The sequence below is a fragment of the Artemia sp. Qi Xiang Cuo genome, chromosome 3 (assembly GCF_049724085.1).
Source record: "Artemia sp. Qi Xiang Cuo chromosome 3, ASM4972408v1, whole genome shotgun sequence".
Taxonomy (NCBI): Eukaryota; Metazoa; Arthropoda; class Branchiopoda; order Anostraca; family Artemiidae; genus Artemia; species Artemia sp. Qi Xiang Cuo.
The window spans coordinates 46,183,394-46,245,632 of record NC_142796.1 but is presented as its reverse complement, the minus strand read 5'-3'; the positions used below and the strand labels follow the sequence as shown (position 1 = coordinate 46,245,632).

The following is a 62,239-nucleotide window of genomic DNA, read 5'->3' as shown; positions in this document are numbered from 1 at the left end:
GGAGGGAGCGGGGTGGGGGTTGGAGGGAGGGGGGTGGACGATTGTGGCACTTTGGGCCGGTGGGGAACGGATGTCTGGAACTTTGGGCCGGAATAAAAAATAGGTATGGTTTACCTCACGTACTATGCAGCAAGCCATTTAAATGTAGTGTTTACATACTTTTTTTCGTGTTTTGATATTGCTCTTTACCGACCTCTGGAGATCCAAGTTCAAAAAACATTTAACAATCTGTTGACTATAATAGGGTCTGTATAAATTCTAGTAGAATTAATTTCTTTACCCACTATGATTATAAAAGAATAACTTACTTCTTGCGTGTAGCTTTCGTCAATATTCCTTTTATTTGAATGCATCATTATATTTCAAATGCCAATTCTGAACTGAGAAGATAACGAATTGTCAGAATTTTTATATCCGTATTCAAGGTTAAACAAAAGTCAACCACGCCTAACATTACGCACTTTGAAAAGAAACAACACAAATTTTCACGGTGGTTGAATTCCGGTCATTACACTGTCTGCTTGTATTGGCGGGACTGTCTCGTTGTAAGCATTGTAGATATATGGTGGGACTGTCTCGTTGTAAGCATTGTAGATATATGGGGAGACACCCTCGTTGTAAGCATTGTATACATACTGACGTCACATCCCAAAAACAACTTCACGAAAAAAAATTTGTGTCATTTTATTTTGTCGATAAATATTTGTACTTTATCATCTTGCATATGCTGATGCAGTTTTAGCCGAAAATTATATTTATTTTTATATTATTGTCATTATATATTATTGTATATGTCATTTATAATTGTATTATTGTAATCGAACTATTATATTATGTCATTATATAATTGTATTATTGTAATTGCATTATTATATTATGTCATTATATAATTGTGTTATATATTATTTTTATGTTATTGTCACTTGCAGTAGATCTATGAGTTTTCTTTGAAATGAGTCCTTAAGAAACAGTATGATGTTACAGCGTTCCACTGGACGCAAATAAAAAGGAAAATCAAAAACGAGACACATCACAGCATCGAATGGGAATAAGATATTTCCCTTGTAGCTCAATGGGGGACTGCAAATCTCACTGGGTATTCGACCAGGGAGAATCCAATGGGACGCTTTTCATTTGGATTTTGTGGGTTCTCTAACTATTTTTTTTTACCCCAGCCAGTGGCGCAATTTCATCAAAATCCTGGGGGGGGGGGTGGGAAGCTGGAGCCAATTTTCCCAAATCAAGTGAAAATAACACTGAAAAATATAAAATGAGCCACAGAGTACCATTAAGGTAAAGTGAAAACTGACCCTTTTCTGTGGATGCTTGAATTACGCAGCTTACGTATCGTAGTTTTGACAAAATTTTTGACGAAACTAAATTTCAGCTAGAGGGGGGGGGCAAACCGAGGTCTGGGAGGGGCAGTTATATGCCTAGAGGACGACCCAGAAACACAAATCTATGATTTTTTAAAATGATATTTTGTGTTTACCTTTATATAAGAAAGGGGATAAAAGTGAGTGGGGTAATTATAGAGGTCGGTATTTAATCAATCACCTTGTCACTCTCAAAACCTGTAAAATTTGCCTGAGAAAATATTTGCCTGAGGGTAAAAACGTCATATTTACTACCTATTATAAAAGAACATGTAATGCATTAGTATTTGTGCTACTATTACTTTGGTAACAAGTCAAATTGTATACTTTGCCTGAGGAAATATTTACAACAAGTAGGTTTCGATTTAATGGCGCATAACTGGTTATTATTCCTGCTATAACAAATAGTAACGTTAACAAAACTGGTAAACTTACAGTCTTCAGAAGCAACAATTACTTAAAATTCCTTTCATGGGACATATTTTGATTTGGGACCACATGGTTGCAATACACATTGATTTAAATTTTTTGAAACTGGAAACACCATTCGAATATATTACATATTATATAAGTGTGTAACTCAAACATGTAAAATAAAATATATGTAAAATTATATATATATATATATATATATATATATATATATATATATATATATATATATATATATATATATATATATATATATATATATATATATATATATATATATATATATATATATATATATATATATATATATATATATATATATATATATATATATATATATATATATATATATATATATATATATATATATATATATATATATAATGTAATATGTATAAATATAAACGTGTATACATATGTGAATATATAAACCATATTTAATTTTTATACCTATTTAGTCTTTGTTTTCTTCAACAAATTTCATCCAAGTAGTAATATCAAGCTCAATATCCAGGTTTGCCTTTCTCAACAATTCATAGTTTTGTATGAAACAAAGAATTTTGTTCAGCACATCTTCAGTTTCTAAATCAAACACATCCAAACACATCAAAGTTATCACATCCAAATTATCAAAACACATTTTGAGAACTCGGCATAGATTGAAGTACTTCCAGTCGAAACTCTCGAAATTTTCTTTTGTAAGAGTAGTAACGTCCGTTCTTTCTGGTATAATAGCATCAAATCTTGCTAAGAATGGAGCCAAAAGGGTCAAAATCTGGTTTTCTTTTGTCTTTAATATATGGCTACAATAATCGTTCCTTGATTTTTCTTGCTTGGTGGGATCCAGCAAGGGGGCTAAATGTGGTATCAGCAGCGTTAGGTAATAGAGATCCCAAAATGCAGCAACAGCTTCAGAATATGTATCAGTTTTTATATCTTTCTTTAATAGGTCAATGCACCGAAAATCACAATTAAGGTGATTGCTGTATTTTTTAGACAAGCACTCGTCACAAAAAACCCACTCGTGCGTATGGCAGGCCTTGTGAAGGTGGAAGAATATTACCATAACTTTTATAACATCACCATGTAAAAAGCTATGTAGTCTCTGGGGCTGATATTCATGCATCACACTCGTATGTAATTTTTTATAAATATTTGAAGGTGCAACCGAGGGTATTTTATTGTATAACTTTTCTTTAATGATGTTTATTTGATCGTTGCTATCAAGATAAATCATCGTTACTGCTGAATTGGCGCGCGTAACGGCTTCCAAAATCTGGAAAGCTTGTTTGGCTTGAAAATCATCGAGATTATTTAACAAATTACGTTCTTTAAATTCTTTACGTTCTCTTTCTGCATACCACATTGTTAGAACACAAACAATTACACACTCTATTTCCCGTCCACGCAGTGATTCTGTAAATGAGTGATCTACAATGCTGCTGTACTTCGAATTTAGAAACAGTTCAAGGCGCTGTCGTAAAGGAGGTGGAAATTCATCTATATGTAGCTGTCGAAAAAGTTGCATATATTCTAAAATATCATCAGAAATTTTGATAATGGCAATTTCATCAGCATTAAATTTTCCGGTTGAAATATAGGCTTTAACTGCAGCTGAAACTCTGTCAGTCATTTCAGCATAACTCGAGACTTGGTGGAAATCGCATGGCATTCCTACCACCCGAATCCCCGACATGTATCCATCACTTCTTCCAATTCTTGTAATCATCAGCCGTACTTAAATCATCCTCATCTTCTCTATCTATGGTTCTCAAAATTGCATCTGTAAGATCATGTAAGTTTGTTGAAAATCTAAGTGTATCAGTCAGAGTAGCATACTTACATTTTTCGTAGATTAAGTCATCTTTTATCACTAATAGGTTGAAGGGTCGTAGCAATGTTTGAAGCGATGGGATAACAGTATATGTCGTAAACCAGCAAAAATTTGAATTAATTATTAAGTTACTTAATTGTCTCATATAAATAAAATTAACAGTATCATCAAGGAATAGCATAAAAACTTTGCCTTTTCCTGGAATCATCATTTGATGACCAGGTATATCAAATTCCAATTGGTCACTTCCATCTTCCAAATCCACTTGGTCTGCTCTAGACACAAATTTTACAAGTTTTTTCATCGAATCTTGGATTTCTAACCGTTTACTAATCGATTTCCAAAAGCTGTCCCGACTCTCGTCCAGCATTTCTTCATTTTCATTCATGAAAATAATCAGTTCTGTTGATTTTCCAGGTTTGCTCTCGACTGATTTCCAGAGTTTCAGGAAAACTCTAACCATTTTTGCTAGCAAACAGTAAGTTTTTCCCGTTCCCGGAGCACCCGAAATTTGGAGATAGTTCTGGCTGCAAGCAACAATTTCCATTTGAGCAGGAGTGAGGAAAACCCCATCAATTTCATTCTTATTTTTTGCGTATTCTTGATCTAAATCTCTCCTAGCTCTAGAGCTGTCATGGTGAATAAGGGTCTTTGGTCCAATGAATGATAAACTAGCATAAGTTCCGTAGAACCTAAAAAATAAATAATAAAAAGAATAAAAAACTCTAATTCATGCAAATTTTTTTTATAGAATCTGAAAATTAAGTTCAGGGATGCCAAGAGAGCAATAAAATAGAATTGATAAAGTTTTTGATAAAAGTCTCTGCTTCGTATTTTCCACGTAATACCTATTTTTAGTATTTTTCGTAATAGTATTTTTTTCCAAAACCACACTACCTTTCTGTGAGGAAAAAAAAAGTTCAAATAGGGATAAGTCTATTTTTTAGAGTGTTTTGTGTCGGTTTTCACTGTGTAATAAATGAACTTATTCTCATTTGAACGTTTATTTGTTCGTCACTGCTTCGGTAGCCAGCTCCAGCCTGTACAGATCTGCAGTCGGGACAGAGTTCACAAATTTCTGAACCCAAGAAAATTAAAACTATCTAGAATCAGTGATGCTGGCTGCTAATTTTGTTTCTCGTGAAATTCAATAACGAAAGTATATAACATGTTAGTACATTTGACGGGTACCGATGTGATCGTTACTTGTAAATTAATTGAAAAAAACTTTGCGAAAAAAGAAGTTTTTCAGAGAGAAGTAGAGAGTCATATTAAACTTAAGAACAGCAGAAATAAATTCCTAATACAACTCAAACTCATAACGACCAAATATTGCTATTAAAAAACAAATAAACCCAAAGAAAACATAAATTAAAAAAATAATCATAGCAGACAGTGTCGTTTTATTGAAAACTATGCGTGTCTTGGACAGTTGGCTTTTTTTCAAAATATTGGCAACAAATAAAAACTAAATCACTATAACAATCAAGATGAGTGGAAAGAACTAATGAAAAAACTGAGTACTGGATATATCAATGGTATTAATTGCTGGAAATTCAGTAGCCAAACTCCTGTTTCTGGTGATTTTTGTTCGTTTTAAAATTGACTTGAGTATTCAATTTAATTTTTACTCGTTTAATATTTATTTATTCACTATATTAGTACCTGTTGTCTCTATGTTTACTATAATTATTTATTTAATTTTTGTTCGTTTATTGTTTAATAGTTTCTGATCGTTTCGAGTTTGAATTATAATGGAAATTTATTTCTGCTGGTCTTAAGTTCTGTGTGGCTCTTTACCTTTCTCTCGTTTTTGATTGCCAAAGTTTAATTATTGGTTAAAATAGTGAATATTTCTCTACCTTCTCCCGTCTCCGGTGTAAGAATTGAAATATCTTATTCTAATTTACTATTTCTAAGTTCTTTCTTTTGATTTATTTCAACATCGTCTTTTACTACCCTTGACTGCTCCTGAGACATCGCAAAGGCGATTTTAACAGGGTGTTCATAATATCTTCTGATTTAGTACAACTTTCATTTCCTGAATGTTTCAAGTAAGCTTTTCCTAATGATAAACACTGCATGTAAAAAAGGAACTACATAATTTACTATACTTACCCTGGGAGTTGTGGGGGGGGATGAACAAAATCGCTTTTTGAAAACTTTGATCAGTGATGAGGGAAAGGAGCATCTAAAAAGACCAGGGAGACTGGTTGCTTTTCGATTGCTATTCAACAACCCCCTCAACACTTCCCGAAATTTTCGACTTGATACCCTCAGTCGTTTCTTAGATATGAATGAAACGCCCTTTTGACAACTAGCATACACTCAGTGTCTTTTGTTGTGTTCGCAATCCCTGTCAAAAGCTGTGAGGTAATGTGTCGTCCCCATAGGCATATTTACTTGACCTTTAGACTATTTTGAACAAGATGGTCATTTCAAAATTTTGATAAAATTTATTTAGAAGGAGGGCAACTAAAAAGTGTATGAAAGGGGGCTGGTAGCCCCCCAACCACTTTTTAACATACCACTCAACATGTCGTCCTAGCGAAGTGGTTACCGCTCCAAATCCTGAGGTCAGGGGTTCGAGTCCTGGTGTCGCTAGTTATTTAGTTTGTAACAGTGGTCAACGGTGTGACTGTAAGCTCAGCCAGAGTCGCCACAGTTCTAAATGGGTACCTGGAGAAGTCTGGGGGAAAAACACAGGAAGCATCGGATTATTTGCCCCCCAACCACGAAATGCACTCACGGACGGCATGAAAATGACATGAAAATGACAAACTGAATGAATTTTATATGTTTAGATCAAAGGCAGCGCAATAGCACTGCCTAAGTAAAGAATGATGTTGGCACAATGTATTATTTTTTTGTGACAGGGGGACTTCGTATAGAAGAAGTTGTCGGGCTAAACTTCGGAATGTGCTCATTCGATTGGACATTGAGAGTTCTAGCGCCCTTTTAATAGTCGAAAGTGATTGTAGGGCAGTCAGACCCCCCCCCTCCCACACACACACATCATTTCTCTAAGCACATCCAATCAAAATTATGAGAGCCATTTTGTTCAGCATAGTTGAAAAGTCCAGTAATTATGTCTTTGATGATGACAACCCCCAAAGACCGCAGTGCAAGGGTTGTAAGTTATGCCGCGGGGGCATATAAGGTTTTTATAGGAGGGGTGTTCGTATAAACTTTCGAGGCGGTTAATTTGATTGGAAATTGAAATTTCTAGTTCCCTTTTAAGAGTCAAAATTGATGGAGGGCAAATAGCCCCCCCCCCTTCACTCTGAAGTCCTGTTTTCCCAAAACACATGTGATTGAAATTGTGAGATAGACATTTTGTTAAAAATAGCCCAGAGAACATATGACAATGCCTCCAGGGTTGAAAAAACACCCCAGAGCCCAGGCGCAATTAAACCTCAGATGGGGCTCATTTGATTCGAAAAATCGGAAGTTTTAGTGCCCTTTTTAAGAATTAAAAGTGATTGGAAGGCAACCAGCCTCCCCCTCACCCTCATCATTTTCCGAAACACATCTAATCAAAATTTTGAAACCGCTATTTTGTTCAACATTATTGAAAGGTCCTGTAATTATGCCTTTGAGGATGTCAAATCCCCCACTGCCTTTACTCAGGCATTCAGGTGAGCCTTTCAGAGAATGTTGAGGAGAGTGTTGAATTAAATCAATACACTTTATGTGCATACGGGTTGTCAAAAGCATGTAACTCAGGAAAGACTAAGTATATTAACTTGGAACTTTCAGGAAATAATAAGAGAGATGATCAATTCATAAAAAAGGCAACATTTGCACACTACTGCTTCTACTACTACCACTACTACTACTGCTACCCATGAGCGCCCATAAGCTGAATTCCAGGGGGGGGGGCTTACCTGGTCTAATTGGCACTTTTAATGCTATATAATAGAAATACTAAAACCAAAATATAAAAAAATAAGGCAGCATCATTCAGCCAGGAGGGGGATGGCATCCCTTCCTGCCCCCCCCCCTTGTGGGTGCCCATTCTGCTACCACAACTACTAATACTTCCACTGAAACTACTGCTTTTGTAGCGAGTAGCTCCTACCAAGGCTGAGATATTGAAATAAACTTCTGAGGAAACATTGAGGGGAAAGTTGAACTAAATCCAAACATACTATGTGCGTACAGATTGCTGATACGGATGGATTAGCAACATTTTTGAAAAGTCTTACCGTATCAAGAGGAAACTTCTTAGCCTCATAAATGAGATGTCCAACTGACCAAAAGGCAATATGTACATGCTACTACTACTATTAATACTGCTGCTACTACTGTTACTACTACTACTAATAAACCACTAATACTACTACTACTGCTCCCACTACTACAACTGCTACTATGGTACTAGTACAATTAAGGCTACGAGTATGAAGGTGAAAATTTGACAGAATACCGAGGGGAAAGTTTGAACAAAAAAAACACACTATGTGTAATCAGATTGTCAAAAGGGCGTATCTCAAGAATGGATCGGGGTATTAAGTTAGAACTTCTAGAGAATGCTTGAGGCACTCTGTATGCTGGTTGCCAATAAGACATCTCAGCGATATCTCAAGAAAGACTGAAGATATTAAGTTGAAGCTATCAGGCCTACTACTATTACTACGTCTGATCTTATAATTTAATTAAACCCAAAGAGCTTAAGCGCATCGAGGTTGTCAAAGAGCATAGATAAAAAATTTTGGGAATGGTATTAAGCTTATTTTTCAGGTCAACTAGAAGAGGTGTAAAACTAAATTAAACAATACTATTTATGTCAAGATTTACAAAAGGGTGCATGTTGTTAAAAATTTATGAAAAAGTTTCTCCAACATACAAATAGCAAGCTAAATTATGGATTATTACAGAAAAACAAAAAACCCAAAAAAAATTTTTTTCTTTTTCCATGAAAAAGACTATGTCAATAAAAAAAAGAATAGAAGTTAATTTTAAAAACTTTCTACAAACCTTCCGTTGATTTTGAATTAAAATCATGTTGCCATCAAGCCATGGTAGATCTTCAAGCAAGTCTGAGTGAGAGGCAAAGCTGGCATAAGTCTTTTTCAGGATTGTGTAAAAATATGCCCTTTTCATTTTCTGATAGATATATACTCTATCATACATCCATCCTAGGGCAGAACTAAGGTAGATAGGCATAGAGCTAAGGGATGATCGAGATTTTTGGGCTGACTCATGACTGACAATGTCCACTGGACTTGTATGCAAAATGGGGGACTCGAAAGTTTTTCAAAGAAAAATAAAGAACTCCATTAAACCAAAAATGAGCAGGAATAAAATCCAATAATTTACCAAGCAAAACTATCACAAATGACCATCAATAAATAAATAAAACCAAAAACAAACAGAAATCAACTCAAACTAAAAATAAGCAGAAATTAACATGAATAGGGTTGACAATCCCCATTCCTTCTCCAGATCAGAAAATAATATATACTTTACTGAGAATTTTTTTTTTTTAAATCTTTTAGCTTTTTTAAGTTTAATAAATCAAAAAAATATCAAGACTTTAAGGAATAAATATCAGCATTAAATTGACAATGCAAAATCATTTCTAATGTAGTTTGCAATTCAAAAGATTCTTTTTCTGAGTTAATTGTTATCAAAATTCCTTTTTTTAGAGTTCCAGTTACTTTTCATATCAGTTACATACAGTTCGTCACAACGAAGTGATTAAAAAAATTATAATTGCTACTATATAACTTGAGGTTTACAAGGCTGCATTTTGATCACTTCCTTTTTTACAAGGCCGTATCTCTTCCTTGTCATCAAAACGTTGACTCTTATAATGAAAAAAAAAAAAACTGAGTAAAGTAAAGGCAAAAACCGATAATATGTCATTGAAGCCTATGTCTAAGATGTGTTTTATTTTCTGTTAAGCGGAAGCTGAATGTAAGCGTAAGTAGAAGGCTAATCCTGTCAACCACTGCTACTACTAATACTACTACTATTAGCCCACTACAGTACCATGCCACCTGAGGCGAACATAACTGCGTGCTCTTCTCTCCTACCCCATTCTATGCAAAGCCTCGCTCTTTAGCCCCCTCGCAAGACGCTACCATTTCCTTTAAATCCATTTTTATGATCTCTTCCCCACCCATTTGCTGAGGACCTGCTCTTCAATTGGCCCCAGATTGATGGTAGAAAAGAATAGTATTTGGCAATCTGTTATCATTCATCTGGAAAATCTGTCTTAGCTATTTAAAACTTCCTAAAATTATAGCCTCAGAAAGTACAACAGAACCAAATGTTTGTACAGCTGACACAAGGTCTGTAAAACGGGTACCTTACCGTTTGACTAACCTAACCTATGTCTGGCCCAGCAACAGATACAACTAAACAAGTAAGTAAAAATACAAGTAATGTTCTTCTTTGGCAAACAAAAATTATTATTGATGTACTAGGGAGGGAAGTCAAAAACCCAGAGAGGAATATTGGCCAAAGCACTATTAGTCCTCGTAGAAAAGGGCTGGGGTTTGTACAATAAGCATTTGAGGGATATACTGTACGATAATAAAAGAAAAGTAAGGGAAGTAGACACGGTATTAAAGGATAAATTAAGGAGGTAGGAGATGGAGGCCAGGAATAAAATTGCCGTGGATCCGGAAGTTGCAGTCAAACGGTTTAATAGTAAAGTATTGGATTGACGTGTTAAGAAATGGAGAGGTCAAGAGGAACAAGGGATGTTTGTGACACCCAAGAACTAGGGCAGTTTTCACAGTGGAAAAAAAAGTTTGGAAAATAGGAAGATACATTTGAGAACAAAGACTAGAGTACTGGAATCTGCAGTGATGACAATATTCAAGTATGGTTGTGAAACATGAAACATTGGAGAGTAGATTAGGATTTGTTAGATGTTTTCCAGAGGAATTGTCAACGGGTAGATAATTCCTCTGGAAAACATTTTACTTATTTAATTGTATCTTTTGGCTGGCCAGACTTACCCAGTGAATAGAAGATTAATTATGATTTACTCCGATCTGTTTCAATCTCCTGTGAAGTTGCCAGGGTTGCCACCTGTAGCACTAAAGCGCTATTTTATCATGTGTAGCACTATTAAATACATTTAAATTCGGGATATGCGTGTGCATTTTCCCAATCGGTGCTCTGATAAGCTCAGGATACATTTTTATTCCTTTGAATTAAAAAAAAAAAAAAAAATTGACATAAAAATTTATCTAAGTACACTTAAACGGAGCATGAGCGTTTCGCAGCCCGAGCTTCGACACGCGTAAAAAGTTTCTGGACTGTAACACCGAAAATCCCTGTGTAGCACACATATTAAGGGAATTGTAGCACTTTAGGAACTGACCTTGGTGGCAACCCTGGTCAGTTATCCTGAAGATGTGGATAGAAAGCCAATCTGGCAGAGGAACAGCTTGAAGCTTTTGCTTGGTGGAATCAACGCAGTGTTTTCTGTTTGACAATCATGGTGGTGGACTCAATGTTACAGACGCAGCGGTGTGCATCAATTTCTTGATGCACAGTGCTGAGACGCTTTCAACAATCAAGTCTTAACTGCATAGAATAATCATATCTAACAGCCACTTTGTAAGTGCAAAATCGTGACTTCAAGCAAATCTCTTGTCGGTTCGACTACTGGTGGCGGAGCTGTGTGAAGGTGGCTTGTGATTCATTGATTTTCTTCTCCACATCGAGGTCAAAGACATGTGAGAGTCTACCAACGAACCAGGGTAAGCAAAGCTATCAGCCTTTTCCAATTCTTCTCTTTAGACTACTGCTGGTATAGCAGCAGTACATTTAGTTCCAGGACTTTAGTTTTGGCCGTGTTGATCTTCATATAAATGTAGGTTTGTGGCATAAATAAAGCGATATAATTTCTTTTCATAACATTCTTCTGTTTTCACAAGTTATGCTGGTAATAAACATTTTCTTTATCATAAGTTTTTATATCTTTATGCACAAATCCCGAGATAACAAAAAACTTAAGATGACTAGGAGATTGCTACGAGTTCTTATTTCAAGTTAAAATTACAGAAAGGTCTCGTCTCGCATTTTATTTTTCTTTGTCTAGAATAAAAAAAAAAATAATGGATGCATAGGGTCATGAGAAGACTGTAATACTGCTTTAAATTCCATACATAGTCTTTCAAATCAAATATATTATGTTTCGATAGAGAACCTGTGCTTCAATATTGTATTAGTTTTTTATTTATTTACTAAGTCTGAGCATTTTTTAAAATAGGCTAAAACTCTATTTGAAAATCTGGCTATACTAAAAAGTATCCTAATTGGCTTTTACTTACAAGTATTCTAAATTTAGCTTTGAATTTTAAATTGTATGGCAAGTAGAACAGACTCAACTTTAAACTATATTTTAACCAAATTTTTCAGAAATGTCTTCTGGTTTAACAACAACAAAGTTCATGGAAATGAATTCTATCCATTCTATCTACACCTACTACTATCTATATCTACTATCTAGCTATTCTATATACATTGACAAACATTTGGACTCATAGACACCAGCAGTGGAATGGCACGCGGCGATCGTTGCGCAACCATGAAAGAAAATACGCTAAGAATATTTACCTTATAATCTAGGCTGTTCTGTAGTTACCCTATTGTATCCTCAGATGTCTATAAAACCCAGAGGCGGGTTTTAGGGGAGGGACAGAGGGGGCACTTGCCCCAGGCACAGAAATTTTAGAGGTGCAACATTTCAAAGAAATAATGTAACGGTTATAAGAATTTTGTAATTTTGTTTATTTTTATTAAAGTAGAGAGTACAGCTAATAAATAAAAATAATTAACAAATTATTAATTCATTGATAAAATAAGAATAAATTAAAAAAGAAACAAAAAAGTGATAAAAATTAAAAGGAAAAAATTAATAATAATTTAATAATTTAAATGATTACTTAAAAAATAATTAAAAAAAAAATACATAATTGACTAACTAATAAATTGAAAACAATTTTGTTAATAAATTAAAATTTTTGGGAGACAGGGGGGAAGGCTAATCGGGATTTTGCCCCGGGCGCAAGAGAGGCCAGAACCACCTCTGATAAACCCTCTCCCTATGAAACACTTTACTTATAAAGGACGAATATACAGCGTCTTTTTTCACACAAAAAATTGTAAGTTCATCTTATGCGTGTTGATATCCGTCGATAAAAAGAAGCCAAACAAAATAGAATAAATTAAAAACATACAATACTAACCAGGCTAGCAGAGTTCGAATTGAATAAGATGTTTCAACCTTTGTTGCCATTTCTTTTTCACTGTAACTTATTTCTGTAATCGTTTCCATGTAGTTATCTTTGAAAATTGCATTTTTTAAATTTATGTTATCCTGTTCGGGTCGCTTAGTGTTTGTAAACAAAACAAAATACTTAACAGACAACGACGTTTTATCACCTCCATGTTCGAGCAGGTATTCTTCTAAAATGGTCACAACTCTTAACCTCTGATCTTCATATTCATTTAACAATCTTTTTTCCAATATCTCTAAGTCTTTTGGCGAAGGAGGTTCAGCTAGGCTAAATGCCTTTACTTCCAAAATGATAACTGAAGATTGTGTCACTAAAATAAAGTCCCCCAGCTCTTCGTTTTTGTGAGAGGCTTTCAGGCTGTAGAATACATACATAGGTAGTTTTGAGCTCTTTAGTTCCTGGTAAACCTCATATTCAGCAGCAAACCCACGCTGTTCTTGGTCCCCAATCTTTTTTATAACTGGTGGAAAAACAACTGGACCAGTTAGTTCAAGGTGATTTGCTCCACCAAAAAAATTTGACAATATATTCTCAGCTGCTTGTAAGAATGGCATAGATCCTGAATATCCAGGAATTTTGATTCGTTCACAGCATTTTTGATTGGTACATACTTTAAGTAGATCTTTAAAGAACATTTTCCTAACTTCTATTCCAGTTTTAAATGACGAATTAATGGAAGTTTTTGAAGGAGGTGTGGATTCTTGTGATGGTGGAAAAATAGGTTTAGGAACATCTGACATGACTGATTCACTTTTCCCAATTTAACTGGGTGCAGTTGCCTTAAAATTACCCAAATTTTTTACATGCTTACCGTTAAAACTTTTCTTTGACCGACATCTAGTCCCAAGTACTTGTGGACTACCATCAATTTCCGAGGGAATACCACATGATCTAGACGTTGTTGCAACACTACGATTTTCAATTACGATAAAATTCATACTGGGTAACTTTCAACCCAGAAAGTACAACTTTCAACATTTTTTTTCCAGCTTAGTTCTGGATAAGTCTGACCTTGAACTGGTAATAAAGTCAAAAGAATTGTCAAACTTTACATTATCTTGACCTACAGTTGGGTATCTTCATTTCTTCCTGACTTCTGATCTCGTTGGGGTGTCAGGGAAGCTATTAATACTAAGTAAGTAATAGGATGAACGACTCTTCTTGACTACTAATTTCCGTGTAGCTACAATCGGGTTCGATCTCTAGGTCCTCTATTACAGCTATCAATACTATATTTTTGAAGGTGCTCCTTTTATAAAACTTGCTAGTATTTCTCTTTGTAATATTACGTGTTTCTTTTTCATTAGTTTACGTCCCTTTACTTTTTATTTTTTTTATTTCATTTGTAGTTATTAACAGGGATGTATTTTTCTCGTCACTACTTTTTAGCCAAAATAAACTCTTTTTTACTGCTTGGCTTTATCTCAAACTCATTATAACTGATTCCTTTAGTGTAAAGCATTCGCCATCCGTTTCTCCACTTTTAACTGGATCTAGAAGTGAAAAACCAACTTAAATACGACATTTCAGCCAAAAATAATTATCAGGAAATATACTTTTAACATTGCCAAACTGTCTAAGAAAAGTCTATGTATGAAAAATATCTTTAATAATAATAATAATAATTTAATTTCAACCCTTCATACAAATTAAGTGTAAATGCCCGAAGGAGCTATAAAAACAAAAGAAAAAAAGAACGAAAAAATCACACAATACTACAAGAAAAAATTAAAATGTGATAACTATGGAAGAGAGAAAAACAACGAAATCAAAATCACGATTTTACTGAACAAAACTAGCCAATGGAAATTCGTAGACTGTTCTGCTTTGACTTATGAAACGGGTAGACAGCTCATCCATTTTCTTAGTTATCTCAAAAATATGGTATCTCTGCGAGATATAAGTTTCTGAACCATATGGGAATTCCCAATAAATATTTGCAAAAGCGAAAAAAATTTGAACGAATTTGGTTACATTCGGTGTTACTAAAGTAATTCCATAAAGGGGGTAAAAAAAAGATATGTAGCGCGAACATGGCGTTACAGAGACGACCGAGCGCAATCTTGTCAAATTGACCTTTAGTTCGTTGCTAACATACCGTAAGTTTTCTGCAGTTTTCCTTAAGTGCCGCAATAACTAGATTTTTAGTAGCTTTGATAGAATTCCCATATCGAATTCCGTGATACACAAACGTATCCTTTTGGAAACTGTCTTTCCGCAAACATCAACAACACGATTTGGCAGTGTTTCATCGTTCATAACGACGAATTCAGTCTTAGACGGCTCTATTGTTAGCCCAATATCTCCAAGTGCAGGTGACACGGCATTCATAGCTTTCTGTAAAGATTCTGAACTATCACTTATCCAAAGTAGATCATTTTCGTAAGATAGATGACTAGCATCAATTCCATCTTCTATCAAAAGTTCTTCTACCAATCTTGTCGCAGAACGTACTGCATTGTTAAATATCACAGCCTTGTTTAACGCCTCTACGTATCTCTATATGTCCAGAAAGCTGTCCTGCAGACCAAATTCTTACTTGACATTTTTGATACCATTGCCACATACATGTCTGAAAATATTTCTACTAAATATTTTCAAATGTTTAATTTTTGACTATTTAACAAATATTTAATGTCTGAAAATATTTCTATGAAAAAACTAAGAATCTCTTAACTTGCTGATAACTTGCCGCTGTTGATGGACCCTGAATGATGAACTGCTAGATGTATCCTCGACTACTAAGTATTGTTTTTTTTAATTATAAATTTTTGTTACGGTAAAATTCTACTTACCGTAGAATGACTTTTCTTGAGTAAACCTACTGTGAGCGAATTGATCTGTGTTCACCTTTGGTGCCAAACTAATTGGTATTGAAATAGACTGATATTAGTGGATTATATAGAATATTTTGGATATATATTATTGAATCTTTAGAGCGTTATTTCAACTAAATTTTGCATTAAGGCTCTTATCTTACATAAAGATAAGTTGCTTTTACTTTTGTCCTCTCCTTAATAGAAAATGCCCGCATTTAAAGAGTTTGATATCGCGTTAGCTAACTTCAAAAATTATCCTCATTGGCCAGTAAAGATACTAAAAGTGTCCATGGATAGCTTTCCAAGGTATTTTGCTACGGGACACATGATGAATACAGACTTGTTGAAGCCAACTTGGCAGAATATAATCCAAGCATTAGCCGAACTTCAACAAAACAGACTGCAGGCGTAAAGGCTGCATTTGAGGAATTGAAAAATTCGCCCGATAATTATAAATACCTTTACAAGACATATAATGAATTAACAATTAAGGAATCTAATACAGGAGAATGTGCTTCGTTGATGGATAAAATCACTTCTACGGAACTTGACCTGAAAGAAACTAAGCGAGAATTCCTGCAAAATATAACTTAGAAGGTTAATGAAAGGTTTTCGGATGCTGATTCTTTCTGCCAGTCATCCCACGACATTATTTGTCAAATATATGACGCGATTACTGTTGATTATCAACCAAAATTTTCAAAAATAGAACAATCGCTGAAAACTTTTCGCAACCAAATTATAAATCAGGAAGAGAAAATCATGAAAATTGAGATGAAACTAGATTCATTTGAACAAGAAGTGCTGCTTGATTCGCTAATTTTGCATGGTGTTAAGCACAGTTTATGGAATTATCCAGTAAGTTTATCGCAGATCAATTCTGGTCTTCATTCTCGGTGCGAACAAAAAGCTCCTCCCACTTATTTCTGCATTAGCGGGTTAGTGTGTTTTCGTCAATCAATGAAAAATGGTTACAAAGTGCATTATTCGCAATTGCGAACGCAGAAAAAAAGTTGGTGAGCCAGCCAAGTGGTTTGCAAGTGTCCCATCTCACAGGTATGACTTAATTTATATACAAATTATGACTTAATCTATTATTCACATACAGTGGACTCAACTTTTATAAAAAAAAGGGGGCGGGGGTTGATGAAATTTGTGAAAATAAGGAATTTTTTCTTCTTCTAATAACTGGTGGAATAGGTGTGATGGTTTCATATATATATATATATGCGTGTACAAACAGCTCCTCTCATTTGATCTGCCATCAGAGGTCCAATTACCCTGGAACACGTATATTGACAGAAACTTTCTCAAAATGCCTTTGAAACCAACTTGAGACTTCGAAACCTATTTTTAATTCCTAAAAACATCTAATAATAACATTGCACTACTAATTACCGATTTTCATGTATGTATTGGAATAAATTACTTTAAAATTAGTTTCTTCAAATTAGTGTTCCAACATTGAAGCCAAGTTTCCCGTCCAAGAGAAATCTGACTTGTCTACCCGTGAAAAGATCTAATGCCGCTTATGTTTATATCTACAAAAACGTTCTCTGGAGCACTCGCACCTCAGTTTGGGTTTTTATAATGGGTGAGATAGGGAATGATCATACTGCTAATTCTATAAACTGAAATTAATGTTGCCCAAATTAGGAATATCTCCAAAATCAAAATATTTCCCGCTTCAACCAATGCGACTCTAAATGACAAAGTCACTCCGGTTCTAATTAAATTTGTGAATAGCGAAATAGCGAAGAAAGCCTTCAAAGCAATAGCCATAGTGGCTTTATGTGGAATTTTTGTATCGGAAGCATGGACAAAAAGACGACGTGAGATCCTCTAAGGACAAATTTGGACATAGAAATGTTTGGACTGATCGTGGGCAAATTCTGGCAAGGCCTAACGGTGAAAGTGTCACTAGAAAAATTCATACTCTAGCCGATTGTGCTTAAGAATAAGTTTTTTTTGTGTGTGTGTGTGTTTTTTTTTTTAGATAAGTTTAGTATATTGCCATTCATATATTCAGCGTATTTTATTTATCTTTTGCTTATTTTTTTTCTTCGTGCCTATCCGTCTAATGATTTACTTTCGTTCCAATTAACTTCAATGAAATTTATGAATTTCAATAATTATTCTTTTTTGTTACATGCCTGTTCTCACAAGTCATTGCGTCAGTTTGGGATTTTAATCCTTTGTCATCTTGAAAATGAGTTTACTTGTATTGGTCTCATGGGTACATTAATGCAGTGGAGCTTTAGCGTTATATATATATATATTTTTTTTTTTTTTTGATTTAAGGAACTGAGTAGCAGGATTAATGATTTAAGGAAGTCACTAAATTTGTCTGAAATTATTATTATTAATTTGTTCAATAATATAAAATGTATATGTATCTTACTTATTGGTATGATTATTGTGATCTTATTTATTTATTTATATTTATTTTTGTTGTTATTTATAGCCTCTTGGTTATTTTTTTTATTTATTTTATTTTGTGTGTGTTGCGGCGCAGGTTTGATACACAGTCTCCTTAAGTTTTATGAATTTTTCTAACTCAGGCTCTGGGGATTTTTACTCCCTTGATGGGCATTTACTTCAATTACAACGAAACCCCTTAGATGTTTTGAGTATTATTTATAATTCCATTTGTCAAATTAAAAGAAATTCCCTAAATACTTCCCAATCAATTAATAGTAAGTATGTTTCTGATTTAAAGTGAGCTACTAGACGAGAAGATCATTTTTCGGTCCTTCAACTCAATACTCAAGGTATATGCTTATCTATTGATCAGTTGAGGCAGATAGTTATTGATGGGTGACCCGATGTTATCGGATTATGTTAGACTTTTCTTTTCTAGCAATGAAATGCTTTTAGATATACCCGGTTACAAAATGGAGTGACTAAATCGCAGAAGGATGGCAAAGGGTGGATTAGCAATGTATATTTCTGATATTTTTTGGCATAATGTTCGAAGCGATCTGTTAAGAAATGACGAAGGGGTTTTTGAATCCCAGTTTACTGAAATTAATTTAAGAAATAAGGTTTTGATAATTGGTAATGTTTATAGATCCCCCAGTGGATCCATCCCTTCTTTTCTTCAGGTCCTTGTTGAGGTCTTGGATTTAATAGGCAGACGTCCATGTGAACTTGTAATAATGAGAGACTTTAACTTAAATCTAATTGACATGGCTTCCTCTACTACGATGGATTTTCTCTCAGATATGCTCACTGCTGGGGTTCTACCAACAACTTGTATTCCAACACGTGTAATTGATACGTCAGCCTCTTTAATTGATAACATTTTTTCGTCTCTTAATTGGGTTCGGAATTCTGTTGTAGTGAGAGATATTTCAGAACATTTTCCTGTATTTTCCAGTTTTATCCTTAAAAAAACATTGAATAGGGACACTCCAGCATCTGCTTCAGCTTCTTTTAGGTTTGGTTTGAATGAATTGATCCGCCTTAGATCCCATTTAGCTGAGAAGACATGAAATATTTTTGATGAGGATTATGATTTTTGTTCAAAGTTTGATTCCTTTTATGAGTCAGTGAAGGAGTCTATTTTTGACGTATGTGCTCTGTCCCTCTCTACTTCACGGTCAAAAAGATCTATTCCTCTGATCCCATGGACGACCCCTAGTCTTCTAAAAGAGTTGGAGAAGAAAAAATAATCTCTGGAAAGCTTTTAAGTCAGCAAAGCCATCTTTGAATGCTGCAAGTCTTCAGCAATTCAAACTCTGCAGGAATGTTTTCAATTCTTTATGCCGTAAGGCATAAAGCGATTGTGGGAAACACAAGATTGTGGGAAAGATATTCGAAAAACTTGGCAAATGATCAATTCCGTCCTCAAACATTCTTCTCCAGCTCCTTCTATCCCTCCAAGTCTTGTAGTTGGTGATGTGGTTGTTGAGGATTTTCCATCTGTTCAAGAAGCATTTACATCATATTTTGCCAATATTGGGAAAACCACTGCTTCTTCAGTCAGGTCTTCACAGTCACAACCAGATTACAAATCTTATCTTGTTCCGCCTTGTCTCAAATCAATATCCGGCTTCTGATGTTGAAGTGGCCAGGATTGTAAATAGCTTGAAGGGTTCTTCGTCGTCTGGCCCTGACTGTATTCCAACTATGGTAGTTAAGTTCATTCTTCCTTCAAATATTTCTCCTTTGACAAAGCTTATAAATCTTTCTTTTGAAAATGGAATTTTCCCCAGTTCTCTTAAGCGAGCTAGAGTAATTGTTTTATATAAAGGTGGACCAAGAAGTGACCCAGCCAATTATCGCCCTATATCTTTTCTGTCTGTTTTTAGCAAAATTTTTGAAAAGGCTATGCTTTCCCGTCTACTTGCTTTTCTAGAGGCTAAAAGATTTTTTCATGATTTTCAGTTTGGCTTCCGAGCTAAAGATTCTACGGAGCATGCGTGTGTAGCTCTTTAAAATTTTCTCCACACCGCGCTTGACTCCTGCAGCTATATTTCCTGCAGTTTTGATTCCTGCAGCTATATTCCTGGATGTCCGTAAGGCTTTTGACTCTTTAACTCATGAGATTCTGCTGTATAAGCTATCAAACAATGGTGTAAGAGGACAGGCTCATACTTGGTTTGATTCCTATTTGTCAGAACTATCTCCGTAGATCCCCTTTCCCACTTTTCGTCTGAAGTTGAGTTTGGTGTTCCTCAAGGTTCTGTTCTTGGACCGTTTTTGTTTTTTATTTATGTTAATGACCTTATAGTTACGGTTATGAATCAAAAACCTACAGTCTGCTGTTGCCTATGTCATCCTGAATCTTTCAATACAAAAAAAAATCCATTGTTTTCACAGGATGTGGACACTCATTGCTTTCGCTGATGAAAGCACCATTGGTACTGTAGTCGGAACTGAGTTTGAGATGCTTCCCAAGTTAGTTAACCTTTTTGAGAGAGTCGCTCTTTGGTTTGATGCAAATTGCCTTGCCCTAAATGTTCCTAAGTCAAGTTTTTTAATTTTTCCCGTATTTCTCTGGCGTGCCCTGATTTATCTAAAATCTAGCTTTCAAGGGGCTCTCTCAGTAGACCTAAGGAACGATATGTCTGATTTCCTTGATCAAAAACCTTTCCTTCAAGAATCATATTGGACTAATTAATATGAAGATCTCAAAGAGTCTTGGAATTTTGAGGAAGCTAAAACACATTTTTCCTGGATCAGTTTTAAAAATTCTGTTCCATTGCTTAGTTCAGTCCTATGTCTCTTATGTCAACTTTCTCTTCTCTTTTGAAACCACTTTCTCAGTTATATGATAAGGCAAGAAGGCTTATACAGGAAACAAATTGTTCTACAACTAACCCAACTAACCTATTACTTGATTTGCAGTCTCTCTACACTCTTTTGTGCGTATCTTTCACTTTTCATCAAATTCATGGTGATGTTCCCACAGCCCCTCAAACTACTCCTTCTTTCGTCACTGATAGGTCTTTGCATCATCTTCGCAATTCAAGGAATATTAATATTCTATTTACTCCATTGGTGAGGTCTGACTTTAATCCATTAACTGCTTGTCATATCGTTTGGAATGGCCTACCTGAGTCAGCTCAAGAATGTCATTCGTTTGGTACTTTCAAAAGAATCTTAAGAATTTTTTTTAATGTCATGATTTTTCATGTTTAAATATATTTTTGTTAATTTTCATTATTTTTGTTAATTTTCATTATTATTATTGGGGGGGGGGGGACACTAGCTTGGGTTGGAAACATTTGTTGTGAGGGGTTTTGAGTTTGTATAATATTTTTTTTTGTGGTTTGGTTTCAAATAACTATTTAGAATTTGGTTTATTTTATTGGATTGTCCAACATCCTTTTTTTTTTGGGGGGGGGGGGTCATAAAATCGCTTTTTGTTTGGGTCTTTTAATTTTTTTTTTCTCTTCTTTGTTTTGTTGTGTGTGTGTGTGTGTGTGTTTGTTGAGTCTTTGAAAGGTTGAAATGCAATGCATTATATTGAAAATATTTGTATTTGCTTCTTTTTTGTTTCTCCCCTGTTTTTTCCTGGCCATAGAGCCTTACGGGGGGAGTTTATATTGAAGTGTATTTTGTTGTGTTTATTAACTGAATAAATTGATTGATTGATTGATTGTTACTTTGGCTATCTTGGAAAGGGGTTGGGTTAGGAAAATGAAACTTTCAGGGATGGATCTACATGCTAAGGTATGTCCTGGGAAGGTGCTTTGAAGTACCTACCTCCACTGTTCCCCCTCTATATAATGGTAAATTACTGCACATTACTAGTTGTTTTAGCTCACATTTCATCCTATATTACTATCATAATTATAAATCCCTGCTTACCTTACACAACTTCAGCTTTTAACCTTGTTCATTAAAATATATTCAAAAATCCTATTTTCATTTAACAGTCATAGCTTTAACTTATTTACTATCTAGCTGACATTGCTTATGGAACCCATTTGTGATGTCACAACTTTGCTTGTGAGATCCACCGTCGTGAGATCCAACTTTTTCGTGTGAGATCCACCGTCACAGAACCCCCCCCCCCCCAAACAAGAAACATCTCCTAAAGATTATGCAGCAGCAACAGGACAATCAAAGGAAAAGGAATTGAATTAAATAGTGACATCAATTGTAAACCTATTGCCAGTGACCTATCGAGAACATATTAAAAGAGTATTAACATATCTCATGTTGGAAAGTGGTGGTGATGATTATCAAGTTCAAGTCGATAGTACTGGGGAACGAATTATGATTCAGGGAAAAAGTTATAATCTACTTGATTTAATTTGTGATATAGTTATAAATCGTAAAGGACTTTTATCATATGACAGTAATCTATACAACTTTCTAAATACATCAAACTTCCCCATAAGTCTTATTGGCAATAAGCAAATTCTAAAGAAATTAAGAGAATATAATAGAGGTGTTAGTCCTCTAAAAACGCCAACAACATTCAAAGAAGAAGAAGAAGGAGAAGATTTTAAATCAATCTTGGAAAATACTAGCACTCCTAGCAGCAGCAGCAATGATTTGATAACACCAAAGACGACAGCTAGAAAAAGCGAAGACGTATTGATATCAACTCGCCGTCATAAGCACCACCCTCGATTGTGCAAAAGGGGAGTGGAGATTACACTGCGTGTTTGCGTTTAATATGGATGAAGTTGTAAAATATGTCTATGAAAATATTGGTGAAGTGGGAAGTCTAAGTTCCCCCACAATGCTTTCTAAAGTTGTCTCTGACATAGATGACAGCATATTAAAAATGCAAAAGTGTATCAAGAAAATGAAACGAGTTACACTCTGCATCAAAATCGTAGGCTATGCGGCAGACAATATCGTCAAACTAAAGCCTTTTTCCCACTGCATATAATGCAAATTCAACCTTTAACTCTAGATGTGATTCAAAGACGTCACAATACAGTCTACAAATATATTCTAGTGGCAATCAGTGTCTTTAGTCGCTATGCATATGCCATTCCATTGCGATCAAAGAGAGGTGTTGAAGTTGCTCAGGCTTTAGAAAGAATTCTTGAACAAGATTGCTATAGAAAAATTCAAAGTGACCGTGGTAGCAAATTTGTTAATCCTCATGTGCAAAAGGTTCTATTGAAATATAATACAAAGCTATATCATAATCACAGTTCAATAAAAGTTGCATTGGCTGAACAATTGATAAGAACGATTCTTCTATTAATTTCGAGATATTGCACGCTGCAAAATACTGCTGCTTTTATTCATGATTTAGATAAAATCATGCAATTATATAACCAACGACCGCATCGATCGCTGTCCAGTGCTAGCCCTCAGGAAGTTCATTGCAGTGAAAATATATTTGATGCTTTTCTAAAGTAATATTCCAGTGAAAAAACAACAACAAAAATGTAAAGAAGAAATTCAATTTTGTTGATACTGTTTGAATTAACAGAACCACCAATATTTTTGAAAAGGGAAATTATTTATGGAGCACTGAACTTTTTAAAGTGTCCAAAATCCTAGACACTGAACCCAGGAAATATCGACTGCGAGACACCAAAGATGATGAGATCCTCGGCGGTTTTTATGCATATGAACTACAAAAAGTTAGAAACAGTAGTGAAATTTATCAAATTGAAAAGACATTAAAGAGCCGTACTTGCAGGGGCAAGAGACATTTGGTTGTTCCTTGGCTAGGATACAAATCTGATTTTGATTCTTGGGTTGCAATTGAAGACATTAACAATGCCCAATGACTTCTGCTTGACATTCATGTCTAATGTCTCTGACCCTCTCTACAATGATTTGAATAAAACAAGTTATTTTTGAACGAAGCTCACTCCCACTATAAATTTTGACGGTGTGTTTGAAGTGGCTCTTGTCGACTGTATTCTCAAAAATACATATGATATCCTGAGAAAAGATCGCAAATATGAAATAAAAATTAGACCCTATGATTGGCCGCCACCACCCAATAGCGAACAGCATAAAATTCAAATGATCAATTGGATGGATTATCCATATATTGAATTACCATACGAAGAGCTCACCTGAATTAACAATTTATTTCGTTCTATCAATAAAAGAGTTTTCACTCGTAAAAAAGGAGCCTTTCATTTCAACTATTCAATGGAAGAGAGCAAGATTCATATTAGTTCGCCCATTGCCGATGAAAAGGTTATTCTCAATGACATTCTAAAAGATGTTCTTGGCTTTAAGCTCAATATAATCAATGGTAAAAGTGCTGGAAACACAAATTTTATTTTTTTGACTACCCGTCTGCCTTCTCCACGGACACTTGTATATTTCTCTACGCTTCATTTGTTGAAACATCCAGAGTTAGCAATAGCAATGTCCCCCTCCTACGAGTTCTTGAATGAAAAACCAACCAAGAACATATTCATCATTGTAATATAAAGCATCTTCAGTATATCCCCGTAAACACTTTCTATTTGGAACTCTGCCAGTTAACACTAGGAACTGAATTAGGTGATCCCCTAGCAATATCAAAAGGTTTGGCTGTGATTACATGCCATTTTCGACCCATTGTTGTCGGCGTTTAAAAAACAAGATGTCTAATAGAATAATGGTATTCATTTGTCCTGATATTGACTGCTATGTTAATACTCTTGGCCCAAGACGACTAGGCAATGGAATGGACTATTACAAAGGTCGCTCATCAATGTCTGGCCATGGTCTTGGCAGTTGGTTTGCTAAGCTGTTTCGCTCTGTACTACCTCTGGCTAAAAAATATATCGTACCGGCTGCGACAGATTTTGCATCTTTTACACTATACGATTGGAGCTGTGGCAGGGATTTTGGAGCTCTGGCAAGGATGTGCTTCGAAAAATCTTAGGTCCAGTGCGTGAACCCTTGGCGAACAACTGAAATCTCAACAAAACGTAACAAGGTTGAAAAAGGTCGAGAAACAGTGCACCACTCATGAGTCTCTACTCAGGTCAGAAGCGAAAGACATGACCCCTGTCAGAGAAAAGAAGGAAAAAGACGATACGTACAATAAACAGAAGAAGAAGCCCCAGGAAGAGAATTGTTAGATCGCAATTGGATTTCTTTTCATAGACTGAACAATGGCATATCTACCGCACAAGTGTTCCCAACCTTCAATCACTTCATCTTTAAATCTATTCAATGCAGAAAATGTCAAAGTGAGTGTAAGGCAGAGATACTAAGAATAATTTTATTCACAACGACCCCTCTCCGATAATATCCACTTTCAAATTTATTCCAATGAAGACTACATTATGAACATGTCTTCAACATTTATAGATTTACAAATGAAAGTCCGAAAATCCGACAATGGAATGCCAGTTCGTGCTGATGGAATATCCTACGACAAATGTATATTACATAATTTATTTCATCAAATCAGTGTCTACATAAATGGCACTTTAGTGTGCACAAGCAACAATCTCTCAAATTATACAAGCTATATACAGTTCATGTTCACGATACACAAGTCACAGAAGGAATTGCGAGGCATCTTCAACGGTTTTAAATATATTACTGATACTAATAGTACAGATGCACTAAAAATGCTACAACTAGTGAACAGCATCTAGTTGGAAAAATTTATCATGAAATATTTAATATACCCCAATGGCTACCACCAAATATTAAAGTGGATATAAAATTGACGCTTGCTCCATCCGATTTCATTTTATGAAAGGAACTTCCTGCCAATCCTGATGCAACTCTCTCTCTCACCTCGGCAATACTATATGTACGAAAGCAGCAGGTTATGAGTTCTGCTGCTTTGGCAGGGGAATAATTGAGCGCCAGTGGTACTAATATTAAACTACTTGTTCCTCATACGATCACTAATCAACATTACCAACACATTACCAACGGCGCACGCTCCTTCACCGACTCATCCTTTATCAATGGCGAAGTTCCGTCAAAATTAGCATTGGCATTTGTAAAAAGCGCTAGTGCAATAGGATCGTGGACTGGCTGTCCACATAAATTTGAGATGTTTGGGCTTTCATCTCTTGTCTGCAAAGTAAATGGAATCCCACTCTACAATCTATCTTTTGATAAATCCTATAGGACATTGTATGAGTTGACAATGCAAACCCTAGGTGATGATTGATAACTATTTGAAAATGGTATCACTGGAAAACACATGGTATTGAATGGAAAACACATGGTATCATTGTACTAGACCTGTCTGGCACCCAGGATTTGAGTATAGTACGAACGGGAGTGTGCGTTTAGAGTGTAAATTTGCCGACCCATTACCTGAGAATATTGCACTAATCTCATTAAATCAATTTGAAACCTATTGGGAAATCACTCCCGAAGGCAGTGTTGTACTATACCTTACACCAAGAACACCAGTCAAATAATCAATGTATTTAATATGGGCCCCTACATGTCCAAATACAGATCCTATTGTCTACCCTCGCACTTCCTTGGAAAAATTCAAATTGCAAAAAATACCCTAATTATTTTTAATAGCAGTCCATCGACTGTGAATACTGGCTTTTGGCTGTGCATCTTTCAAACAATGAAGACGACTGAATTTTTGATTCTCTCGGCCTACCTTATACATTCTACACTCTACACACCAGGAACTATATTGAAATAAGTGGAAAAACTATTATTCAAAATCGAAAGAGTGCAGGATCTAACGACTAAAAGTTGCGATTTCCATGCGCTACTATATTTCGTGTTCAGATGTCGCGGCTATACTTACACGGAGTTACTCGAAATTTACATAGACAATCCACGTCTGAACGACTTTATGGTGGAAAATATCCTCTCAAACCTGTATAATATTGATTTTAGTGCCCTACGAGTAATGTGCTTAAAAATGTATGTGAATTTGTTTATTAATAAAAATATATATATATACAACAATGTCTTTATTCTACACCTTAGATTTCTTCTTCTTAGGTGTATAGGCAACTGTCAAGAACCACTAATGTTGGTAGATCATTTGAATTCACTTTATATTGATCTTGATTGGCTGCAAAGTCAGGGTCACATTTTCTACAACACAATGTAACTTCACTCTTGTCGTATCTCTTTGTATAGTCAATGATACTATTTGCATTCATATTGTGAAATTCATGTGTTTCAATCTGTCTATTTGAAGCAATATCACATACAGTGTTTTCAAGTGGTGAATCACATTCGGTAACTGCCAAATAAAAATCACTAGATTAATAGTCATAATAGGCGGTGTTGTCACAACGATGACGTAGAAACCAAATTGTTTTGTTACCCCAATAGTTGAATCGCAGACCTGATTCTTCCTCCCAAAATAATTTAAAACCACGACGATACCAATCTCGTAGAAATAAACTAAAATCACGTACAGGGTTCTTTCCAATCATACAAGGATAAGTATTCTCCCATTGATCACATTTGTCATAGTTGCAATAGTTGCCCTCTAGGGTGAGGGTCACAAATCTCTTCAAGACATGAATTACAGCCTTTAATTTGTACTGCATAGCCTCTATGTAATTTAAATGGATTGCATAATTTATACTTTTCATTATATTCATCAATAATTGTACAATTCTCACATGATGACCAACTGCCAAGAGTATACATACATAGTGGACATGTATAGATCATTTTTGGTTTCCAATATCAACTCTCTCACAGCTAAAAAGAAACTGATCCACATTCGATAAATTCAGAGGAGGATGGGAGAGGAGTAACTCTTTGACGTTACATAACCTCTTTCGAAGGAGGAGCCATCTACATAGAATCTATGGCAATGTTTTCAAAAGTATATTCACGATATTATTCTGCTTTGTTTCATTTAATATATCAATAAATTCAGTAAAAGCATTTGAGTCACGTTGTAAAAGCTTCATACAATAGTCCAATCGGGGAGAATCAGTTTTCATTATATTGACAAGTGTTCCCTGAGAAAACATCCTCCGCTCAAGAAATAACTCGAAAAAATCAGCATCCAAAATAAGATGATTTTCCACAAGCATAAGATTCGGCTTAATTCTCTCTTTCTCAAATTTACTTATTTTTTAATCCTATCATTTTCATTGCCGATTCTAGGCTAACCATGATTCATTTTACTTCAAGAATATTCAATGACCTACATTGAAAAAAATATAACAAAAAGAAAGGGGACATTTTTTATTTCGAAACAATTTTATTGTGCGTGATCATAATTACAACAATAATATGTATTACACATATGCAATTACCGATATAACTTATTGTCCTCAATACACTTCACTATTGCATTTAAAGCACTTTGAAGTCTATTCACATGTGCTATATCAACTTTTGCAGCAAAGCATAATTGGTCCTCCAATTTAAATTTGCTCAATGATAACACATATCTTGCATATACTTTATCCTATTCAAGACAAAGCCGTGATCCTCTCGTGATTTATACCGCAATGTTTGCTACTTTTGTATCATTGCTGCTGCTACCAACCCCACTACTAATTTCTAATAGTGTAAACATTCCACTCATTATTGCAAATATATCTTAATGAATAAATAAACGAGTAAAGTCAAACTGTTCTCACTCCTTGAATTCTATTCTCACACTAATATCAACTATACCAAAAATCCTTCCTTATATCTGTTGCGTCCCTTCCCGGGTTAGTATTTCTGACTCCCGTGATTGGTCTAGAAAGAGGCGCGTGATCTTGTACGTACACAGATTGTAGGCCTCTTATTGGCTGTTCAGTTGTTCGTACCGTTAGTAGGTCAATGATCTTGTATTCGTCGCGCTGGTACTTCGCTCTCTACTTCTGCTTCAGAAACAAGGATAAAATCTAATATTACTTATACCGGAAGTTTCAATATTATCCATGTAAAGGTTTGCCAACAAAGGACTAAGTGTCGCTCCTATAGGCAAACCAAACACCTGCTTGTAAAAACATAACCTGAAACAAAACAAAAAAGAAAGTTCATCTAAAATAGTAAAAAAATTAATAATTATATCAACATCTAAAGGTTATAAGGTTAAATAATTTAATAAATCAAAATTTTTTTGTAATTTAATCATTAATATATCTTCGCATATTTTTACGAATATAAATACATTGAAACAACATTAAAGCTACAGAGAATTGAATTCTCTTCAGTGTAAAATTTTTAACTTATTAGTGAGACCTGTCGAGTTTTTTTTTATATGATTTTCGTGTTCCTAAATAAGGACGAAGTGCCACAGATAGCCATTTACCTAATTTGGGAACAGGTGACGGAAAAGTTGATACAATAGGGCGGAGGGGGGGGATCCCGTTTCGTGAATTTATTGTAAAATTGTGGAGTTATGTGTAAATTCTTTTTCACTGATTCCAATCCTTTTCTTGTTGACTTAACATATTTGTCCGTAGGATGAAAATCGAGCTTTTTATAAATGGAGGTATCAGAAATAATAGTTTTCTTTTTCACAACTGTCCATAATTACAATAGTGTTGCCTTCATCAGCTCTAGTCATAATGATTAATATCACTGGTGGTTTTTTCTTATGTGTTTTTAGTTTATTCTACTTTTTTAATCTTTGTTTCTTTTACGCTGAAGACACCTCGTTTTTATACAGGCAAAATATCCGCGTCGTTTTGGCTTTCTCGTCTTTTCGCTACTGGCCGAAGTCTCGCTTTGTCTCTTTTCTTCATTTAGTTTTTTCTCTTTGTTGCTTTGTTATTTATTTATGTATCTTTTCTCGAAAACGGCTCAAAATTTTTTTCAAGAAAACTGACATCCTGGGATATTCTGGACCAAAAAAAGATCTAGATAGGTCAGAAGTTTGAGAAAATTCCTTAAGAGCCTTAACTTTGGGAAAAAATATTCATGTGAGTGACGTCATTTTTATATACATCTGTATTGCAATGACGTTGTTACACTTGTCACACTTATGTGGAAAAATTAAAGATTTTCATGTATGGAGAAGTCTATATTAAATTGCTTAAAGAGCAAAAAACTGGTAATTACAAAAATATTTGTATTTATTTTGACAAGGGATTTCGACAATTCAAAAACCTTAAAAAAGAAAACCAAAAGTTTAAGCTTAATAGAAATCGTTGTTAGAAACCGGACTCGCTGTAATAGTCAAATATCTTTGAATAGTCTGCAGCATGAAAAGACATCAAATTGCGTAAAGAGCAAAAAAACTGGTAATTGCAGAAATATTTGTACATATTTTAAAAAGGGATTATAGCAATTTCAAAACCTTAAGAAAGCCAACCAAAAGTTTGAAGCTAACTAGAAATTGCTGTTAGAAATCGGACAGTACTGTTCTATTAACCGGGCTTCTTAAATATAGTGCTAGTTTGGTTAAGGCTAATAAAATAAAATAAAATAAGATGAATATATAATAGTTTAGAAACAAATTTGGGCTATATGTTTACATGTTATGGAGGGGGGGGGGAGCATACCATATATTAAAAACCTAACCAAACCCAGGTACCCCCCCCCCTAAACCCCAAAAACAACAATTTAAATACAGTTCATGCCTTTGTTTATATCCCAGAAGGCAGTGTAAACCTGTTTTCATAACGCGTTTTGATCTATTTCCTGACTGGTATGCATTGCCGTATTCAAAAGAGCCCGGTTAATAGAACAGTGCCAATCAGACTTACTTTAATAATCAAATATCTTTGAAAAGACCTCAGTATGAAAAACTAGCAAATTATCTCAAATTGCCTACGTTAAGAAGACAAGCGACAACGAGAATCTATATGTAGAAGCCTGCTGCGTGTCGGGCCCGGTGGCGAATTTTGAACAGTGGTTTGTGGTTGGAAATTGGAAAAGCCGTATTTTTTATATGTAATACATTAAGAAACTAAATAACATGATGCATAAATCTAAACTTCTAAAGTAAAAGGCATAGAAAAGACTGTCTGAAGTAATGAGAAACAAAAATGGACAATGAAATCTACGGTTGGAAAACAAGAAACAGCGATGACTGGCCTAAAAACGATCTAAATAGGTCAGGACTTTAAGAAAGAATTCATATTTTTCACAGGGTGGCTGTGTTGAACCTGTGGCGACGTCATGACATCAGGAAAAGACTAAAATTGTCTGCGGTAAGAAGACCAGCTACAATGAGAATCCATTTATAAAAGCGCGCCGAGTGCCGGGCACGCGTTTCCGTCGTTGAGTTCGTCCTTTCCTTTCCCTTGGTAGACCCATTGTTGTGTTCTTCCTTTTTAGATTTTTCTCTCTTTGTTTTTTCTAGGTTGGCCAGTTCGGCTTTATATTTTTTATTCGTGAATCATAGCCTTAGGCTATGTACGGACGAACATAAAATAAAAACTCTACCATAAGATTCCTTATTTTATGCTCTTTTTTAACATAATAGTCGTTACACCACCAGTGCATCCCCCGTCCTAACGGAAACATAAATAGCAGTAATAATAGTTCTTTGTTGTTCTTTCGATCGACTGATTAATTGTAAAACCGGTTACTCTGGATGGATGGACTCAGAGATATCCAGTTTTCTTTAGGCTGTTGAGTGTTGTTACAAAATATCCAGTTCCAGTCTAGTTTTGAATATTGTTCTTAGAAATGCTACTTTAAATGAGTTAAAATAATGAACAATAATATATGAGTAAAATACAATAATCTGACAAGTTAAATTTACTGCTTAGTATGAAGTAAGGATTTTATTGTTTTTTATATTAGTGCTGAAATTGAAGACATGGGCGCCCATAAGATGAATTCAAGGGGGGCAAACCTCGTCTAATTGGCGCTTTTAATGCTATATAATAGAAATATCAGAACAAAAATGTAAAAATAAGGCAGCATCATCATTCCGACAATATAATATAACACAATCATCTTTAGAAAAGTTGCTTCTCTGAGGTATTCGACTGACTCCGCTGGCTGATTTTCTTTCAATTGTCTCTTACTATTTGAACAAAGAAAAAGCCATAGGCTTCTTCCTCTTTGTTTTATACATTTTCTTTACAAGCATGAGCCAATACCAGTAGTAATCAGGGTAAAATTCTACTTTAGTTACTTTTGGCTATCTTGAAAAGGGGTTGGGTTAGGAAAATGAAACTTTCAGGGATGGATCTACATGCTAAGGTATGTCCCGGGAAGGTACTTTGAAGTACCTACCTCCACTCCTCCCCCCTCTATATAATGGTAAATTACTGCACATTACTAGTTTTTTAGCTCACATTTCATCCTATATTACTATCATAATTATAAATCACTGCTTACCTTACACAACTTCAGCTTTTAACCTTGTTCATTAAATATATTCCAAAATCCTATTTTCATTTGACAGTCATCGCTTTATATTATTTACTATCTAGCTGACATTGCTTATGGAACCCGTTTGTGATGTCACAACTTTGCTTATCATAGCCCCTTTAACAGTAGCATACAGGTGCCATGGGGTAGAAGACAACTCTGTGTTGATAAGCCATTTATACTTCATTAATTAAGGAAAGGATTTGACAAGAGATAGACCAGTAAAAAATCCAAATTGTTTTTAGAGGACAAATTATGTTATGAGAAGATGTTTTTATTTTTATAGGTTCATACGCTCATGAAGCTTTTTAAATATTTCAGAAGCACTAATTGATAGAGTGCACATCAGAATTTACTTTAGAGGACAAATTATGTTATGGGAAGATGTTCTTGAAATCCCCCTTCCCCCCAAACTCAAAATTTTCCAAAATTCTATTTTAGAAGCTTTTTTTAAAATATTTCTAAAGCGCTAAGACATAGAGCGCTACAAACATCAGAATCGACTTTAGAGGACATTTATGTCATGGTAAGATGTTCTTGAACTCCCCCTTTCCCCCATACTCAAAATTCTAATTTATATGCTTTTTTAAATATTTCTAAGGCTCTATGATATAGAGTGCTACAAACATCAGAATCGACTTTAGAGGACAATTTACGTCATGGGAAGATGTTTTTGAAATCCCCCTTTGCCCGATACTCAAAAATTCCCAAGATAATACTTTAAAAGCTTTTTTTTTAATATTTCTAAAGCGCTAAGACATAGAGTGCTAAAACCATCAGAATCAACTTTAGCAGACAAGTTATGTCATGGGAAGATGTTTTTGAAATCCCCCTTTGCCCCAAACTAAAAATTTTCAAAATTCTACTCTAGAAGCTTTTTAAATATTTCTAAGGCACTAATAGAAAGCACGCTACAAACATCAGAATCGACTTTAGAGGCCAAATTAATTCTACAATAATTCCCCCTTCCCCCCAAACTCAAATATTTTTTAAAATCCCCCTTCACCTCAAACTCAAAATTTTCCAAAAATCCACTTTAGAAGCTTTTTTAAATATTTATAAAGCACTAAGACATAGAGCACTACAAACATCAAAATCAACTTTAGAGAACAAGTTATGTCATGGGAAGATGTTTTCGAAATACCTATTACCCATTGAAATTTTGACAAAACACAATTTTACCTTAATTTTTAGTTATCAGTTTCTTTTTCTCTGGCTTTAGTTCTGAAAATCATTTGAGCAGAATTTTAAGCCATATCAATGTTTTATTTCCAAAATTTAGGAAATGTATTTGCATATATTTAAAACCTTATAAGTTGGGATTGAGCAAAGTTTGAAGCTGAAATAATTTTGTTATACTTCATTTAAACAGAAGATCTATTTTGCAAGGTTCCATTGCTATAACTCACATATTTTTAAAGGTCATTCAAAGTTTTTGAAATCCTCCTTACCATTCATCCCATTCCCGCTTCATACTCTAAAATCTGGTTTTATGTCATGGGGAGATGTTTTTGAAATCCCCCTTCTCCCAAAGTCAAAATTTTCTAAAATTCTACTCTAGATGCTTTTTCAAAATTTCCAAAGCACTAACAGATAGTGCATTAAAAACATCAGAATCAACTTTAGATGCCTAGTTAATTCTACAATAATTCCCCCTCCCCCCAAACTCAAATTTTTTTTAAATCCCCCTTTGTCCCAAACTCAAAATTTTCCAAAATTCTACCTTAAAAGCTTTTTTAAATATTTATAAAGCGCTAAGACATAGATCGTTACAAACATCAGAATCGACTTTAGAGGACAAGTTATGTCATGGGGAGATGTTTTTGAAATCCCCCTTTGCCCCAAACTCAAAATTTTCCAAAATTCTAATTTATAAGCTTTTTTAAATATTTCTAAACCGCTAAGACATAGAGCGCTACAAACATCAGAATCGACTTTAGAGGACAATTTATGTCATGGGAAGATGTTTTGAAATCCCTCTTTGCCCCAAACTCAAGACTTTTAAAATTCTACACTAGAAGCTTTTTAAATATTTCTAAGGCAATAATCGATAGCACGCTAAAAACATCAAAAATCAACTTTAGAGGTCAAATTAATTCCACAATAATTCCCCCCTCCCCCCAAACTCAAAATTTCTTTGAAATCCCCATTCACTCCAAACTCAATATTTTCCAAAATTCCACTTTATAAGCTTTTTCTAATATTTGTAAAGCCCTACAGAAATAAAGCATTACAAATATAATAATTAACTTGAGAGAACAAGTTTTTTATATCATGTGAAGATGTTTTTGAAATACCCATTACAAATTGAAATTTTGACAAAATAACATTTACCTTAAATTTCAGTTATCAGTTTTTTTTCTCTGGCTTTAGTTCTGAAAACACAAATTTCAGTTATTTGAGCAGAATTTTAAGCCATATCAATGTTACAAGTATTTCATGGGAAGATGTTTTTGAAATACCCATTACCCATTGATATTTTAACAAAACAAATTTTACCTTAATTTTCAGTTATCAGTTTCTTTTTCTCTGGTTTTAGTTCTGAAAACGCACTTTCAGTTATTTGAGCAGAATTTTAAGCCATATCAATGTTATAAGTTATGTCATGGGAAGATGTTTTTGAAATACCCATTACCCATTGAAATTTTGACAAAACAACATTTTACCTTAATTTTCAGTTATCAGTTTCTTTTCTCTGGCTTTAGTTCTGAAATTGCAATTTCAGTTATTTGAGCAGAATTTTAAGCCATATCAATGTTTTATTTCCAAAATTTAGGAAATGTATTTGCATATATATTTAAACATTATAATTTGGGAATGAGCAAAGTATTGAAGTTGAAAATATATTTGTTGTACTTCATTTAAACAGAAGATCTATTTTGCAAGGTTCCATTGCTATAACTCACAGATTTTTAAAGGTCATTCAAAGTTTTTGAAATCCCTCTTACCATTCATCCCATTCCCCCTTCATACTCTAAAATCTGGTTGTTAATATGAAATTTGAAAAGCCTTATTTTCCACGGGGGTATTTCCCGTGGGGGGGGGGTATTTGTCGTGGGGAGGTATATTCCGGGGGGATTTTTTGGTGGGTATTTGCCAAGAACCACGAATTTGATGGTATGAGTTTTATTAAAATCTTTTGACTCTTAGGGGTTGTTCCCCCCTTTTACAAAACTCAGACAAATTTTTTAGAAAGGCAAATTATCAACCAGATTTTAGAGCATGAATCTAGTGCAATACGTTGCAACGAAATGGTTAGCTTCGAGTAATATCAGCAGGGGCACCGTGAGCAGGTTGCTGACCACTGCCTTCCCCCTCCCCCTGCTATCAAATCCCCTTGCAGCTAACCTTTCCACCCTTAAAAGAAAATTTTTATAGCAGTTCCAGCATTTTTTACATATTTTAAATTGTGGATGTAAAAAAGAAAAGGAAAATTTTTCAACATTATAGGATTAAGCAATTTTAATATGTTTTATGAGGTTACCCAACTCAAAATGTTGAAGGGTTTCCAAAAAAAAATAATCAAAAAAAATATAGATTATTCAGTACTTGTGCATTATAAATAACCCATTGCTATAGACTGTACAAGGAAACCTTACAAACTGGTATTTGTCAGACAAATAAACCAGACAAATGGGTATTTGTTAGACAAAGACATAAAACATATTCAAATAGTTTAATCCTGTGACTTTGAAAAATTTTGCTTTTCTTTTTTACATCTGTGATTTAAAATATTGTTAAAAATGTTGGAACTTATATAAAAATTTTCTTTAGAAGGTAGAAAGGTTAGCTGAAAGGGGATTTGATAGCAGGGGGAGGGGAGGGTGGGGGCAGTGGTCAGCAACCTGCTTGCAGTGCCCCTGCTTATACTCAGTGCTTCAACTTTTTGATTTCAATTTTCCCTATTTTTATATCAATTCTCCCTTAAATTCCCTATGTCTGATTTCTCCCATTTTTCTCCCTAGAAAGAAGAGATATTTTGCTTTACATTTCCACACAATCTACATGTTTGCATGATTTGATATCAGGATGTGCTTGATTAGGACTTTCAGCAAGATGTCCTTGATTATAGTATTTTCGGCAAGACTGGTAAAAGAGATCAATATTATCACTTGCCCCTTGAGCATCTATGAGTCCCTGCATTGAGTTGGCTGCAGCCATTCCCACATATGTCTTGTTTAAAGGCAGGTAATCACTTGAAAGGTAAGGATCCAATTTGGTAAACAAAGCAACACTGCAAATATAGTTCAGTTTCATGAAGTTAGACACAACATCATTCCCAAGTTTTCTGACACTTGCCTTTAGGGAGTGAAGAAATGAAAGCTCAGATTGAAAAACTTTGTTGAATTTCTTGGAGAGGCCAAGAGAGTAGTTTATTAATTCAAAGTATGGCTTTGTCAACTTGATTTGTAATGTTGACAAGATAAGCTTATTGGTTGCAGTTGGGTTATCAAACATGGTTTCTATGAAATACTGAGTAATAGCAACCTGATGCTCAATAAGCCTCTTTATGCAAGTCAATGCGGGGAACAACCAATGCGTTTATCCTGGTGCAAGAAATGAGTGATTTTGATTGAAAGAACTCCGGAAATTCAGCATACTTATCTTCTATGGAAGTGCTTCTGGAAAAGTGGGTATATATATTTCACGCCAGGTCTTTTAATGAATTTGGAAGTGACAAGCATGCATAGGATGAACATAAGTGAATAATATGGCATGAGCATTTCACATTCAATATATGGGACACCCTATACATTGATTTTTTAATTGAGTTTTTTTTTTTCTTTTTTTAAATGACTTTTTGATGCAGTTAGTAAGACCCTCATACAATTCATCAATAAACTCATTTTAATGATGGTAAGATTCATTTCCGACGCAAATTCAGGTTAAATTTTCATTCAGCACACAATTCTGACTCTATAGGTTAGTTTATTTCTTAGATACCTGGCTAATCTGTTAATATAAATCTTGCCCACAATTGCTGCATAGTCTAACCAATGCTCCCTTATGTTGGTAGTTTACAACATTCAAAGCCATTGCATAAAAAATAAATAAATACTAGGCTACCTATAAGTAATATTCCAGGCAGTGCTTCCACTTTGTTCCTATTAGATTTCTGTTCCGTCTTTTTGAAAATCCTGAAAATTCCGACACCCAACCACAGAAAATCTGACTATTTTTCCGACACCGTGGTGGTCCGAAATCCGACAAATGTCCGACTCGAACCAAAAAATCTGACAAAAGTCCGACTTCAAGAATGAAGCTTCTCATTTTCTACACTATTTATAGACCTTCAGAACAGCTCAAAATGGTTTCTCAAACGCCTTCTTTTGCAAATGATTTTGGCGATTTCAGCTTGCTGTTGTGTTAGGCTGAAAAGGATGCAGTGAGTCGCCTTTCAGTTCCCCGATCCGATCCTCCTACTCCCGCTTTCATCCTTTTGGTCCTTCTTTTAGCACGCAGCCGCACTAGAAATTCCTTGCGCTGACGACGCAGCTATTTGCAGTTCAGACACCATGGACCATTAGCCAAGACACTATGTTTTCAAAACGCTGTCAACCGCTTCAAGAAGAAAAAGAAGTTGCACCGAATTCGGAATTTCGAAGAAGTTCGAAGAATTTCGAAGAATTTCATTCGAATATGAGGCAATCAAGCCAGTAGCTCTGTAGCCCACAGAGTGAAGCAAAAGGAAAAGGGCTAAATAGTGTTACTGAAAAGCCCGCTTGCTGTTAAATAGAAGAAGAAGAAGAAGAAGAAGAAAACAGCAAGAGCAACCTTATAAAATTAAAATATATTTTCTTGTGAATTATTGTCGCTTCTAATCAGCACTTGTACCAAACCAATCCTGCTCAACTCATCCTCAGAGCTATACTGTGGTGTTTCTCCTCCCCATAGTATAGATCAGACGGTTTGTTTTCATTCTATCTTCCATTCTTGTTTTAGTTTTTTTTTTTTTTTTGTTTAAAGCTTTTTCAAATAGGCAATGTTTAGAAGTCCTCCCCAAAAAAAAATTCCCACCAGATCCCAAATCAAATTCCAGTGAAAGTGCCATAGTGAAAGATACCCATCTTGGCTGGTCAAGCACACTATTTCAAAGTTCAAATGATAGCTCCAATTCGGAGAATAGGACAATGATAAGTGTAGGGGCTAATGTAACCATAAATGATGATAATGGGTTTCAAGAGGTCCTCTCTAGAAGCTCTAAAAAAAGGAAAAAATCTCCCCAATCAAAAGCATTTCCCTTCTCCCTGCCCAAGGTCCTCCCTCCAAAAACTTAGGAATTTACCTTAAAATTACTCCTACTACCCCCTTTAAAATAAAAATGATCACTGCAATAAGAGTTGTAATTTTTAAATTGCTAAAATCAATGTTCTCTCTCTTAAAATTAACCGTGATGGATCTCTGCTAATAGCTGTAGAAGCTCAGAAATCAGTAGATACAATAATTAGCCTAAAATCCCTTCTGAATACTCAAATTATTGCACTAATTGGAACCCAAAACACTCACCAACAAAGATAGTAGTTTATAATGTTCCCCCAGAGATATCCACTCATGAGTTAAAAGAAGGCCTCTCAGATAGGGCTGGAAACACAATCCCAGTTGAGGATGTTACCCAAATTGGCAAACCTAACTCTAATGGCCTAAAAACTAGTAGATCCTTCTTATTCACACTGAAGGAAAAAAATAATATCCCAGAAAAATTATTCCTATTTGGGCAAATCAAACCACACAAGGAATACAAACCTAAGCCTATCCAGTGTCAGAAGTGTCTCAAACTGGGACACACGACAAACAAATGCAATGAAATTCTCCGAGAGTGTAGTAATAGTAAAGCTTTCCATCCTAAAGAGCTGACAACTTGCAACAACACTCAGCCTACATGCATCAATTGCAAAGGCCCTCATGAATCTACAAATAAATCATTATGCCCTGCATACAAGAAAAGATTTCTAACACTTCAAATATCAACAGAGAAGGCCATCCCATACCCCTTTGGAGCAATGGAAGCAAATCGTCGCCTGAAAGAGGTTTTGCCGAAAATAACAATTTTTGGCAAAAGTGAATTACAGACGCCATCTTATGTAAAAAAAATCTCCTTTCGAAAGGTCTAATTGTTAGTGCTATGAGAGGTCTTTAACTACCTGTGTTTTGCAGTTCTTCTGTACCATATTGTATATTTTTCGATTGATTTAAAGCGGTTTCACCGAATAAGATTCGGGAGTATAGCATGGTTTGTTTTGACGAAAGTTACTGATTTTCTCAACACAACCTTGGATAAGAAGAAGACGATCTTTCTTATCTTGATGAACAAGATATAATCTTGATGAACTCAGCAACAGCAACAGCAACCGTACAAGAAAATCGAAATATATTTTCTTGATTATTATCGCTTCTAACCAGTAGTTGTACCAAACCTATCCTGCTCAAGTCATCCTCAGGGCTACACTGTGGTGTTTATCCTTCCCATAGTATAGTGCAGACGGTTTGATATCATCTATTTTCCCTTCTTATTTTAGTTTTATATTTGTGTTTAAAGCTTTTTCCAATAGGCAATGTTCAGAAGTCCTCCAAAAAAAACGTCCCCCCAGATCCCAAATCAAATTCCATACTGAAAGATACCCATCCTGGCTGGTCAAGCACATTATCTGAAAGTTCTAATGATGGCTCCGATTCGGAGAATAGGACAATGATAACTGTAGGTCCTAATGTAACTATATATGATGATAATGGGTTTCAAGAGGTCCTCTCTAGAAGCTCTAACAAAAGGAAAAAAATCTCCTCAATTAAAAGCATTTACCCTCTCCCTGCCCAAGATCCTCCCTCAAAAAACTTACGAAGTTACCTTAAAATTACTCCCACTACCCCCTTTGAAATAAAATTGATCACTGCAATAAGAGTTGCAATTTTTAAATTGCTAAAATCAATGTTCTCCCTTAACATTAACCGTGATGGATCTCTGCTTATAGCTGTAGAAGATCAGAAATCAGCAGATACAATAATTAACCTTAAATCCCTTCTGAATATCCCAATTATTGCATCTAATTGGAACCCAAAACAATCACCAACAAAAATTGTAGTTTACAATGTTCCCCCAGAGATATCTACTCAGGAGTTAAAAGAAGGCCTCTCAGATAGGGCTGGAAACACAATCCCAGTTGAGGATGTTACCCAACTTGGAAAACCTAATTCTACTGGCCTAAAAACTAGTAGATCCTTCTTATTCACACTAAAGGATAAAATTGATATCCCAGAAAAATTATTCCTATTTGGGCAAATCAAACCACACAAGGAATACAAACCTAAGCCTATTCAGTGTCAGAAGTGTTTCAAACTGGGACACACGACAAACAAATGCAATGAAATTCTCCAAGAGTGTAGTAATTGTAAATCTTTCCATCCTAAAGAGCTGACAACTTGCAAAAACACCCAGCCTACATGCATCAATTGCAAAGGTCCACATGAATCTACAAATAAATCATTATGCCCTGCATACAAGAAAAGAGCTCTAACACTCCAAATTTCAACAGAGAAGGCCATCCCATACCCCTTTGCAGCAATGGAAGCAAATGCTGCCCAACAATACCAAATAAAGCCTGTAATGAAACCAACCAAAACCCCCAAGTCAAATGCCCCAAATGCTTCAAGCACCCCATATAAAACAACATCTTCTAAGCCCCCTAGCTCAAATCCCTATCAGAAGGAATCACCAAGCCAGCAAGCCTCGTTTTCCGGTGAGATGAGGCCAGCCTGGCCCTCCCTCCCAAAAAGAAACAAACCAGAAACACTACCAGGAATCAATCCCTTAACCAACAAACAGGATGCACTACCTAAAATGCAATCCCCAAATATATGCTTATTCATTCTAAACTGTAATGCAGTTCAGGCCATGAACATACATCAACTACAGAAAATAAAAATTATTGCAGAATTGGCAAAAATCTACATCCCAGATGATATGCTCATTCAAGCAAAAAAAGATCTTGCTTTACTTTTAACAAAGCTGAACATTGATACACAGTCATATGAAGAATAAATCAACAACACAACATTTATCAATACTCCAATGGAATGTAAGATCACTCACAGAAAATAAGCTAAATGAACTAATATCATTTATGAATAATAATTCCATTAATATTGCTTGCCTCCAGGAAACTCATTTAACCCAAAATCAACAAATTAAGTCATTGGGATACACTATCCTGAGAAAGGATAGATCTTCAGAGAGAAAAGGAGGTGGTGTAGCTTTATTAGTTAATAATAATATAAAATTTTGTGGCATCAATTTTCCAGATTTTGAAAATGATGTTGATGTAATTGGTATAAGTGTTTGGCTGAATAATTTAAAAACCTACATAATAAGCTTTTATAACCCTAATGGCCAAACTTCAGATGCCAAGGATTTCTTTAATTATATAAATCATTCTAATATGTTAAAAAACATCATTATTTGTGGTGATTTCAATGCCCACAGCCTTTTGTGGGGAATAAACCAGCAAATAAAGCTGGTAAATTTATTGAGCATATGACTTCAAATAATAATGAATTAGCTGTTGCTACCCCTCCAAACCTAAATACATATTTTAACCCCAAAAGTGCCAAATTCTCCACAATTGACCTACAAATTGTGTCTTTAAATTTTTTGAACAAAATTTACATAAATAAAATTGATAGTCTGTGTAAAGACCACTTTGCTATAGTTTGCTCCCTAAATGAACCTGCTGAAACTTCATCTCATGCCTCCAAATTTATCAACGCTAAAGCAAATTGGTCTATTTTCCAAAATAAGCTAAATGATGAAATTACAAGTTTCACCCAAAGTTCATGCATTTCCAACACAACAGTTGACACACATGCTGAAGCCTTGACATCTTTACTAATAAATACAGCTAATCATGCTATCCCAAGGATAACAACTAAGAAAACATTCCCTAAACAAATTCATAAAGCATTTTTTACAAATTAGTTCATAAATAAATTTAATATAAAAAAGGCAGCTAGGACAGAATTCATAAAAAAACCAACACCTACTACATATTTAAAAAAATTACAAGCAGAATATAATCTAAAAAGGACTATAATAGATGCTAAAAATAAATACTGGAATAATTTTGCAAATAATCTCTCCAGAGAAACGCATGAGCCAATTATACATAAAGTCATAAGCCACATTTGTGGGAAAAAGACTTCTCCCAACCCACTCCTGTATGAGCTTATACATAATAATACCCATTATGACAATGATATTGAAAAGGCTAACCTATTTGCAACTCTTTTTGTTAATAAGCTAACGTCAAACAATCAAAGCAATCTGTCCACAATTCCTATGAACCCTAGTTACCAACCACGCCCAGGATCCGAGTACATAACTAATCCATTTTCAATCCAGGAATTGAATAATGCTATACATCATATTAGGTCCAAAACTAGCAGCAGCTATGACAATATACACCCTACATGGATAAAGAATCTCACACCTTCATATAAACAAGAACTGCTAAATTGTTATAATCACGCTTGGGCATCTTCTAGGTTCCCCAATATATGGAAATGTTCGTCCCTCCTACCAATCCTAAAGAAAAATAAACCAAAAGATAACCCTGAGTCTTATAGGCCCATAATGATTACACCTGTGATGGGGAAAATAATGGAGAAAATGATTTATCACAGACTGCTCTGGTTTGTTGAGAAAAATAACATGATCCCACACACTCAAACTGGATTCAGGAAATACCACTCCTCAACAGATGCTTTCATTTTGCTAACAAATGCAATAAATGAATCTTTCTCAAAAAATAATATCCTAGTGGCAGCTTTCCTTGATTTTGAAGGAGCATATGACAATGTGAACCACCAAATCCTTTTAAATAAACTTGCAAACCTTGGAGTACCTCCCAAGCTAGTATCCTTTATTAAATCCTTCATAGAAGTGCGAAGTTTCATTGTTTGTGTTGGTTCAGCCTCTTCACCCCAAAAGACAATATCCAAAGGCCTACCTCAGGGAGCAGTCATCAGTTGCCTCCTATTTGCCCTATATCTCTGGGACATGAACCTACCCCACACGAATCTACAATATGCTGATGATCTGGTGCTATGGTCATCTGGCAACACCTTTCAGATAGCACAGTCAAATCTGCAAAAGTCACTTTTCCAGTTTGAAAAATTCTCTCAACATTCAGATTTACCCATTGCACCCACCAAGTCAAAAATAATCCAATTTCACCGGAAGCGAAACCATGTTAATGCAAAACTAACTCTAAATAAAACAATTATTCCAGAAGATAATAATATTAATTACCTAGGTCTCATGCTTGACCATAAACTTAATTTCCACCTCCACATTTCAAACACAATAAAAAAATGTTATAGAAAAGCAAATATACTAAAAAGACTTCTTTCCACACCCTGGGGTTGTAAGGAGAAAACCTTACTCCAGTTTTATAAATCACATATAAGACCCCATATTGATTATGGGCTCATTGTCTATGGTGCATGTGCAAAGACCCAGATGCAAAAAATTGAAACAACACAAAATGATATAATACGTCTCATATTTGGTCTTAGGAAACCCACAAGCACCAAGTTTCTGCTTATGGAGAGTGGATTAACAACAATAAGGGACGGAAGTAGCTTTCTCTTGATAAAACATCTTACAAAAATTGAATCAAATAGCTCACACACATTACATAATTGGTTAAGAAATCCAGCCATGTATAGAGGTATTGCAGATGAGTATGCCAATATTCAAAAGAAGTTCCCTGTACCAGCAAATTCTATTGCACCTACTTTCCCCCAATCCCCTCCATGGAATTGGTCATTTCCCATAATAAATACTGATTTTTCAAAATGGAATAAAGATTTAATCCCCATTGCTTTTGTCCAGAAAAAATTTGCAGAACTTAATACAATTACATATAAAAATCACTTCCAAATGTTTGTTGATGGGTCAAAAATGAATGAGAAGGTTGCAAGTGGTGTTTTCCTTCCTCACCTGAAAATTGCAATGGGCGAGAGATTATTTAATAATTTATCTATAATGTCTGCTGAGTTAAATGCCATAATCATGGCATTAGAACACCTTAAGCAAAACCAATCTTTGATTGAAAAATTGAATAATATTATCATCTATTCCGACTCTTTATCAAGCCTTGAGTTGCTGGCCTCAGCTCCTCAATATAAGTTGGACATTGACACTTATCATTGTCTCAGTATTATTTATAATCTTGCTTCAAGTGGCATAAAGACTTACTTTCAGTACATTCCTAGCCACTCTGGCATAAGTGGTAATCATCAGCTTGATGAAATAGCAAAAAATGCTATAAATATTGACCAGCCAAGTGGGAGACCAATCCCAATTAGAGATATTTACCGATGGAGGCTATCAGATATTAATTTTAATAAGATTAATCCTATCCTTTCCCCTTTCCCAATAAGTATCTTTCTAAAATTTATCATAGAATTCGTTCTGGAACAAATGGACTAAATTTCCTTTCATTCTCATATAAGATTTCTAATTCAAGTGGTTCAATCCCCTGTCCCCTCTTTGCAGGCATTGTAATATGAAAAATGAAACAATTGACCATTGCCTATTTGAATGTAATATGCTGACGTCTGCACAACATACCTTGCTTTCTAAACTGTTAAAATACTTCAAACACCACAAAATCCCACTATCAGTCAAGAGCCTAGCCAACTATACCTGCACACAGAGCATAGAAATCGACATCTATCATCTTATATTTGAACTCCTAGAGTCGAAAGATCTGCTGAAAGATATCTGAATATATCTAATAAATATGAGGCAATCAAGCCAGTAGCTCTGTAGCCCACAGAGTGAAGCAAAAGGAAAAGGGCTAAATAGTGTTACTGAAAAGCCCGCTTGCTGTAAAATAGAAGAAGAAGAGAGAAGATATAATTATGAGGCACAAGAGATTGAAAATGTCGATTTCCCCAGATATTTTGAAACTGACAGGTAAGAATTAGATATTTTGAGACAGAAGTATGTATAGCAGCATTAATTGGAGTTTTCTTCCACAGTTCTAAAGGAGGTGCTAATGAAGGTTCATGGGCAGAAAACAGTCTAGAACACTGATCTGTTTCCTACTTGGGGAGCTAGTCCTGATTCAGCTGGCAAACATCTTTCTGAATGGGATGTTCATGTCAATATTGCATTCATGTGTCTTCCTAACTCTGATGAACATCCCAGATAGTCACTGTGATCCTAAATGTATTAAACCTGGGCAGGGGTTAATGACTTCTTTTTTATAGTGGTTTACCACAGAAAACTGTTATTGCAAGTGGCTCCCTAGAAATAAGATTGAATAGAAAATAGAACTTAGTTTTTTTTCATGCTTTCAGTTAAAGAAAACTTTGGGGAGCCACTTGCAATAACAATTTCCTGTGGTAAACCAGTATAAAAAAGAAGTCACAAACCCCTATCATGGTTTAATGCATTTTGGATCACAGTGCCTATATTAGATATTTTGAGACAGAAGTATGTATAGCAGCATTAATTGGAGTTTGCTTCCACAGTTCTAAAGGAGGTGCTAATGAAGGTTCATGGGCAGAAAACAGTCTAGAACACTAATCTGTTTCCTACTTGGGGAGCTAGTCCTGATTCAGCTGGCAAACATCTTCCTGAATGGGATGTTCATGTCAATATTGCATTCATGTGTCTTCCTAACTCTGATGAACACCCCAGATAGGCACTGTGATCCTAAATGTATTAAACCTTGGAAGGGGTTAATGACTTCTTTTTTATACTGGTTTACCACAGGAAACTGTTATTGCAAGTGTCTCAATAAAAATAATATTTAATAGAAATTATAACTTATTGTTTTTTCATTCTTTCAGTTAAACAAAACTTTGGGGAGCCACTTGCAATAACAATTTCCTGTGGTAAACCAGTATAAAAAAGAAGTCACAAACCCCTATACCCTAGCTCCCCAAGTAGGAAACACATTAGTGTTCTAGACCGGCAGAAAAAGCTGGGTCAAAGATTTCAGTCAAGGAAACAGATGAGGTGGTTGCTCTTTGACCTTTCTGTGTGTAGGCTAATGAAAAGGCGTGGAACTAGTTTGTGTCACTAAAATCATTCTTAGAAAATGTTCCAGTAACATGGGTGAACATAAAGCTTTCTTTTTTAGGCCCGAATATTTGTCTTCAAATGAAGATTCTGACTTGATCTATTTCTCCCAAGTGGAAAGTGATCCAGAATCTCCACCCAGTAAGGGATCTTCATCAGAAGTCGAAAGTAATGCACTCTGCGAAGATGCTGGCCAGTCCAGCTCTCCTACTACTCGGACAAGTAATAGAACAGAAAGTGAACCAGAGGCTACCAGAGAAATCAGTGAAACAGCTTCTGCTAGCATGTCTCCAACCACAGAAGGAAATGATGGTACAGAAACGAGAAATAATGCATCCAAAAAAGTCAGAAAAAGGTTAAATAACAAGGAAAAGTGGGTGAAAAATCAGATAAAGAATGTAAACTCTGAAAGTAAACTCTGGAAATGTTTATCTGAACCCTGTTACCAAAAAATTACATGGAAAGGAGAAGGAAGTGAAACCCTTTTATTGCCCTCATTCTTGTCCTTTCAGATGTTTTGAACATTTCTCGGAGACTCATCGTCAAATTGTGTTTAAAAACTTTTGGGCATTGTAAAAATATTCCAAAAGGATGTACTATTTGAAAACAACAAAACCTTTACCTAAAAAAAGGAACAAAAAAAGAGAGACTCGGTTGAAGCATAAATTCCACAATTACCTGTCAGTTCGTAAGAAAACTGTGGAGGTCTTCAAAGGATTTTTTTTGCTACCCTAGACATCGATGATAAGCGGATACATTATGCCCATAAGTTATCAAGTGGTGGAGTACCTCCTGTTAGTGTACCACAGAATCCTGTGAATAAAAGTAAAGAAGAGGATCTCGCATACATAAGAAAGCACATTGAAAGCTTCCAAACCATTGAATCTCATTACTGTCTTGCCAAAACCAACAGAAAGTTCCTCGACCCTTCACTCAATATAAGCAAAATGAATTCATTGTATGAAAGTAAGTGTGCGGAAGATGGTAAGTTGCCTCTCAAGGAACACATGTACAGAAAAGTTTACAATTATGAATTTAATCTTGCATTTCATGTTCCTAAAACTGACAGATGCGATGTTTGTGAAGAAAAAAAGGTTGCTGAACAAAATGGTACTGAATTATCTGAGGAGGTCAAAACCTCTCAAGCAAAACATGTGAAAGGAAAACTAGAAAGCAAAGAAGAAAGAGATAAGGACAGCGCTTCGGATGACCCCGTATTGTGTTTTGATATGGAAAATGTTTTTTCTTTGCCAAAGGGGGATGTTTCATCCTTTTTTTTACAAAATGAAGATCACTTGCTTTAACTTAACTGCTATTCTTACCTTTTGCAGACATACAGGAGAGCTAATCAAGAAAGTTTATTGTTGTTTGTGGTCAGAATGTCTTGCTGGTACAAGTGCAAATGACATTGCCAGTGGTCTTTGTGCTATCCTTAATAAGGTTTTTACTACCTATCCTGACATCAGAAACTTGATTACATGGTCAGGTTCATGTGTGCCTCAAAATTGTAATCAAATAATGAGCTGCATGATGGAAGACATCCTGAAGAAGAGTTCACACGTCCAAAGTATAACGATGAAGTATTCTAAGCCTGTCCACTCCACAATTCAGGAGGTCGATGCTGTTCAAAGCGTCATTGAGAGGTCTTTGATGTACAAGGAAGTCTTTTTGCCCTTAGACTTGACAAAAAAAGCTTTTGATTGTTCGACCCTATGACCTGTTTGTCATTATTCAAATGACCAAGCAGAAGTTTTTTGATTATCCGAAAACGTCCATATACTCTACCTGTAGATTATTGCCATTTTCAAAGGTGAAGTTACTACAGTTTAAGCAAGGACTATACAAAAGGGTGTTCTACAAAACTTCGTTTGCGGATACTACTCCTTCTGTAGCACTGATTGCACCAGAGGCTAGCCCAAGGAGGCCATTGCCCAATGTGTCAGCAGTGAATGTTGTGGAAAGGTTGCTGCCTCCTGTACCTTCTAGTACAGTAGTTGAGTTGCCAACAGCAAAAATAAAAGACGTAGAATCGCTTTACCGTTTCATGCCAGCAGTAGATGTGGCATATGTGAAAAGTCTTATTTTTGACAATGATAAGTGTCAAAATGTCTTTTTATAAAGTCTTTTTAAAGTGATAAGTCTTTTTATTGTCTTTGGATATTGTCTCAGTATGAAAGTCTTATTGTCTTTTGGGTTCATAGGAATTGGGGACAGTTTGCTTTGATTATTTGATGTTAGCTTATTAACAAAAAGAGTTGCAAATAGGTTGGTTTTTTCATTATCATTGTCATAATGGGTATTATTAGGTACAAGTTCACAAAGGAGTGGATTAGGGGATCTCTTTTCTTCACAACTGGGACATTTGACTTTAGGTGTAAATGGCTCATGTGTTTCTCTGGATAGCTTATTTGCTAAATTATCCCAATATTTACGTTTAAAATATATTATAATCCTTTCTAGATTCTATTCTGCGTGTAATTTTTTTAAATATGTAGTAAGTGATGATTTTTTTATGATTTCTGTCCTAGCTGCCTTTTTTATTCTCCATTTATTTAGGCACTCATTTGTCCACCATGCCTTAGGAATTTGTTTAGGGAATGTTTTCTTAGGTGTTGTCCTGGGGATAGCATGATTAGCTGTATTTATTAGTAAAGATGTCAAGGCTTCAGCATGTGTGTCAACTGTTGTGTTTGAAATGCATGAATTTTGGGTGAAACTTGTAATTTCATCATTTAGCTTATTTTGGAACATCGACCAATTTGCTTTAGTGTTGATATATTTGGAGGCATGAGATAAAGTTTCAGCAGGTTCATTTAGGGAGCAAACTATAGCAAAGTGGTCAGTACATAGACTATCTATTTAATTTATGTAAATTTTGTTCAAAAAATTTAATGACACAATTTGTAGGTCAATTGTGGAGAATCTGCCACTTTTGGGGTTGAAATATGTATTCCGGTTTGGAGGGGTAGCAACAGCTAATTCATTATTATTTGAAGTCATATGCTCAATGAATTTACCAGCTTTATTTGCTGGTTTATTCCCCCACAAAAGGCTGTGGGCATTGAAATCTCCACAAATAATGATATTTTTAACATATGGTGATGACCTCATCTCACCGGACAAGGAGGCTTGTTGGCTTGGTGATTTCTTCTGATAGGGATTGGAGCTAGGGGGCTTAGACGATGGTGTTTTATATGGGGGGCTTGTTGCATTGGGGCGTTTGACTTGGGGGTTTTGGTTGGCTTCATTACTGGCTTTATTTGGTATTATTGGGCAGCATTTGCTTCCATTGCTGCAAAGGGGTATGGGATGGCCTTCTCTGTTGATATTTGGAGTGTTAGAGCTCTTTTCTTGTATGCAGGGCATAAAGATTTATTTGTAGATTCATGACGGCCTTTGCAATTGATGCATGTAGGCTGAGTTTTGTTGCAAGTTGTCAGCTCTTTAGGATGGAAAGCTTTACAATTACTACACCCTCGGAGAATTTCATTGCATTTGTTTGTCGTGTGTTCCAGTTTGAGACACTTCTGACACTGGATAGGCTTAGGTTTGAATTCCTTGTGTGGTTTGATTTGCCCAAATAGGAATAATTTTTCTGGGATAATAATTTTTTCCTTAAGTGTGGAGAAGAAGGATCTACTAGTTTTTAGGCCATTAGAGTTATGTTTTCCAAGTTGGGTAACATCCTCAACTGGGATTGTGTTTCCAGCTCTATCTGATAGGCCTTCTTTTAACTCCTGAGTGGATATTTCTGGGGGAAAATTATAAACTACTATTCTTGTTGGTGATTGTTTTGGGTTCCAATGAGATGCAATAATTTGGGTATTCAGAAGGGATTTTAGGTTAATTATTGTATCTGCTGATTTCTGATCTTCTACAGCTATTAGCAGAGATCCATCACGGTTAATATTAGGAGAGAACATTGATTTTAGCAATTTAAAAATTGCAATTCTTATTGCAGTGATCATTTTTATTTCAAAGGGGGTAGTAGGAGTAATTTTAAGGTAAATTCCTAAGTTTTTGGAGGGAGGATCTTGGGCAGGGAGAGGGGAAATGCTTTTGATTGGGGAGATTTTTTTTCTTTTTTTAAAGCTTCTAGAGAGGACCTCTTGAAACCCATTATCATCATTTATGGTTACATTAGCCCCTACACTTATCATTGTCCTATTCTCTGAATTGGAGCTATCATTTGAACTTTGAGAAAGTGTGCTTGACTAGCCAAGATGAGTATTTTTCACTATGGCACTTTCACCAGAATTTGATTTGGGATCTGGTGGGACTTTTTTTTGGAGGACTTCTAAACATTGTCTATTGGAAAAAGCTTTAAACAAAAAAAAAACTAAAACAAGAAGGGAAAAAAGAAAGATATCAAACCGTCTGCACTATACTATGGGGAGGAGAAACACCATAGTATAGCTCTGAGGATGAGTTGAGCAGGATTGGTTTGGTACAACTGCTGATTATAAGCGATAATAATTCACAAGAAAATATATTTTAATTTTCTTATAAGGTCGCTGTTGCCTATGCGATCACAATTTCCTAGGTCATCAATTTCCTAGGTAATCATCAGGTTGATGAAATAGCAAAAAACTCTATAAATATTGACCAGCCAAGCGGGAGACCAATCCCAATTAGAGATATTTACCGATGGAGGCTATCAGATATTAATTTTAATAAGATTAATCCTATACTTTCCCCCTTTCCCAATAAGTATCTTTCTAAAATTTATCTCAGAATTCCTTCTGGAATGAATGGACTAAATTTCCTTGCATTCTCATATAAGTTTTCTAATTCAAGTGGTTCAATTCCCCTGTTCCCTCTTTGCAGGCATTGTAATATGAATAATGAAACAATTGACCATTGCCTATTTCAATGTAATATGCTGATGTCTGCAAAACCTAGCTTGTTTTGCAAATTGCTAAAATATTTTTAACATCACAATATCTAACGATCAGCCAAAAGCTGAGGCAACTATACCTGCACACATAGCAAAAAGATTTCTATATATCATATTACATTTGAAATCCTTGAGTTAAAATATCCACTGAAAGACATATGAAAATATATACAATATAAGAGACCACCAAGAAAGTAGCTCTGTAGCCCACAGAGTGAAGCACAAAGAAGAGGGCTAAATAGTACCAACTGAATAGCCCGCCTGCTGTGAACTAGAAGAAGAAGACGAAAAACCTAAATTGTGAACCAAAATCCCTCTTCTGGGCGTAAAAAAAAACCTGTTTATTTTGTTTTCCATACTATTTTACCTTCTGCTTTGCCTTTTTTTCCATCGTATCAAATGGCCGAGAGCAACTTCTACTTCTTCTTGGGCATCTCTTTTCCGCTCTCAAGATCAGCCCGGCGATTTTCGCCGTGTACGGGACATCCGAAACAGGGGAAAAGTAATGCAAAAAAGGGTTTTCGATTTTTCTTTTTCTTTTAGGAGAGATACTTGCAGCTTAAACATTCACTTATGCTCCTTACCCTCTTACGTCATTCATCTGCAGTTCCACTAGACTGAACGCACTCGTCTGCCGTCGCGTTTACTCTAACACACTTGAGTCGTTTTAAGAAGGGAGCATCGACCTCTAAATCGCGGGATACATGTTTCTTTCTTTTCACGCCAGACTTGGCCTGCATGATAAAGGTAAGGGTCACACTTTTGAGCGAATTCCTATGATCTGTTTTGACGTCTTTCAACGTAGAAAAGAACCGCCCCACAACTGCGGTCGAAAACGGCAAGGTCAAAAGATACTGCATAACCCCAACTATGTTGGGGAATCTCTGCGTACCATTTGGTGTATAATGCTAGTTGTCTTACACTTAACATAGACTTCATGCAACCCTATCTCCCTCTAATGTGTAAATATATACCCTGAATTTGAATATACTGAAGAGGTCGGGGGCTAAAATTCATTTCCAACAAAAAATAATTTTATTTGGAAAAAAAGCAAAGAAAATTTACACAACAGAACTTACATTATAAATTTGCTTAGCTAAAACTTCTAAATCAAATAATTCTTGTAAATAGCCTAATTTTTGGAATCCACAGTGAATTTTTTTCCGGAGGGGAATTTATCGGCAAACTGTATCCTATCGGTGCGATACCGATATATCGGTATCGAACCCCAAAAATCCATGTCGATCGGGCCCTAATATATATATATATATATATATATATATATATATATATATATATATATATATATATATATATATATATATATATATATATATAAAAATATAATATATATATATATATATATATATATATATATATATATATATATATATATATATATATATATATATATATATATATATATATATATATATATATATATATATATATATATATATATATATATATATATATATATATATATATATATATATATATATATATATATATATGTATGTAGAGAGAGAGAGAGAAAGAGAGAGAGAGAGAGAGAGAGAGAGAGAGAGAGAGAGAGAGAGGTTGGTAAGCTGATATGAGGAAAGAGTACATGAAACACTTTTGACGTGTTTCGAAACAGATTTGTTGAACACCCTGACATCCTTCTAAATCGGGATTATATTTTGAAACTATAGCCCTCTCACATTGTCCACCTCTTAAAATAAAATCTTTTTTAAATTTACATATAATAACACTTAAATTTTCAACAAATAAAACCACGGAACCACTACCATTCTCATTATAATTGTCGAGATTAGAGACAGTATTGTCGACCCATTGCATAAATACACTCTCGTAATTTTCCAAATGAGGATACACCACCAAAATTTCAGTGTGCACATAGTGGTTATAGACCTCACCATTACTCTTATATAGATAAAATATTTTTGAAAAAAATTGAGACCTTAATTGAGTAGCGCCCTCCCCAGAGCTGAATTCGGTTTTCAAAAAGTGTACGATTTCTTTTTGCACATTTATGAATAATATACATGATATTGTTTATAAAATTTAACGGATCACATATAATAAGAGTAATAAACGGATCACAAAAGGCTGCAGTGAAAATGTCTATTGTATTCAGAATTGAATTTGTTTGATGAATTTCCGGTAGCGATGAGAAATATGTATCAATACCCCCTCCCCTCCTTGTATGACATTACTACCTAAACCCTCTCCCCCTTGTATATCATCACTACCTAAACCCTCTCCCCCTTGTATATCATCACTACCTAAACCCCCTCCCCCACTTTGTTCAACAATTGGGCTGGTGTGTGTACTAAAATCCCCCAGTTCGCTTAACATATCCTCTATTGTTAGGACTATACAAATCCATCCAAGCCATTTTATTTTCATATTAAATTAAATTTGATCGAATCGGGACAATATTCATAAAATCTGAGGGGTAAGGATTCTCGTTTAATTCACGAATAAAATTATCTAAAATTTGAATGGTATTCGGAGTCAACCAAGGAAAATCACCCTCTGAAGTAACTAAATTTTTTTGTTCAACTATACTATTATTTACATCTAAAGAATTGCTTTTAACATTGAAATAGTGTCCCAATAAATTATCTGTCCATTCCGAGTTGTTAATTATGGAAGAATATGTACCATCTAAATTATCACTACCTTCATAACACCCCTGTAAAAATTTACCATATTCTTCACTATTATGTGATGACATTTCAACATTGTCATGAAATTGTTCAGGTGCATCAATATGAATCATTTCATCAGTGTGACTTGTTTCTTCAGGTGGGGGAGGGAGGGTAGTGAAGAAACCGTTGTAACCTATAAATAAAACAGCCACTTAATTTCAACGTGTATAAAACACCCTATTTTTTCTTAAGAAGATCGAAAATTGGATTAAAAGTAAAGGAGTCAATAGTCCTTTGTTGACGGTTATGAGAGGTAACACTGCCTTTTAATTACAAGTACTACTACTGTATTTGCAAAGCGATAGCTTAATCATCATGTATCGTTTCCCTAATTTGTTTACTATCTCAAGCTTGAATGGCTGAATGAAAAGCATAAAAGAGGTATTTCCATTCTATGCTATTAACAATGTCCCTCAATCCCCCTAGTTGCACTATCCCCCTCCCCCTAACTTTCTGTTGAAAATCTCTTTTTTATTCAATTTCTGATTGTTTTCCAAATCATGCCCAGGCCTTGTGAATTTCATCTGTTTGATAAAGGAGACCGTTGTGTCTCTCTCTCTCTTATAGAGTATGTCAAAATCCTGGCTAGCTCTAATTGACAGTTGACAACGAATATTACGCAAATTAGAACCTATATTATTCTGAAATTATTTTGAAGGCTTTTATCAAAATATCACATTCTCCAGTTTATACGGTCATAAGACTTTACCTCAACAGGATATTAGGATAATGAAATGTATATTCCCTTCTGGGAGAAAAAATTGTTAGTGAAAATATTAATAAACTTTAAACTTACATTCGCTTTTTGCAACATTGTCACGTCCGTGGCCATTTCATATTCTTGCATACAGGCCCTCACAGGTCCAATTTACTGAATTACACTAGGACGTAATTGATTTTCAGCTTCAACCCGGGCATTTTGGGGACGGGAGGGACGCATTCTTCAAAATTATCTTTAAAAAAACATTTTTACAACTTTTGTTGAGATTTTATTATTGAAATTAGCTAAAAGTTGCTAATTCATATAACCGCTAATGTGGAAATGTATAGACCAAAGTTGTTTCTTAACTATTATATTTTCATATTAATCGAACTTGACTTCTTTCCTGTGTCATATAATGCACAAGTATCTTGTTTCCTTCGGAAAAGCCTATAGAACAGAAAAAACTCATAATACAGCATAAAATCCTGTAAATATCTTAGAAATTATGCTTCTAAAAACTAGGGCTAGTGAAAAAACCGGGAATTCTGGGGTGGGGGCAGGGAGTATATTGTCAAATTTAGATAGTTACTTAGGCTACAGACTCATAGCATAAATTTCGAAAAGTTATAAGCTCAAGAAACAGGGGGTATTCAGATATATATACTTTATAACATAGTTCCAGCATATAGGCTTAAAATTAGATAGAAAAAGATCGTTAACATACACAAATACAAGCATTCTGTTGTGTAAATTTCTAAGATATTTACAGGGTTTTATGCTGTATTATGATTTTTTTTTTCTGTTCTATAAGCTTGTTTTTCTGTTCCATATATATATAAATATATTTCTGTTATATATATATATATATATATATATATATATATATATATATATATATATATATATATATATATATATATATATATATATATATATATATATATATATATATATATATATATATATATATATATATATATATATATATATATATATATATATATATATATATATATATATATATATATATATATTGTATATATATATATATATATATATATATATATATATATATATATATATATATATATATATATATATATATATATATATATATATATATATATATATATATATATATATATATATATATATATATATATATATATATATATATATATATATATATTTTTTTTATATATATATATATATATATTAGGGCCCGATCGACATGGATTTTTGGGGTTTGATACCGATATAAGTAGAGGAGGGGGTCCGACTCCAAACAGTACCACGTGGTTTGTGGTTTTCTCAGTGAGAATGAAAAAACAGGAATTTTCTCACTTGAAAAGCCATGAATTTTGTCACATTTATGGTTGTTTTCATGGATGGTTATGTGTGTTGTTCGATTTATTTGATGTTTTTCTCGGATGTCAACATCAAATTATGGATGTTTAATGGTTTTCGTCAGTGAGAATTTGAAAAACAGGAATTTTCTCACTTGAAAAAACAGGAATTTTGTCACATTGATGGTTGTTGTCATGGATGGATATGTGTGTTGTTCGATTTATTTGATGTTTTTCACGGATATCAAAATCAAATTATGGATGTTTTATGGTTTTTGTCAGTGAGAATTTGAGAAACAGGAACTATGTTATATTAATGGATGTCAACAGCATTTCATGTCTGTTTTATGGATGTTTATGTGTGTGGGTCGATTTATTTGATGTTTTTCTCGGATGTCAACATCAAATTATGGATGCTTTATGGTTTTTGTCAGTGAGAATTTGAAAAACATGAACTTTGTCACATTTATGGATGTCAACCGCAATTCATGTCTGTTTTATGGTTTTCTCAGTGAGAATTTGAAAAACAGGAACTTTCTCACTGAGAAAACCATAAACCACGTGGTGCTGTCACGAGTCAGGACACCTGTGCTGTCGACCTCAATTCACCTATCGTGAATTAATAATTCCCCTTAGAAACATCAAATTAATTTCCCCTTTCTTGACAGATCAATCAATCAATGACATCGTCTGTCAGACTTTAAAAATTTTCGCCTAGAAACATTTCTCCAGGAATAGATCCAAGTCATTAATGTCTTTGCCTCGGGAACAGTTCTACTGGTCGAACTCCAAAGGATATTAATAACCAAAGGCCATGGAAACAATTAGGCAAGAAACATCTTAGCGATGAATTGTTTTAGCACGCGAAAAGGTTTCATATTAATTTGAAATGCGTTAGCGCAGAGATGCCAATAACAAAGGAACACGCTGAATTTACGTTTAGGGATAATTTGGGCGAAACCGTTTTAGACAGGTTATGGAACTACTTCGGCGAAACAGATAGAGACATTTTAAAAGAAGATTTTAGAAGAGAATTTGAGTGTGGTCGTTATAATACACAAGTTTCATTTGAACAGTGTTGTGAGGTCCTCTAACCCAACCCCAAAGGGTTCCAATCCTCCTACCCCAAACCCGAAGGAAGCCCCCGGTCCTCAAAAGCCCCCCAAGCTCCCAAAGGCCCTCCACCGGTCCCCAAATGTCCCCCAGGCCCCCAACTGTCCCCCAGGACCCTCAAAGGCCCCCCAAGCTCCCAAAGGGCCACCGGCGCCCAAAAGGCCCACCCAGACCCCCAAAGGCCATCCACGGGCCCCCCAAAGGCCCATCGAGCTCCCAAAGGACCAACGGGGTCCCAAAGGCCCTCCACCGGTCCCCAAATGTCCCCCAGGCCCCCAAAGGCCCTCCCTGTGTCCCCCCCCAAAGGCCCATCGAGCTCCCAAACGACCAACGGGGTCCCAAAGGCCCACCCCCGGGCCCCAAATGTCCCTCCCGACCCCCAAATGCCCTCCCAGTGCCCCAAAGGCCCACCCGGCCCCAAATGTCCCTCCGGACCCTCAAAGGCCCTCCCTGTGCCCCAAAGGCCCTCCATGTGCCCCCATTCAATTATCAGAAAGTATTGTGACACAACGGATAGAACATATGAAATTATTGATGAACTTGAAGCCTTGGCAGCCAAATTTTTCATTTTATTTTTTTTTTTAATTTTTTTTTTAAAAAATAAATTTTTTTGAGGTTGAAACCATAGCATTTAGTGGTTGAAACCCCCCCCCCCCGATCCACAAGGCCCTAGATGGTGTTTATAATAGATAAAAGTTGTAAAATAAACTATTTTTTCGTTACGTAAACACCATCCTTCCTTCCCCCTCTGTTTATGACCTTTATTCTAGCAAAAACAAATAATTTTCTTTCGTTAAATTTATGCAATTTTAAGTGTCTATATCCTAGCTAAAAGCGATCATTGACTTCCGTCACTGTTGTTATTAACCGAACCTGGTTTTGACACAAGGCTCTCCGGCACGAGGCCTATAATTAGCTGTCACCTTTCCCCTCTGTGCTTACGAACGCAGCAGCCAAAGTCAAAAAGAACTGTTTCTTGGTCAAAATTAAAACACTTTCAGTCAATTGTAATAATTAGGCGCAGACGCAATGTGCTATTTTGGAGACCCAGTGAAATCTTGCTGTTTTCAAATTAAGATCGAACAATATATTAAGGACATTGGCGAAAGGGGGAGGGCGCCATGCCTCAATTCTATCGCCATTATTGTAAGGTGAAAACAAACTGTTTCTTCGCGTGAAAAGTAAGGGGGTGAGTTTAAGAAAAAGATACATTGCTTTATTATGCGTAAATTGAATAGCATTTTTACCATATCTGTCGGTGGAGGGAGGGGGTATTTTCCCATGTCTTTTCTCAGGGATATTTTCCGTGGGGGTTATTTTCCGTGGGCTGTTTTTTCTGGGTGTGTGATAAATACCAGCTATCGTAAAAGGATATGGAAAGATAAAAAATACCGTTAATACTTTAAATGCACCAAACAAGGCATGCACAATGCAGATTAAAAGCAGAAAAGAACAAAAACACTTAAAAACAAGAAATGAGGCTGATTGATATAGTTGGGCTTTTGAAGGCCTCAATGAGCCATAATTCTCAGATTCAAAAAAGGATGCAATTCTTATATTTCACGAAACCGGATTTGGGAGGTGTAGTGTAATGTTTTGACATTTCAGAGATAGGATTCTTAGTCACTCAATTGTTTTTGATATCTGACTAGTCGGATTGGGAATGAATAGGATTAGATTTTAAACCTGTTTGAACTAAGATTTCTTAGTTTTTTGTTGTCTCAGTATGACTAAAAATATTGTTGAGTTAGACGTAATTTACTCATACGGTCGGTTCTAAGTAGGAGTCATTAGTCTTTTATATGTTGACATCCATAAATGTGACAAAGTTCATGTTTTTTAAATTCTCACTGACAAAAACCATAAAACATCCATAATTTGATGTTGACATCCGAGAAAAACATCAAATAAATCGAACAACACACATATCCATCCATGAAAACAACCATAAATGTGACAAAATTCATGTTTTTCCAAGTAAGAAAATTCTTGTTTTTCAAATTCTCACTGACAAAAACCATAAAACATCCATAATTTGATGATGACATCCAAGAAAAACATCAAATAAATCGACCCACACACATAACCATCCATGAAAACAACCATAAATGTGACAAAATTCATGGTTTTTCAAGTGAGAAAATTCCTGTTTTTTCATTCTCACTGAGAAAACCATAAACCACGTGGTACTGTTCGGAGTCAGACCCCCTCCTCTACTGATATATCGGAATCGCACTGATAGGATACAATTTGCCGATAAATTCCCCTCCGGAAAAAAATTCACTGTGGATTCCAAAAATTAGGCTATTTACAAGAATTATTTGATTTTCTTTACCTTTTCTAATCAGCAGCCTCTGAACACACAAACGAAATGTCGTATTTTTGCAGAAGTGACATATACGAAAAAAATTACTAAAGAAGCCGGCTTAGTTGCATAAATAAAAATACATGAAAATCTTATTGAAAGAAGAGAAAATCAGATTCGAAAAAATATTTATTGAAATTGATTTTTCAAAACCTAAATTTCAACTGCGAAAATTTAAGTTTAAATTATTCACATATTAGTGTGATAACTTTACTTTATAGTCATATGATATGGTCTCTTACTAACGAATCCATGCTAGGCACACCGGATACAGGGGTATAACTAGACTTTTAAGTTTGGAGGAGGGATTTAAAGAATATGTCGACAAAATTTTTCAGTATGCTGACAAATGCAGACACAAAAGATAAATTTCCATTGTAAATAAGTAAATTTTTGAAACTCCTGAAATCCCTTTTTTGAAGTTTTTGAAATCCCTATTTATTGAAACATTTGAAAATATATGTTTTTTAATTTCAATAGCTTCCCTCGCCCATTTAATATCACCTCTGTAATTGGAAATGGCCCTGGCATCATCACATTTTACATGATGATCAGGATTAAAGAAAATGTGCTCAGACAACGCCGAAACAAAAGTTTCAGGAGTTGTACTTAATCTTAGAGATTTTTCTATTGAGTTACGATGTTCAATAAATGTTTCAACAAGTTCTTGGTGAGTTCTGCCAAAATAAAACTTCTCAGAAGAACAAGGAATGCTATAAGCCCCACTAACCCTATTGCCCCGAGTCATATTCTTTCCAGAATTAAGAAAACTACTTAAAGGTCTTATTGACTGAAAACATGTATCAATTATAAGTTCCTGTAAAATCCGTTTAATTTTTTTACCCCAAACCCAGGTCATATGGTAAAGAGATAAAACGTTTAACAAATTCAATTCTGAAGACTGTAGATAATTTCGGAGACCACACTGCCTTTCCATGACGATAAATAAAAGTTCAAATAGGGATAAAATCCTTTTAATAGACAGTGATGATAGAAATTCACAAAAATACCAGATATTTCGGTCACATATACAGTGACCGTCATCAGTAGTAAAAGTTTTACTACTGATGACGGTCACTGTATATGTGACCGAAATATCTGGTATTTTTGTGAATTTCTATCATCACTGTCTATTAAAAGGATTTTATCCCTATTTGAACTTTTATTTATCGTGAAGACTGTAAAAATGCAGTTGTTTTAGTATTATATTAAATGTGTCTATTATCTATTAAATCATTTATAAATTTAGTTGGGTAGCCAGTACAAAATAAAATGTCCCATAAATACAGTCATTCTGAATCCAGAAATTCCCGAGAACAAATTATAAACAATAAAATCTTTTTCCACTTCGCTTGGTGCACCAGTCCCGGTTGAACTTCCTTGAGGTAATGATATTAGGGCTGTTTAAAGAAAAAAAAATCAGTTTTAATTATCGAATTTTTAATGTAAGTTTCTTTTATATTGTTTTTTCTTCGTTTGTTTTGCTAAGGACGGTCCTTGGATATAGGGTCGAAATATTCATTTAAAAGTTGCGTTCCACTGTCTTGTATACAAAAAATTCCCCGTTGTTTCTACTTATCGTTTATGATGGAAAAGCAGTGTGGACTTCGTCGCTATTTACAAGAACAAATTCTAAAGTTCCTATCCACTGGGGAAGTTACAACCCTTCTTTTCTCTGAAACAGGGTGACATGAATGGAAATTTAAATATCGATCGCCGTTTGTAGGTTTTCTGTATATTGAGAAGAACAAATGAAAGTCTATTTTGATTAGCAAAATATCAAGGAAGGGTAACTTATCATCATCTTCATACTGAACTGAATTAACTGTAAATTTTATATTTCTGTCAAAGCTATTCAAATGTTTACGGAAAATGTCTAATGATTCAAAACCATGTTTCCAAACACAAACTACGTTATCCGTAGTAGTTATCTAAGTACCATTTCTACGACTTTATGTTCCATCCTGTGTTATTTGCGTACGCCCCCGTACCAAACAGGTTTTTCTGGTAGAACCTTATACTTTGCGTACGCCCCCGTGCCAAACGGGTTTCGCTGGTAGTAACTTATACTTTACGTACGCGCCCATTCCAAACAGGTTTTTCTGGTAGAACCTTATACTTTGCGTACGCCCCCGTACCAAACAGGTTTTTCTGGTAGAACCTTATACTTTACTGACGCCCCCGTACTAAACAGGTTGGGTATAATCTGTTTTGGTTCAAGTTTTTCTAACACAATTAACTGAATTTCTGTTTCATGATATACAAGTTTTTTTTTAGGTTAAATCCATGTAGGAAAAACCAGTGTGTCTTTTTTAGCTTCAAATTAAGTTTTGGATTCATTCATGTGTCAAATTAGGTTCTTCAACAGTTTTGAATAGTCTATTCAACTTAACAATATTGATATTTTTTGTTAGTATTTACATAGAAATTATATAATCCCAAGCAATTTATGTTTAGTAAAATTTTCTCACTGTTATTATAATAAAAAGAAATTGTCTTGTCATTAGGTTAAGGAAGAAAATCTTTCCTTACACTGTGTGGTTACCTCTTTTAAAAAGCTTCCTTCATCATTAAATATTAAGTGATTCCATGTATTTCAATTTTAGTAAATATTCAA

The 62,239-nt window shown here is 34.9% G+C and overlaps 1 protein-coding gene across 3 annotated transcripts; it reads right to left on the bottom strand.

Annotated features, from left to right (window-relative positions):
• Window positions 1-3,495: 3,495 nt before the first annotated feature.
• On the bottom strand, window positions 3,496-37,698 carry LOC148954170 (uncharacterized). 3 transcript variants are annotated; one of them, XM_089085979.1, is made up of 3 exons: window positions 37,463-37,698; window positions 12,858-14,401; window positions 3,496-4,334 (listed from the first exon to the last, which is right to left on the bottom strand). In XM_089085979.1, exons 2-3 carry the CDS (start codon window positions 13,646-13,648, stop codon window positions 3,512-3,514), a joined length of 1,614 nt encoding a protein of 537 aa, XP_088942105.1. In that variant the 5' UTR covers window positions 13,649-14,401; window positions 37,463-37,698; the 3' UTR covers window positions 3,496-3,511. The 3 variants fall into 3 exon arrangements, with proteins under 3 accessions (XP_088942105.1, XP_088942107.1, XP_088942106.1); XM_089085981.1 differs by lacking the exon at window positions 37,463-37,698 and adding an exon at window positions 28,847-29,048; XM_089085980.1 differs by lacking the exon at window positions 37,463-37,698 and adding an exon at window positions 28,888-29,048.
• Window positions 37,699-62,239: the final 24,541 nt, after the last annotated feature.

Coding starts and splice junctions, on each gene's coding strand:
- LOC148954170 (XM_089085979.1), bottom strand. CDS start 13,648: ATGTCAGATGTTCCTAAACCTATTTTTCCACCATCACAAGAATCCACA. Junction 4,335..12,857: donor ATTCGAACTCTGCTAGCCTG/GTTAGTATTGTA, acceptor TTTATTTTTTAG/GTTCTACGGAACTTATGCTA.